At 41.2% G+C, this 72,089-nt stretch overlaps 3 protein-coding genes and 1 long non-coding RNA gene across 4 annotated transcripts; 1 reads left to right on the forward strand and 3 right to left on the reverse strand.

Moving 5' to 3' along the window:
* Positions 1-10,381: 10,381 nt before the first annotated feature.
* On the reverse strand, positions 10,382-14,899 carry LOC127977735 (extracellular calcium-sensing receptor-like). Its single transcript, XM_052582777.1, has 6 exons — positions 14,679-14,899; positions 14,149-14,440; positions 12,696-13,523; positions 12,355-12,582; positions 12,045-12,168; positions 10,382-11,295 (listed from the first exon to the last, which is right to left on the reverse strand). Exons 1-6 carry the CDS (start codon positions 14,897-14,899, stop codon positions 10,382-10,384), a joined length of 2,607 nt encoding a protein of 868 aa, XP_052438737.1.
* A 12,511-nt stretch (positions 14,900-27,410) lies between these two features.
* On the reverse strand, positions 27,411-46,742 carry LOC127977777 (extracellular calcium-sensing receptor-like). Its single transcript, XM_052582903.1, has 6 exons — positions 46,633-46,742; positions 46,061-46,352; positions 44,780-45,607; positions 28,699-28,926; positions 28,418-28,532; positions 27,411-28,324 (listed from the first exon to the last, which is right to left on the reverse strand). The coding sequence occupies exons 1-6, from the start codon at positions 46,740-46,742 to the stop codon at positions 27,411-27,413; spliced, it is 2,487 nt and encodes an 828-aa protein (XP_052438863.1).
* Positions 46,743-55,366: 8,624 nt separating this feature from the next.
* LOC127977787 (extracellular calcium-sensing receptor-like) lies at positions 55,367-58,739 on the reverse strand. The gene is made up of 6 exons (XM_052582917.1): positions 58,519-58,739; positions 58,052-58,343; positions 57,048-57,857; positions 56,709-56,936; positions 56,434-56,557; positions 55,367-56,280 (listed from the first exon to the last, which is right to left on the reverse strand). The coding sequence occupies exons 1-6, from the start codon at positions 58,737-58,739 to the stop codon at positions 55,367-55,369; spliced, it is 2,589 nt and encodes an 862-aa protein (XP_052438877.1).
* An 11,482-nt stretch (positions 58,740-70,221) lies between these two features.
* On the forward strand, positions 70,222-71,538 carry LOC127977817 (uncharacterized). The gene is made up of 2 exons (XR_008158363.1): positions 70,222-71,314; positions 71,390-71,538. It is a non-coding gene; the product is annotated as an uncharacterized LOC127977817 (long non-coding RNA).
* The last annotated feature ends 551 nt before the right edge of the window (positions 71,539-72,089 follow it).

Genomic DNA, 72,089 nt, shown 5'->3' on the forward strand with positions numbered 1-72,089 from the left:
GTGAGGGGCTGGTGCGCCGTTTTGTATTTACTTTTGAATATTAAAATGAGTTTTGATTGTGCGCCGGTTCCCGCCTCCTTCTTCCCGATGAATATGGAGATTTGTATTTCATTACAGTGGTGCCGAAGCCCGGGAGAAGGAGGGACGCGCTGCTGAAGATCCCTCGCCACTGTGGTGAATCCGCGGTGCCCTCGAGCTGGCGAGGTATGTGCCGCCAGGGACGCTCGAGGCGGTGGGCTGGAGCGAGTTGCCGGGGACGGGCGAGCTCGCTGCTGGCCGCCCACGATATGGAGGGGCGGCTGCCGTCCGTGAGGGAGCGGAGGAGTCGGCTCCGTTCGCCAGGGGGCCGGAGCCTGCTGCCTCCGCGAAGGAATCCAGAGGGGCAGGGAACGGGGGACTCCTGCCGGCTGCCCAAAACCGGAGGAGCCGTCGCCGTTCATCGGGCGGCGGAGGAGTGTCGCGCCGTCCGCCGAGGGCCGTCCAGTGCCACCGCCAGGCACCGCGGAGGAGATCACCCAGCCGGTGGAGGGCCGAGCAGCAGTGCGTCTGGGAACCGGATTTTTTTTTTTTTTCCTCTCTCCCCTCTCTCGTCCTTGTCGCTCCTCCTTCCATCTCCTTTTCTCTCGCCTCGTCTGTCCTACCCCCAGGTTCCCGCAGGTCCCCGTGAGCGGTCTCCCCCGGAGGGAAGGGGGGGGGGGGTGTAGAGCGCAGTCTCGGGAGTACCCCCCGGCCTGCGAGGGGCGATGGGGGTATGTGGCGAGTGGGGCGGGGCCGAGAGGCGTGGGAACGAGGAGTGAGGCCAGGTGTAGTGATTGGAGATGAGCTACACCTGAGCCCCACCGTCGGTATCGAGTCCCACGTAGGAGATGGAAGGATATAAAACTGGAGTGACGACCGTGAAGGACGAGAGAGGACCAGGCCTGGGACATTATTTTATGTTTGCTTTTTATTTATGCGCACCAGTCGTCCGTGAGGGGCTGGTGCGCCGTTTTGTATTTACTTTTGAATATTAAAATGAGTTTTGATTGTGCGCCGGTTCCCGCCTCCTTCTTCCCGATGAATATGGAGATTTGTATTTCATTACAATCACCTTTAAAATAGATACAGGTGCAGCAGTCACAGCTATTCCAGCATCTTTGTATTCAGCTGAAAAGCAAGGGAAACTCAAAGATTCCAAAAAGAAGATCCTGGGACCTAACAGTACTCCATTGAAAGTGATGGGTACGTTTAGTGCATGCCTGCAGAAGGACAAAAAGAGAATTTGGCAGGATATATATGTGGTAACAGATCTAGTGATGCTGCTGCTTGGACTGCCTGCAATTCAAAGCTTACAATTACTGCAACAGGTAGCCAACATACACAAACCTGGAGAGCAGTACAAGGCAATGTTCCCCAAAGTTTTCTCGGGACTCGGAAAATTAGAGGGCAGCTACAAGATCAAACTGTCGGAAGGAGCCGTCCCGTATGCTCTATCAGCCCCACGACGAGTACCGCTACCGCTCGTGGAGAAAGTAAAACTGGAACTCCACAGAATGGAAGAAATGGGAGTCATTCGACGAATCGAAGAGCCTACTCCCTGGTGCGCGGGTATGGTTGTCGTGCCAAAACCGAATGGCAATATCAGGATTTGCGTCGATCTCACACGGTTGAACGAGAATGTGTGCAGAGAAAGACACATACTGCCAGCTGTGGATGAGACTTTAGCACAGCTAGAGGGAGCAGCTGTGTTCTCCAAATTAGATGCCACATCTGGGTTCTGGCAAATACCCTTGCATGAAGACTCCGAGCCTCTAACAACATTCATTACACCCTTTGGGAGATACTGCTTTCGGCGTCTTCCTTTTGGGATATCTTCGGCCCCGGAGCATTTCCAGCTCAGGATCTCTCAGATCATTGCAGGAACGACTGGAGCTCTTTGTCATGCAGACGATGTCCTAGTGTTTGGAAAAGATCAAAAAGAACACAATGAGAGACTGTGTGAGGTGCTGAAGAAGTTTGAAGAAGCAGGACTAACACTGAATGATAAGTGTGTCTTTGCTGTTGATAGAGTGAAGTTCCTAGGCCATACCATAAGTGCTCAAGGGATCGAAGCAGACGAGGACAAGATTAAAGCCATCCTCAACATGCCTGAGCCAGAGAACGTGGAAGGTGTGAGACGTTTCATGGGAATGGTTAACTACGTCAGGAAGTTTTCACCTCATTTGCCGACTCTCACGAAGCCACTGAGAGACCTGTTAAGAAATGACAACACCTGGACATGGGATGCACAGCAGAAAGAAGCGTTTGCAAAAGTAAAGAAAGAACTCAGCTCACCAGCTATACTAGCACAGTATAGTCCGAACAGTGAGACTATAGTTTCAGCCGACGCTTCATCTTATGGTCTAGGCGGGGTGCTCATGCAGAAACAAAAAAATGGTGAGTGGAGGCCTGTCGTATATATCTCAAGGAGTCTAACCCCAACAGAGACACGATATGCACAAATCGAAAAAGAAGCTCTTGCGACAACATGGGCATGTGAGCGACTCTCGATTGGAATTTACACTGCATACCGACCACAAACCCCTAATATCACTGTTGGGCAACAGACCAATTGATGATTTACCTCCAAGAATTCTTCGTTTCAGACTGAGGCTGCACAGATACAAGTACAACATCATGTACGTTCCAGGAAAACAACTGGTCACGGCAGATGCGTTGTCACGAGCGCCATCGGGACCTGAAAAATCAACAGAAAACGAAACATTGGAGTATGAGTGCAGAGTTTTTGTGGATCTCATAGTTCAACAAATCCCTGCAACAAAAACAAAACTGAAACAGATTCAGGAAATGCAGAATGAGGATCTAACCTGCCAACAACTAAGACAGTATACACAAAAAGGATGGCCAGACCATCAGAAAACGGTGTCGGAACATCTTGTGCCATACTGGTCTCATAGGGCAGATATTCACGTGGCAAACGGTATCCTACTGAAAGGAGAACGAATTCTGATTCCAAAACCCATGCAGAGAGAGATGCTCGAAAGACTTCATCAAGGTCATCAAGGAATGACGAAGTGCATTGCAAGGGCACAGCAATCTATATGGTGGCCAGGTGTTATAAGAGATGTAAGAGAGTTAGTGGAGAGATGTGACATCTGCTGTCAACATTCCCAGCAGAAAACAGAGCAATTGATGCCAACACCTTTACCAGCGAGACCCTGGCAACGAGTCGCAGCTGATATCTTCCAATGGGAAGGAAGACATTATCTGGTGGTGGTTGACTATTTCTCGAGATATATTGAAGTTGCAAACTTGCCAAAACTCATAACAGCAACAACAGTGGAGAGGCTGAAAGTCATCTTTGCCAGGTATCCCTGGAATCCCTGAAACACTGGTGACAGATAACGGTCCACAGTTTGCGTCATGTGAGTTCGCAGAGTTTTCCCGAGACTATGACTTCAAACATGTCACAAGCAGTCCACGTTACCCCCAGAGCAATGGAGAGGCAGAGCGAGCGGTGCGTACAGTAAAACAAATGCTGAGAAAGAACCAAGACCCTCAGAGAGCTCTTTTGGCCTACAGATCGACTCCATTAGCTCATGGGATCTCACCTGCAGAACTCTTGATGGGGAGAAGAATAAGGTCAACAGTCCCAGTTCCACCTAAATCTCTCACCCCAAGATGGCCTGACCTGAAAGTGTTCAGAAGAAAAGATAGGATGTTAAAAGAGAAACAACAGGAAACATTCAGATCTAGACACAGAGCGAAAAATCTACCAGTCATCATACCTGGACAGAAAGTGTGGATCAGGACATCGAAAACCACTGGAACGGTCCAGGGGGAAGCAGCAACGCCAAGATCGTATCAGGTAGAAACAGAGATGGGAACAATGAGAAGGAATCGAGCTCATCTTACTGTTCTTCCAGAACCAACTCAGCAAGAGGTCAACGTTACAGTGACAAGGTCAGGTAGGATTTCCCGTCCACCAGAAAGAATGGACTTATAAGATGAATTAGCATAGGTAGACCTGCTGTCAAGAAAAGGGCAGAATAACCCCTTCAGCAGAGTCAGGAATGCCCAGGTAGTCTACCCTGGCTTCCAGCTTAAGAAAGAAAGTTCAATGTTATGTTATTGAGATGTTTGTTCCCTGAAAAAAAAAAAGAGAATATATAACCATGGGGATATAAGTATGTAGAATAATAATAATGAGATGTTGAGACTAAAAGGGGGGGATGTAGTGTAACCAACAGAACACTAGAGGGCACTCCTGTGGAGAAAAAGGTTATAGAGTTGTAATGAGAGAAGAGGAATAAATGGATGTTCAACAACAGAGCTGTTTGCGTGTCCTGATGTTTCGCCTCCGAGTTTAAGATATAACCATCTGTTACAGCAGACAGCACACATTATTTTTTATATTTATATGTATATTCGATTGATGTATTGCTCTTATCTGTACGATCAAAACTGAAAGTGTAATTTAAGTTCTTTTCGGGGTTATCAGGAGAAAATGCCTCATAACGTGTATACGCGTTAATTGTCTCTAAAGGGTTAAGAGGGAAAGCACATCTTTTTGTCATTTTTATCACTTTTTAATGTTGTCAAAGTTGTAATTTCTCTTGCTTCTTCTAACCTCTTTCTTTTCAGTGGTCTCAAGCTTTTGTAACACATGCTAGCATGAGGCTGCTTCTGCTAGCTATCTTCAGCATTTTCCCCCAAATATCACAAGCCCCTGTGGACTACAGCGACAGCAGCTGAAACAAGCACAAAGCTGCTTACACTTGCAACACATGCCCTCACATCTCTTCATCTTTTCTCCTGTTACTTCTAATCCTTTTCAGCGGTTTCCAGGTCTTATAGCAGACACTAGTATGAGACTGCTTCTGCTAGCCATGCAGACTGCACAGGATTTCAGGATGTCCCAATCCCTTCCCGTGGCCTACAGCAGCTGAAGGAAGCGTGAGGCTGTCTCCGCTTGCAACTCAGACCCACACATTTCAGGCTTTTCCTCACGTTTCTAATCAATTTTTTCTTTTCAGTTGCCTCCAGCATCCATAGCAGACACTAGCCCAGAGGCTGGTTTAAACGTCAGGCTGCCTCTGCTAACAATTGCAGCCCATGCTCCTCTTCCTCGTAGCTCCCAACTTCATTTAAAATTACATTGTCTTCCAGATCAAGTTCCGGCTCCCCTCAAGCTTCAAGATGCAGCAGATCATCAGCAAGTTTGGGCTGCTCCTCACACTCCATTGCCTCACTCCTCTTCTCAACCAATCACTGTGGCACATGCAATGTCACTCGCTGGTGTGGCTCCATAAACTCTTATCCATCCTTCTACATCTGGCGGCAAACGTTAGTGTGAGGCTGCCATCTATGGGCTGCCAGATCTTCAACAGATCGCTGGAGCTGTGCGAAGTCCCTTCATGCTTCAAACGTTCCACCATCATCCCCATCCCTAAGAAACCCAAAATTACAGGACTAAATGACTACAGGCCTGTGGCTCTAACGTCTGTAGTCATGAAGTCATTTGAAAAACTGGTGCTGGGCCACCTGAAGGACATCACTGGGCCCTTGCTGGATCCTCTTCAGTTTGCCTACAGAGCAAACAGGTCTGTGGACAATGCAGTAAACATTGGACTGCATTATGTTCTGCAACACCTAGACAGACCGGGGACTTATGTGAGGATCCTGTTTGTGGACTTCAGCTCGGCCTTCAACACGATCATCCCAAACCTCCTCCTGCCCAAACTAAATCAGCTCTCCGTGCCCACCTCCATCTGTCAGTGGATCAACAGCTTCCTGACAGACAGACAGCAGCTAGTGAGGCTGGGAAAATACCCATCCAGCACCCGTACAATCAGCACCGGAGCTCCCCAGGGCTGTGTTCTCTCCCCACTGCTCTTCTCCCTGTACACTAATGATTGCACGTCTAAGGACCCCTCTGTCAAGCTCCTGAAGTTTGCAGACGACACCACACTCATCTGCCTCATTCAGGACGATGACGAGTCTGCTCGTCAGGAGGTAAAAGAGCTGGCTGTCTGGTGCACTCTCAACAACCTGGAGCTTAACACCCTCAAAACAGTGGAGATGATGGTGGACTTCAGGAGAAACCCCCCTGCACTCCTCCCACTCACCATCATGAACAGCACTGTGGCTGCAGTGGAGTCATTCAGGTTCCTGGGCACCACTATTTCTCAGGACCTGAAGTGGGACATTCACATTGACTCCATTGTGAAAAAGGCCCAGCAGAGGTTGTACTTCCTCCGCCAGCTGAGGAAGTTTAACCTGCCACAGGAGCTGCTGAAACAGTTCTACTCCACCATCATTGAATCCATCCTCTGCACTTCAGTAACTGTCTGGTTCAGCTCAGCTTCTAAATCTGACCTCAGAAGACTACAGAGGGTAGTCCGGACTGCTGAGCGAATCATCGGTTCAACTCTCCCATCTATTCAAGAACTGTACTTATCCAGAGTGATAAAAAGGGCTGTCAAAATCACTCTGGACCCCTCACATCCAGCACACTCCCTCTTTGAACTGTTGCCATCTGGTCGACGCTACAGAGCACTGAGCACTAGAACAACCAGACACAGGACCAGTTTCTTCCCTCAGGCAATCCATCTTATTAACAGCTGATAATAACGGCGAACACACTACACTTTATATTTATATACACATACACTTTATTTATCTAACACACATACTTAGTATACACTTAAATTTTGCACATAATATATATATACATACATAACTGCATTTTGTAATATACCTGCCTACAATTGTCATTTGTATATTGTCATTCACTATCTACTTATTTGTATTTTTTATTCTTTTATTATGTGTTTTATGTTCTGTCGCTGTCATTCTGTTGTACTGTGGAGCTTCTGTCACGAAAACAAATTCCTCGTATGTGTAAACATACCTGGCAATAAAGCTCATTCTGATTCTGATTCTAACTATAAGTTAAATAAAATTTTAAGCTACCGCTGTATGCCCTGCTTAATTTGATACTGCCCCTACAGTGCCCTGCTCATCTGATACTGCCACCACAGTGCCCTGCTCATCTGATACTGCCACCACAGTGCCCTGCTCATCTGATACTGCCGCCACAGTGCCCTGCTCATCTGATACTGCCTTTGCAGTGCCCTGCTTAATTTGATACTGCCCTCCATCTGTCGATTTCGAGTTTTAGGCTTATTCAGCATCGGACAGGGCTCTCCCTTCCAGTGCAGCAGAGCCACAGCTCCCTTCTGTCGCAGTGAATGCCATTTGTCCATCATCTTGAGCCTTCAGCAGCAAACAGGGCTCCCCCCTCCGGTGAAGCAGAACTGCGGCTCTCTTCTGTCGCAGTGAGAGCCCTCAATCTTGCGTTTTAAACCACGCCACATATTCAGTTTCAAGAGGGGCTCTCCCTTCCGGTGCAGCAGAGCCGCAGCTCCCTTCAGACGCAGCGAGAGCCCTCCATCATGCTCTTTAAACCACGCCACGTATTCAGCTTCAAAAGGGGCTCTCCCTTGAGGTGCAGCAGAGCCGTAGCTCCCATCGGTCACAGTGAGAGTCCCTCACCTCGCCTCCCCCTGTGCTCCTCCTTTGGTCCTCCGTGCACACTCCACATTTCTACACAACACGCATATTTTTTGGGGGGTACTCACAGGTTTCTGTCTGGCTGCTGTCTCATACCATAAGCTTCTTTAGCGGATTTCTCTGGGTTTGGAGCCCTCCCTCCGGACATCACGCCAAATATGCTAATAATTGCTTAACCTTATTGCTCTACCATAAGTTATATGTTAAATTAATTTGCTGAATGCATAAACTATTTTCCTGCGTTCAAACCTGCCAATCTAAAGGAAACGCTGTGTATGGTGTCTGAGGTGTTTTGCTGATGAGACAAACTACAGGAGCGAGGTGAGCCACCTGGCTGGGTGGTGCAATGACAACAATCTCTCTCTGAATGTGGAGAAGAGGAAGCAGATTGTTGTTGACTTAAGGAGAATGCACACTCAACATGCTCTTCTGACTGTCAATGGTGCGACTGTGGAGAGAGTGAGCAGCACCAATTTCCTGGGTGTGCATAGGAGACCTCTCCTGGACTGACCACACCACAGCACTGGCCAAGAAACCACAGAAGTGTCTCTACTTCCTCCACAAACTGAGAAAAGCCAGAGCCCCTGCCCCCATCATGTGCCTTCTACAGAGGCACCATCGAGAGCATCCTGACTAGCTGCATCACTGTGTGGTATGGTGCCTGCAAGGCATCCTGCTGGAAGACACTTCAACGCTAGTGAGAGCATCTGAGAAGATAGTTGGTGTCTCTCTACCCTCCCTCCAAGACATTTATGAAACCTGTCTCACTCGCAAAGCAACGAGGGAGGAGAGTGCGGAGTCCCCAGGCCAGGACCAGCAGATTGAAGGATAGCTTCATCCATCAGGCTGTCAGGTAGCATTCCCAACTTAGCACCACCTCCCCTATTTTGCCCCAGTTACCACTGAACTGTTGCTAATGAGACCCACTATAGTTGTGTCATCCGCAAAATTAATGAAGAGGTTAGGGCTGTGCAAAAAATCGAATGCGATTTTCATGCACATCTCATCAGTAAAGACACTCCAGTGCCAACCAGTGTTGCTAAGTCTGTGGTTGTTTTTCATGTCTGCGGGTGGAGGCGACATGTTTTGAGAAGCAACTGGGCAGGATTTGTTGTGAAAACCTGGCAACCCTGATCTGAACGCACGTGCTGGAGATATACTTCTAATTAGAGGAGCGTCTTTACTGATGAGATGTGCATGAAAATCGCATTTGATTTTTTGCACAGCCCTAGAAGAGGTTGGAGTTGTGTTATGGTGTTCAGTCATGGGTCAGCAGATTGAAGAGGAAGGGGCTCAGCACACATCCTTGGGGGGCCTCAGTGTTCAGTGTAATGGTGATGGATGTGTTGCTGCCGACCCATTCTACCTGAGGTTTTCCAGCCAGAAAGTCCAACAGGAAAAATTGTTGTGAAAATGACTTTGAACAAACTAAAAGTCTATGAAACTGGAACCAAAAAAGACTGAACTAAATATAACCATAACAATTATGCACTATATTAAATAATACATTTCTTTACTTGGGAAACTAGACCTTATATTTTTCCATACACTGCAATACATTATATTCATGGAGCATGTATAGCCCTATATCGATACATATACAAATACACATATAGCAAATAAAGTCATGGCAAAGTCATGGTGGGTGGAAAATTAGATTTGAACAAAGATCCAGATTAAAACTTGTGATGAGGTGACACAACCCTGACGCACAGAGCATGAACAATTGTATAAATTGATAATTGGGTGGCAAATCAAAAGACTTGCGAGACTGAAATTCACGTGTTATCAAACTTATTTAGAAATCTCTGCAGATTGTCAGTGGTCCACTTATTTTTATGAAAAGAAAGAAAAAAAAAGGAAGAAACTGTGGGATCAATGATAACACTAATATTCCTATAAGACAATATTTTTTTTTATTTGAAAATACATTTTATTTCTAAAGAACCCAATATTACTTTTTATCTTTGTACGCTGAGGACCTATTGTGGACATATAATTTCTCATTTGCATGTTCTCAGTAGACCAAGACTTGATGTTATCTCAAGATTAGATCAAGACTCAATCTCTGATAATAAATACAGTCTCCTTCAAATGAGCATAAGGCACCTATAGCTCTGTGTACTGATGGTAACTAAAGTATATTCAAAAAAGCACTAAAATATTCAGTGTTACTACAACGTCACCTTGGAATTATAAGGTTCTATTTAACTTTAAAATTTTATTTAGTAATTCAAATATTCTTATTCTGTGACAACCTATTTACATTGTGTGATGTTTTAAAGTAGTATATATTTTGGGACATTTTATTTAGAAAACAAAAAGTTTCTATCTACAAAGTATATGGAATGCAAAAACGTTGAAGTATCTCAGAACTGCAGACAGAACCTTATAATTCCAAGGTGACAACTTGACTAATGAAAATAAATCAAATGCATTTCTAATAGGAAGGACATGTTTTAAATTATGTTAAAAAACAGATTTTTCTCTAAAATCAAATATTTTCTCCTAATCCATTAAGATAAATTTGTCAAGCAATTTTACATGGATGAGCAAGTAAAGGAAGTTTAATAAACAGTGTCATTTTAAAGCATTTAAAACTGATGTTAATAAATATAACAGAACAAAAAGCAGGGATTGCAGAAAATGTCATATTTGCTTGATGAAAATGTACCCTAAACCACTGGTTCTTAAAGTGTGGGGTGCGGATGATAATGTAAACAGCCATGGCAACACGGGAACATAACCAAAAGAGTATGAGAATGACTCTATACAATATGAAAGTGTTAAGTAAGCATTTCAAATTTTACACCACAGTAATGTTAAATTATTTTTTATGTATTTCTCTTCCCATGATGGCATTTTTAGTGTTTCTCTCAGGATGTAAAAGGATGATGTAGCACTTTGGGGCAAATATGGCCACCAGTAATCCAAAACTGGAAGCCAGAATGGCAAATATTTCTACAGCCACTGCATATTTCCCTGGTGAGCTCACATATGCTGGAACAAATGCAATCCACACAGCACAGAAGATCAGCATGCTAAAAGTAATGAACTTTGCCTCATTAAAATTATCTGGAAGGTTTCTCGCCAGGAAGGCTAACAGGAAACTTACTGCTGCTAAAAGACCAATATAGCCGAGTAACATGGAAAAACCAGCCACTGAGCCTATAGCACATTCATATACTATTTTAGAGCGAGTATACTGGTTGTTTTTATGGGGTGTTGGAGAGGCAGTTGATAACCAGATTGCACATATCACAATCTGGAGGGCTGTTAGAACCAAAACTGTGCATCTTTGTTGAGCTGTTCCAAACCATTTCATCGCTCCTTTACCCTCTGGTCGTGATGACTTGAATACTGCTATTACTACCATAGTCTTGACCAGGATGCTGGAGATGCACAGGACAAAGCTTATGCCAAACACAGCATGTCTTAACTGACATGTCCACAATTGCGGCCGGCCAAGGAACAGTAGCACACACAGGAAACACAGTTTAAGTGACACCAGCAGCAGGAAGCTGAGCTCTGAATTGTTGGCACGTACTATGGGGGTGTTACGGTGATGCGCAAAGACGACCAAAACAAGAGAACAGAAGCAGGTGCCAAGCAGGGACGCAGTGGTCAGAGAGATGCCCAGAGGATCCTCATAGGATAGAAACTCTACATCTTTGGGGACACACTTATCTTTATCCATATTAGACCAGAACTCATCTGGACACTCTGTACATTCAACAGCATCTGTGAGTGAGAAAAACAGAGAAGATGAAAATGTAAAATTAAACTATTTTGTGAGTACGGGTTAATTAAATGATTGTAATGCACAACATGGTTGTCTTAAAATTGTTTAATGCACAGCTAGCCGTGCATTATCCCACTTATACCTTGGTAATTTGCCAGAATTTACAAGTTAAAGCTTTTAATGATGTTTACAGCGCAATATTTGACCGGAAGGGTGCAGTTATATTCATCATTCTGTTTGCTTCAAATCAGACACAGAGATAAAATATTGCATTAAAATCACATTTATTTGAATGAATTACAGCATTAATTCATAATTATCATAATTATCAATTGATTGAGAGAGAGAGAGAGAGAGAGAGAGAGATGACAGCTGTGTATTACCTGTGTCTGTGTATCTCTCTACAAACAATGAAGCTACTACTTCAAAAACAGTGATTTTACACCTCATTGCTGAGGAATATAATGTAGCTATGTCGTATCTAGACTATTTTATTAATAAAAGTCCCAGGGCAGCGTTGACAAATTTGTATGTTTGTGCAGAGAGAGTGATCTCCGACCCCCCCAAGTGTGTGCAAGTGATGTATGTGGGTTTGTGTGCATCAATTAAAGCAGCACATTTTAAATCTGCATTAAAACAGATTTTAGCCATTTTATTGGATATCAGAATTGAGTATTTAGACCGACTGATGTATAATGACAAAATATAATATTTAAAGATGTAAAATTGCCAACAATAATCTCCTCACCTGTTGTATTAGAAATCTCGCCATCTCCACATGGCAGGCAGTCAAAACAGCAGACAGGAAAGCCTTTCCGTGTGGCTCGTCTGGTGCCTGGGGGGCAGCTCTCACTGCATACAGAACGTGGGGGCTGAAAGAGACATCAGCTGCTATTAATCATGTGTTTCCCATCATGTGTCTGATATTGATAAATAATTACACAATGATAAACTTGACCTTTATATTATTTAATTCTCATTTGCCTTTTAATAGATTTGATTCATGTTTACACTATATATTGACAATAAAGATGATACTGGCATGCAAAGTTAATTACTTTTTTGGTTTGAAAGTTCCAGTATATTGCATCCTCATCCAGTGTAAGCACCATCCCTGTTTCTGTAACTTCATTTACTACACCGACTGTGTAGATCCTTATTGATTCATCAGAACTCGGCTGCCAGTTCAGCACATCATAGATGGCCAGAGCATCTCCATTCTTATCAAATGACACATGATCCCCAAAGCCTGTGGTGAAGTTCACTTTCTGTAGGTAGTGAACCAGCTGTACAGTTTGTAGACAAGACAGGTGTTACGTGTAATTAGAAATAATACAGAGCACATATTCAGCTCTTCTATATGCCTGGAGAGAATCGCTACTACACTTGTGGGTCCTACCTGCCAGGGTTTAAGGTTTGTTATATCAGCACATCTGTTCCCACTGAATGGTCCTTTCCCCTCCTCACACTGTATTAGGCCATGAAGTGCATAGGCCAGGGCATAAACTGCCTTGTACACATTATACGATGCCCTCAAGCCAGAAACATCAGTGTATGGTGTGTTTGTGATGATCAGATTCTCATGTCCTGTACACACCTTTTTCACTTGCTCTCCATCTGTCTCTTTAGCCCCAGTTTCAAAACTGCATTCAAACATGTTCTCCCAGAAGATCCTCAACATATTATTTTTTGGGTCCCTGCTGGGGTTAACATGTAACAGAAAGTCATGAAGCCTCTGTATCTCCCTACGCCTTATAGCGATGCCCAGTGTGCCCCTAAGAAAGGGCAGGAAACGTGGAGTGTGAGATTCTACAGAGGTGGCCCAAGCTTCACTTGCTATCCACTGCCTGCCTGTCATGTTCTGCAATACCACCTCCTCCATCAAAGGTATGAAAAAAGATGAAGGGGCAAAAACAATCACCACTCTAGCTGTAGAGAACTGAATTACTCCCATTACACGCTGAATATCTCTCAGGTTATTATCATGGGGCAGGATTTCAGAAAAAGCAACACAAAATCCAAACAGCTGCATTTCTTGCTGGAAGGCCTGAGCAGCGTAGACACCATAGTCATCATCACTGTAGAGAAGACCAACCCAGGTCCATCCAAAATGTCTCAAGATCTGAACCATAGCCCGCACCTGGAAGGCATCACTGGGGATCGTTCTGAAGAAAGAGGGGTACTTTTTCCTGTCACTCAAACAGGAGCAGGTGGCGTAGTGACTAACCTAATTAGGGCAGATGGAGAGGGCTTAGGAACAGAAAAATAGAGTGAAGATCAAAAAATCCCTTATATACAAGAAAATGAAAAAGTTTCAAAAGAAACAGTCTCAGGATATACATAAAGCTAAACTTACATAATAATAATAATAATAATGGTCACACTTTATATTAGGTGGCCTTAACTAATATGTACTTACATAAAAAAATAAGTACAAAGTACTTATTTTGTTCATATTGTATTGTGAAACACTTTTGCTGCTATTGAGGTGGGATAGGGGTAAGGTTAGGGAGAGGGTAGGAGGTATGGGTAAGTTTAAGGGTGGGTTAAGGTGTAAAGTATGGGTCAACAGTGTAATTATAAATGTAATTACAGAAATTAAATACAGATGTAATTACATGTAGTTTTTTTTTTTAAATATAAGTACAATGTAAAAACAAGTATGTACAGAATAAGTACATTGTACTAAATTATTAATTAAAATGTAAGTACATAGTAGTTAAGGCCACTTAATATAAAGTGGGTCCATAATAATAATAATAATAATAACAACAACAATCATAATAATAAAAATAACTGAAATATGCAATAATATGCATACAGTGTATTTTAAGTTTTTCATCCCATCTTACTATAGGTACTCGAAACAGCCCCAGAACACTGGAAATTGCAATGGAAGGAGTTGAACTTGCATCCCCCACGATTCCAACCACTGGAGGAGGGCCAGTACAGTTGAGGTTGGAGAAAGTCTCCTCTGTTCCACTAGCCAGGGATAAGGCAGCCCGGAAAGCCATTCCTAGCATCACACAGTTGTCATAAAGATGGTATCCAAGAGTGATGTTAGGCAGTAGGTTGGAATTCTTATTAATCTCCTCTATTGCAAAAGCCATGGTCTGTGCATGCTGGAAACCTTCCATATTAAATCTATGGAATAATTAAATAAATACAATAATGAAATAAAATAAATGTTGACATGTAGTGATATCAAATATATTAAAAAAATCAATACAAGCATTAATACATTGCAAATACATCAAAGTGCACACATCATTGGAGGACCCTTACAAATTAATTCATTATTATTTAACAGTATTCATTAGTATTATTTATTATCATCACAATTCTTATTCATTTTGATCCCCTCTGTATATAGTTGACTCACATTTCACAGTATGGTGATTCTGGCTCTGTTCTGAAGCTCATTTCTGGAAACACTGTAAAGAAGTGAACCTCAAACAGGCCTCCAAGTATAAAATCTCCATCCTTGTACATTCCATTCAAATTAAAGTGTCCCTGTAGCACACATGTACCTGATCTGAGGACTGAAGCTACTGATATACAGTTAAATGACAGGTATAGAGAAATACACAGAGTGAGCCACATCTCTCTATTTCTGAGCCAGCCACCCACTCAGCTGATTATTTTATTATGAAGGTTATGTGTTGCTGTGAGCGAGCAGGCACCAAGTGGGTATGCCTTGAAATCAGGACGTCACCCTTCCCTCCCCTTCCAACATAGGCAAGAAAGCAGTACTAATCGAATAATGGTAAATGTATGAATGCACATTCAATTGCTATGAAATTGGAAGGAAATGGACTTATTTAAATATGCTGTTTAGAAACAATTTTTTTTCTAGCTAAATGGTCTAAGTCTTCTACTTAACAGTGTTACACTAAGAATGTTATCTGAATGTCAGTTTTGCTATTGCAGGGGATTTTAATATTCACATAGATAATGCAGAAAACAAAACTACAAAAGAAATGATAACAGTTCTAAACACTTTTGACTTGAGTCAGCATGTACATGGACCCACACACAAAGGTGGACACACTCTAGACTTAATCATCAGTAGGGGTCTAAGCATTTCATCCATTGTTAATGGGGACATAGCACTATCTGATCACTTCTGTATTTTCTTTGATATTTTGATGTCTGCTACAACTGAATCTAGATCGGTCTCTGTCAGAAGGAGATGCATTAACGAGAACACAAGTGTACTATTTATGGAGGTTATATCTTTAATACCAAGCATTTTTGCAGATATTCTCTTTGATTCCTTAAACTCAAAAGTTAAGATGGTTATTGATGATATTGCTCCAATAATAGTAATTAAGAAAACAAACAAACAGAAATCAGTTTGGAGAAGATCAACAGCAGTTCAGACTATGAAAAGACAAGGCAGAAAAGCTGAGCGGATGTGGTGGAAGACAAAACTTGAAATTCACTATAGCATCTATAAAGACAGCCTTCATGCTTTTAATGTGAAACTAGCCACAGCTAGACAGAATTTGTTCTCAAACCTTATAAACAGTAACTTAAACAACACTCGTACTCTTTTTGCCACTGTTGAGAGACTGATAACCCCCCCAAGTCAGATTCCCAGTGAAAAGCTCTCAGACAGCAAATGCAATGAGTTTGCATCCTTCTTTTCTGAGAAGATCATCAATATCAGGAAGGTGATTAGCACATCCTCAAGTAATGCAGATGTCAGACAGAATAGGCCACAATATCGAAAAGATACTATGTCTATTTTTGAAGCAATTGATAGCAAAATTTTGGAAGACAAAGTGCAGCACCTAAAATCATCAACCTGCTATCTTGACACACTTCCCACATCTTTTTTCAAAAGTGTGCTAAACTGCTTTGAAGCAGATCTTTTAGAAGTGGTGAACGCCTTACTTCTTTCTGGGACATTTCCAAACTCCCTAAAAACTGCAGTTGTTAAGCCCCTCCTGAAAAAGACCAATCTCGATAACACAATTTTGAGCAATTTTAGACCAATATCTAATCTTCCTTTTATAGACAAAATTATAGAAAGTTTTTATAGTAGTTTTTAATCAGCTGAACAAATACTTAAACTCAAATGGATACCTGGACAATTTTCAATCTGGTTTTTGACCGCATCACAGCACAGAGACAGTGCTCATTAAGATTATAAATGATATTCGGTTAAATTGTGAATGGCAAAATATCGGTGCTGGTATTGCTAGATCTCAGTGCTGCGTTTGACACTGTTGATCATAACATACTACTAGAGAGACTGGAAAACTGGGTCGGGCTTTCTGGGATGGTACTCAAATGGTTCATGTCATACTTAGAAGGGAGAGGCTATTATGTGAGTCTAGGAGAGCATAAGTCTAAGTGGACGTCCATGACATGCGGAGTCCCACAAGGGTCAATTCTTGCACCGCTCTTGTTTAGCCTGTATATGCTTCCACTAAGTCAAATAATGAGAAAGAACCAAATTGCCTAACACAGCTATGCTGATGATACCCAGATTTATCTAGCCTTATCTCCAAATGACTACAGCCCCATTGACTCCCTCTGTCAATGCATTGATGAAATGAATAGTTGGATATACCAGAACTTTCTTCCTTCAGTTAAACAAGGAAAAAACTGAAGTCATTGCATTTGGAAACAAAGGTGAAGTGTTCAAGGTGAATGCATACCTTGACTCTAGGGGTCAAACACATAAAAATCAAGTCAGGAATCTTGGTGTGACCTCAGTTTCAGTAGTCAATGTCAAAGCAGTAACTAAATCAGCATACTATCATTTAAAAAAACATTGCAATAATTAGATGTTTTATTTCCAGCCAAGACTTGGAGAAACTTGTTCATGCCTTTATCACCAGCAGGGTGGACTATTGTAATGGGCTCCTCATCGGCCTTTGCCAAAAGACCATTAGACAGCTGCAGCTCATCCAGAACGCTGCTGCCAGGATTCTGACTAGAACCAGAAAATCTGAGCATATCACACCAGTCCTCAGGTCCTTACACTGGCTTCCAGTAACATTTAGTATTGATTATAAAGTACTTTTACTCGTATATAAGTCACTAAATGACCTAGGACCAAAATATATTTCAGAAATGCTCACTGAATATAAACCTAACAGACCAATCAGATCATTAGGATCGAGACTAGAAATACCAAGGGTTCACACAAAACAAGGGGAGTCCGCCTTTAGTTACTATGCCGACCCGCAGTTGGAATCAGCTTCCAGAAGAGATCAGATGTGCTAAAACACTAGTCACATTTCAATCTAGACTTAAAACTCATCTGTTTAGCTGTGCATTTATTGAATGAGCACTGTGCAATGTCTGAACAGATTGCACTATATTTTCAATTCCTTTTTTTATTTTATGTAAAATCTTTTTTTTTTTTTTACTTTTTTTAAATTCATTTTAAATAAGTATTTTTTTTAAATAATTTTAAAAGTTTTTCAAAGTTTTATTCTTGTTATTATTTTTCTTCATTATTATTTTACTTTCTTTTATGTAAAGCACTTTGAATTACCATTGTGTACGAAATGTGCTATATAAATAAACTTGCCTTGCCTATATTCACAAATAATATATTTTATGTCTTATATATGTTTGATGTGTTTAAGGTAATGTTGCAGATAGTGCTATTAAATGTGTGTAAGATATGGAAAGTTTATTGTTGAACAAATGGCGGCGATCTATGCAAAACTGTGAAGTGAATTAAAGATGGTCTTTTGAGTGGTTGTATGACGTGTTATAGAAGTTATTAAACAAAAGCCTGCAAAGATATTGCCCCATGTGATAAGTTGAAGGAATGCTTGCTCCGCCTTGCAACAAGGCGATTGGAAGATCACGTCGTGGGATGGACCAAATCCGCTTGGATAAAACCCCAATGCCTGAACTAAGTCAGGGCGCCTCCTTCTTAGCCATGGCTTGAACTACCTACTTCAACACGCCGCTAGCGTTCTTGTCATCCAGAACTCAAAACCATTCAGTTGTAACTTCATGACTGCTGAGAATCTTCGAAGTCTTGCAAACAACGAAAACGCTCAGAGGAAATTGAAGAAATACGTGCAAATTGATCTTAAGCAGTAAAGATAAGGCACATCTGTTTTTGTGATTTTCTTGGTGCAATCTAACAAATAACTTACTCCTGGGACTTCATGCAAATCCTCTTCTGTAACTGTGTTGTGTGTGTGTGTGTGTGAGAGAGAGAGAGAGAGAGAGAGAGAGAGTGTGTGTGTGTGTGTGTTCATTAGGTTTTAGATCGATGTAATAGAGTAACTCAATAAATTCTTGTTTAATTTATAAAGAAATATTGTCTTGTGTGGTGTATTTTAAGATTAAACTTTGCCCAGATCCTGTGCTACCTAGCTTGTAGCTTATAAATTATCATTCTGTTTGTATTCTCATTGTCTATGAAATAATAAACAGAAGTGTAAAGATTTTCACACTCACTGAAGTATACACGAATTACATTTGGAATCATTTCAATTAAAGCAATTCAAATCTTTACATTTGATTCTTCTTTAAAGAAAAGAGCTAACATTTCCTTACATTGCGTTCAATAGATGAATCACATTCGATTATGAAAGCTATATTGCGTACCTTGTCCGTCTTAGTGTTTTTATTAATGCCATTTATGATTTTGTTAACTTGTTAGCCAGCGTTGGTGACTTTGGAAAAAAGACCCTTTGGGCTTTTTTTGTGCTTTTTATCAACCAAATTTGATAATGCTCAAAAATATTAAAAGTTATAGACACTGATGTCCCTTGACATTTTTTTTCTTTTTTTACCACACTGTATTTTTAGTTTATATTATATAAAAATACATGAAATCAGTCCTGGAGCAATCTAGAAAAGTAATGGTTTGAAAGTCACATGTCTAATGAGTTTCTATTTCAAATCTGAAGAAGAGTTCATGAAAAATTTGATTCCTGCAAATATTTTTCTTACTATGTCTAGACCCCCCCACAATATATAAAATATTTACCAACTGTATTGAAGGCTTCTACAAACTTTTTTAGTCATTAAACATACCTCTGCATATTGTTTTTTTCAATTATAAAACACTAAACAGAAAATTAGACATCATATAAGTGATTATTTGAACACTAGAAAAATACAATAAGAAGAACATTGACACGTGCGAGTTGAGGGGCGTTGAGGAGGCGGGCGTCGGGGTGCAGGCTAACAGCACATAGCACTAGACAACTAAAAGAAAGGAACATGGCAAAGATGAATGCACTATTGGAATTTGAATATAAGGGAAATGTCATTTTGCAATTTCTGTGGTCTAATGTGATGTTGTTCATGTTCTTGATGACATTTTATTTTATTGCTGTAATTAATTTATATAACCTAAATATGCTATGTGAAAGTTTAAAACAGAAAATAGTGGTTTTCATCTTGCCACTTTCTTGGTAAAGAAAACATTTTTACTCAAATTATTCTAAATGGATTTATCGCATTTTAGGAACACACACACACACATATATACACATCCATACATACATACATACATACACACACATGGTCAGAGACCATTCCTTCATCCAGAATCACTCCAGATCTTTCAGATTGCCAGCTCCATGATGGTACTTCTCCTCTTCAGTTCACCACACTAATTTTCTATAAGGTGCAAGACAGGCAACTGGAATGGCAGAAGCCCATTTTTGTGTTGTTTTTAAGGTTTGTTTTTAGATTATTGTCCAGTTGGAGGATCCAAACATGGCCCATTACAAGATTTCTAACAAAGTCAGACACTTTTAGATTTTTTTTATCTGTTGGTATTTGATACCCAGATACATACACACACACACACACACACACACACACTTTGAACTAAAACTATAGAAACTATAGACTACTAGGCGAGAAATAAAACACAGAAATTATTTAAATGCAAAACAAACACCACACACAGCTATTGACTGACCACTAACAGGAAATATAACTTATTTGCTAGTATCACACGCATGCATTTTATAAGATTTTTAAAAGCAAAAAAGCAAGGAAAAATTGCATATTATGGGCATTAGCCTGGTATACAGTAGCTGTAAGGGGGGCATGGGAAAAATCTGTTATTAAGTAAAATAAAAACACAAGACCAGAACTCACAAAAACAAAATCAATGAGTCAATCTTCCTTCACTGGATTTATTTAATGCATTATTAAATATTTAATTTACAGGATTTATCATATATTATCAATGTGCAATGTTTCCCTTTGGATAACCCACTTCCCCCTTTTTTCTTGATAGGCCTTTTCTTTTCATGAAGGCTTTATCTCTCTTCAATGAAGAAAAATTAAGTCTATAGGTGTACAAGTGTGTGCAAGTGTAAAAACCTTTCAACAACTGGGTTATGTTTTCTGATTTATCTAATAGGTTTTTTTTTCTGCAAACAATAGAGCAGGAAAAGAAGAGCCCTAAACAATTCACCAAAGTAGGTTCTCCATCAGTACAATAACCCACTGGTGCTACTCATTTGGGAGTTACAGCTGGAGTCTTTGGGGTCAAAAGTGAATGAACACCTGAAATGTAACTTCTTCTTTTTTTTTTCTAGTAAAATAAATGTAATATTTTTTGGTTTTTAATATATATATATATATATATATATTGTATTCTGAGAGAATTGAGCAATAATTAATATTTATGTCCTCTAGATGTCAGTCATGTATTTGCGTTTTTCTGAGCATTTAAAAAAGAAAACTGTCCAAGCAAAAACATGCTGTAGCATTACCATGGTACAGTGATAGTATCAGAAAACAGGTATCAGCTCATTCAATTCTGTTCCAGCTCAAGCTGAGAAGGTTAAGTCTGAGTCAGCACATCAGCATTCGATGACATGAAACACATTAGACCCTTGTTATTATTAAATATATATATTTTTTTATTTTCCTTAAAAAGACGGCTGCTAACAAGTGGATAAATGCAACTACAGAGATTGTCAGGGTCAATAAACATGACAAGGGATCTCTGTATTTTCACTTGATGTTAATTTCATTAAAATTTTATTTAATTTTATTTTAAGACCAGAAGAGTTGTTGGAAGATTAAGGATGCTAGCATGGTGTAGTTCCTCCATATCTGGGTCTGCATATCTGAGTAAAGGACATGAATGACGAAAGGTCTTTACAATTGGTCACAAAAGCTGCTTGTCACATAAAGGCCCACCACATAAAGGAACAAACTTAACCGTCTAGCCCTCTTCGTTTAAGGCTCACACTTACCTTCTTCGCGGTCAAAGATGACTGAAGCCTTGAAATGTAACTTTTTTTTCTTCAGGAAAACCAATGTAATATATCTCTTCATTTATTTAAAAAAAATTTTATAAATACAATATTTCACATTAAAATAGAGTGAAAACATTTAAAATCCATTGTTTGATGTGCACTGTAAAAAAAAAAAAAAAAAAAAAAAAAAATTCTGTGAAAAAACAAACAGATAATGTACTGGCAGAAAATTACCATGACATTTTTTGTTAAATTTATGGACACTTTCTTCAACATTAAAACAGAAAATTCTGTAGATTAACATTTTTTTTATTCCATACCATAAACAGAAAATCAGTTATGCACAGATGAAAAAAAAAAAAAAAAAACTTATAGCATAGTCCTATCTTTTGTAGCAAGTAAATACTGCACAATATGTACAAATTTTTATTTTTATTTTTACCTCATGTAAACATTATTAAAAATGCGTTCAGTAGCTTTTATTTGCCTTAAACAGGTGAAGACAAAAATTTTATGACGTCAATTAATTTAACAACGTGGAAAGCACCATTGAAAATGTTTGTATTATAGAACACTTTTAAGTTTTAAACAGCAACATGCAGAAGGTTCAATTTCACTGAATTTTCACACGACTTCACTTTTCTTGATGCGGGTGTGTAAATGTGTTTTGCTCCATATTCACTGCAGCAATTGTATAAAAAATGTGAGCGTACAAGTTTCTTAATTTGTGAATTGTAGAATAGGATTTGTGCATCTGCAATGAAGAATTTGAGAAGGTGTAACTGTTGTGTTGTGTTTGTGGGAGAGAAAAAAAAAGGTCTACAGGTTTGCAACTCTTAGAAACTTTTCTCTCTGTGACTTCAAATTTACTGATACACATGTGTGGCTTTTCTCTACAACTACAAATCACACTGTCACAGGTGTTCAGCCGTTTTGTCTCAAAAATACCTTCATAGTTGGCTGCTCTCACAAACACTGCAGTGTAATTGAGGGCTACGTTACTCTGCCCAGGACTGTTGTTGAATCTTCCAAAAGTTTTGGCTTGGGGTCCTTCACATGCGGCAGCAGCACTTTCTACAGCACCAATAACACTGGGCTGCCTGCCTATGTGCCTGACTTTAAATCGGCGCTACTAAACACTGATATCGGCCAATGCTGATATATAAAAAAATGACAAATATCGGCCCGATTATTATTATGATTATTTGCTTTCATGGTTGATTTTATTTTATTCTTTTCATGCATCATCTGTTGTCGAGATTAATCTGTTCACAGGTGGTTCAGCTTTAAGGACAATTTAATTATTAATTTTTATTTGTTTACCAAACTGCTATATTGTTGCAGTTTTTAACAATTCTTTTATTGTGTGTTGTTGCAGTTATGATCTAATATTAACTTTTGGGCTTATTTTTTAATTGGAATATGGTTGCAGTTATGATCATTTGTTATAATATTTTCTATACTATTGCAGCTATGGACAAATTATTGGAATATAGTTGCAGTTGTGCTATAATCGTTATACTGGTATATTGTTGCAGTTTTGAAAAAAGAATATTAGGAAATTGCAGCCCTGAGTAAACTATTGGTATATTCTTGCAGATAGGTCAACAAATTATTAAAACGCATTGTCACATTTTTTTTTTTATTAAAGCAATGCTCAAACTTTATGATAATTTAATGCTTTTTTTCCCCTTAACTTTCCACAATATATAAAACATCTTATTGAACATTAAAATCTGAAGAAAATACAGAAAATCTCATGTAAAATTACAGCAAAAAAAAAAAAAAAAACGTATTTTTTAATTACGGAAAATTACCATTACTTATTGTGTAATTTTTTTTTTTTTTTTTTTTTTTTTTTTATGGGATTTTTTTTTTAAACTGTGGGCCTTTTTTCCTATATAATAAATTACTTGCATCTCAGAACAAGTAGAGGAAATGCAATGAACACAGTCATGTCATCTTACTTTCGGAGTTGGGAGACTGTTCTTTAGTAGCGCAGCCAGTCAAGACAGACTGGGAGGTAAAAATACCAAACCACTTTGATGACAGACATTGTCTAAGGCATTTTAGAGTGACCAAAACAACACTACAGCTATAGTTCAATGAGTGCAGGTTGTAATTGTGTCCTACATGAAATCATATAAATAGCACAAATAAATACATTGCCTAGAACAAAGATAAAAATTAAACCATGTTAAAGAGCCACACAGATGGGAAGTCAAAAATTACCTGTATTACAGTGTATGATGTAGCTGTCCATCAGTGTAAACAATGTCCAAAGTAATTAAACCAAAAAGTGCACAATTTATAAAGTTATTGGCTTCTAAAGTAAGGAGTCAACTCTGAATCGCTGAAACGAGTCGTTATAGATTTCAAATCTTTTGCCTATCTCTATGTACGTCACTAGAACACTTTGCATAATAATCTCCGCCTACCATCTTGGGAGAAACAAAACGACCTGCCCCACCCCCCACACAGACGCTCTGGTTGGTGTAATAGCATCATGTCGAGGAGACAGTGTGTTTTTAATTGTAAAGGCAAGTTTGTTTTATTTTCACTGCCAAAGAATGAAGATCAGAAGAACCAATGGCTAAAATTCATTTTTACCACAATACCAGAGCAGTACAACAAATCCCTTTTGTTGTGTTCACAACATTTCACTGATGACTGCTTTTCTAATCTCGGTGAGTTCAAGGCGGGATTTTCAAAGCATTTGGCCATAAAAGAGGGTTCATTACCAACTTTATTTGGACCAACAAGCATCTCCGAATCACAACGCAAAGTATGATTATGAAGTTATGTGTTTGTTTTCTCCCGAGCGTATCAGTATGTGTGCTGTCTTAAGCCTTTGTTTGCGCTGATCTTCATTTACAAACACGTCATTAAAATGAAGTTTAACTCCGTGAATATTCAACGAAGAGACATGAGAGAGATATCTATAGAAAGCTTGACATGTCTTCTTGAAAACTAAACAAGAGCTGCTAACAGATATTCTGTGATAAAGTAATCCATATGAAAAAAACGCGATGTCCGTTTTTCACGTCTCCCTTCATTATATCTAATGTGACCACGCCCCCGCGCTGAACGCACTATTCAGATTCAAACTGAAGCGTGTGGTTTGAATACACCCACACAGAAGAAAAAGCAGCGAGACTGTTAAAGTTTTTTATTTTATTGTTTGCTTCGCGGTGAGAGGAATAAGACATAATTCACCCCAAAAAGATGCTAACGCATTGTTTACAGTGCAGTTGTGTGCGGAACAACCAATCAAAACCGACTATGTCAGTTGACCAATTAGAACACAGTATGCTACCGAAAGGTGGAGTTTAAGGAAACTGAATCTTTTGAACAGCTTTGCGCGAACCGTTTGGCGATCTCTGAGAATTTAGGTAATTTTAAAATAATATTTTGACAAAATGACAATGTTTTTTTTAACCTTAGATGGATTTAAACCTTTTGTACAGGACTTATAAACAGTGATAGGAAGCTTAGAATTTTCATCTTACTTTTTTTTTTTTCGAGAGGCATTCAAGTACAGAAACAGAATAATAAAATGTAAAATATCATTGCATAGTCTTCACTGCATGAATGAAATATTGATAAATTCTTGTTAAAACTACAAAGTAATTCACTCAAGAGCAGTGAGTGGTTGTCTTTAACTCTTTCCCCATAAGCATTTTTGAAAAAAGTTGCCAGCCACCGCCGGTGATTTTTATGATTTTCACTCAAATTTGATTGTATATTGACAGTATAAGGATACACATCTGATTTTTTTCTCAACTGTTTAGATTCACTTAAGACATAACTAAAGCACAGCACACTGTGCAATTGTGGCCATGAAATGCTAGCGATTTATTCTAACCGGCATAAACTCCAGTCATAAAGGCTATTAAAAATCACACAGTGTGCACCCGGCTAAACAGTTTTTCAAAGATACTTGCCAAGACAGGTATTTCGACGTGATTTGGTATGTATTTGTCAGTACAAGCGTGAAAACAGGCAAACTCAGTATGGTGCTATGAATTAAAGGGTAGGGTACATAACATGCACAGTTTCACCTAATCTCATGTTAATCTTGAGTACCTATAGAGTAGTACTGCATCCTTCATATATCCAAAAAGTCTTTAGTTTTATCATATATATAAAAGAAAAATACAGATTTCCGATTCATTCCGGAAAAAAAGCCGAGCTCATATAAGGACTTCCGTCCATGATTGTAAAAAAACTTTGGCCATGTTTAGCATGAGAAGCCATCTCTTTAACACTGTGAACAACTCTGAATACACGAAACACCATTGTAACCCCCCCCCCCCTCCCCCATTAAGCTCTTTAATGTCTTTTTGTGCCTAAACGTTTTCAAAATTGATGAGGTGTATATACATATATATATATATATATAATATAATATTTATTATTATTATTTTTTTTTCAATTGCAAGAAGACAAGAACTAAATTTGGTGCTTGCGTGTCTGAGACGTCGAGTCAAGTTCTTTTGCATCTACTTTTGTTTGAATACTTTAAAATCTCTTGAATGATAAGTTTTCATGACAAACACGAAGCAGTGGCCCATCAACTCCCATTAGTGTATTTGATTTTTGAGCCCTATAGGGTCAGACCAGGACATGAGGACTTTTCAATAGTTTTTGCCAGTTCATTAATATTGATATTTAACAGAGACAGGATGAGGCTGCATCCATGATGGAAACCTTTATTCGGAGTGTAATAGTTGATCAATTTGTCATTAATTTTGCCAAAGCATTTATTCCCATTGTGTATGTCCTTCATGGTAGATATGGGACCCACTTTATATTAAGTGGCCTTAACTACTATGTACTTACATTTTAATTAATAATTTAGTACAATGTACTTATTGTGTACATACATGTTTTTACATTGTACTTATATTAAAAAAAAAAAAAAACATGTAATTACATCTGTATTTAATTTCTGTAATTACATGTATAATTACACTGTTGACCCATACTTTACACCTTAACCCACCTTAAACTTACCCATACCTCCAACCCTCTCCCTAACCTTACACCTATCCCACCTCAATAGCAGCAAAAGTGTTTTACAATACAATATGGACACAATAAGTACATTGAACTTATTATTTTATGTAAGTACATTGTAGTTAAGGCCACCTAATATAAAGTGGGACCCAAAACATTTTCAATTTACAGATACATATTTAATGAATTCAGGCTTAAAGTGCACACTCTGATCTTTAATTTAAGGATATTATCATCACAATTGGATGAAAGGTTTAGGAATAACAGTACTCTAATATGTGCATGCCCTTTTTTCAAGGGACCATGAGTAAATGGAAAAAACACTCAAAAGCCGTTTCATGAACATATGTGGGCTATTTCTTCATTATGGGAAACCCAGTCTCTGGTGATGTCCATGAGTTCCAGACTTAAGGCAGTCATTGCCTGCAAAGGCTTCTCAACAGAATATAAAAATTCATGTTTTATTTATGATTGTATTTATTTGTCCAATTATATTTGAGTGCCTGAAAAGGTGTGTGTGTGTATGGTCGGGGTCATCTTAATTGTTTCATTTTAAATGTATTCTGGTAGCAAACAGAGCCAACATTCTGAAAATTGTGTCAGTCCAAAATGTGTATGTGTGCGTGTGTTTAAAATATATGTAAATAATTTATGTAAAGTATACATACTTTTTGATTACTTTTAATTTTAATTGATTTCTCTCTATTCAGGCTGTTCTGACAAATGTTCTCTTATTTTTTTATTTATTTTTTGAAGTTATACAATTTCATAAAGATGAACATCTCAAGTGGATAAACATGTGAAGCAGACAAATGTATAAAAGTCTGTATGACCAAAACAAGTTTTAACCAAAGTTATGGCATTATGGCAAGGTAAGACTATTTCTTTTGTGTCTCTCTTCCCATTATTGCATTTTTAGTGTTTCTCTCTGGATGTAAAAGGATGATGTAGCACTTAGGGGCAAATATGGCCACCAGTAATCCAAAACTAGAAGCTAAAATGGCAAATATCTCCACAGCCACTGCATATTTTCCTGGTGAGCTCACATATGCTGGAACAAATGCAATCCACACAGCACAGAAGATCAACATACTAAAAGTGATAAACTTTGCTTCATTAAAATTATCTGGTAGATTTCTTGCCAGGAAGGCTAACAAAAAGCTTATTGCAGCCAATAGTCCAATGTATCCCAGCAGCATAGAAAAACCAGCCACTGAGCCTATAGCACATTCATAAACTATTTTAGAGCGAGTATACTGGTTGTTTTTATGGGGTGTTGGAGAGGCAGTTGATAACCAGACTGCACATATCACAACCTGGAGGGCTGTTAGAACCAAAACTGTGCATCTTTGTTGAGCTGCTCCAAACCATTTCATAGCGCCTTTGCCCTCTGGCCGAGATGACTTGAACACGGCTATAACCACCATAGTCTTGACCAGGATGCTGGAGACACACAGGACAAAGCTTATGCCAAATACAACATGTCTTAACTGACATGTCCACAATTCTGGCCGTCCAATGAACAGCAGCACACACAGGAAACACAGTTTGAGTGACAACAACAGCAGGAAGCTGAGCTCTGAATTGTTGGCCCGTACTATGGGGGTGTTACGATGAAAAGCAAAAATGACCATCACAAGGGCACAGAAGCAGGCGCCAAGCAGGGAGGCACTTGTCAGTGAGATTCCGAGAGGTTCCTCATAGGATAAAAATTCTACTTCTTTGGGGACACATTGGTCCTTATCTGTACTTGACCAGAAGTCTTCTGGACACACTGTGCACTCAATAGCATCTATCAAATGACACAATAAAAAAAGAAGAAAAATGTAAGTTGAAAAGAAAATTCCCTTTTAATTATATGAAAATTTTGGAATATGACTCCTACCTGTAGTATTAGAAATTTCTCCATCTCTGCATGGCAGGCAGTCAAAACAGCAGACAGGAAGGCCCTTCCTTCTGGCTCGTCTGGTGCCTGGGGGGCAGCTCTCACTGCATACTGACTGTGGGGGCTTAAAGAGAAACCATCTGTTATTTAGTCATGTGTGATGTTACCTCTTTACATAATGATAAGTTGGCCTTTATTTTATTTTTATTTTTCTTGTTTGATAGCATTGACTATTATAGACTATCTGCAAAATATGACATTTATCATGCAATATTAGTTACCTTTTTTGTCTCAAAGTTCCAGTATATTGCATCCTCATTCAGTGTGAGGACCATCCCTGTTGCCACTCCTTCATTTACAACACCTACATTGTGGACTGCTATTGACCCATCAGAGCTTGGCTGCCAGTTCAGCACATCATAGATGGCCAGAGCATCTCCATTCTTATCAAATGACACATTATCCCCAAAGCCTGTGGTGAAGTTGACTTTCTGTAGGTAGTGAATCAACTGTAGAGATTGTAGTGTAACACCAATGAGCGGATGGTATTCAACCATCTGTTCCATGTTAATGAACCCTGACCCCTTTTGACACATTCTACACTCAAAGACCAGAACGTGAGTTAAAGAAAAAACAAGGACTTTCGTTTTACAACCCTCTTACAACATAACTCACCACCCTGGGCGCCGCCATGACGGCAATGTCCTGGCGGGGATGAGAGTTATAACACCTTGGAGACTATCCAGAGATGCGATATCGAACTTCAAAAGGGAAGACAAACAACCCCCCTTCTTGATCGCACATTCCAGTGAAACAGACGCACATACACTCAAAAACAGGCACAAGCATTTTTGCTGGCCCATGGACCTTCTTGTACTAAAACTACCTCTAAATGTATTTTAATGTCTCCCTTTTTGTGCTCAAATGTATGTATGCGGCATAGTGGAATATCTGAATGTCACTGTGTGTTTAATGCAAACTTTAGATGCATTTAGTTAATAGTAAGTCTGTATCTTCGGATACGGGACTGGTAAAAGCCTAGTTCTTAGTGTCGGTATAATCGTAAAAACGCGACTGTAACGAATCTTGATAGCAAATTACAAAAAGATGCATTGTGTCAGAGGAACGATCTTGCTTAAGAAAAGTGTTTAACTTTGACATCGCCATAAATTAGACCAGTGGGCGGAGATCAGCAAACAAAGAAGATTTTTCCCGCCTTAGTTTGTTTACACTTCATTGGCTCATACTAAAAAATAGGTGTAAACCTAGAGTTACTTAAAAGCTCAGGGAAACCTGTATTCTGGGCATTCCGCCAGAGAGAAAAGAGGATTCCCAGCTTTGCAACCGGACTTCAAGAAGTTCTCCGTTATTCTTCTTTACTTTTCGTTTCATTCTAGTTTTTCTTTATTGTCTGCTGATATTTGACTTCGTTCAATTGCCTTCACGAGCCAAACGAACTTAAGTCTAGTCATCTTTTGGCAAAGTTTACCTTCGCGTTAACCATCGAGCTCGCGTATCATCTGCTCTGGAAAGAACCACGCTGAGGCCGCACAGACCGGACAATTTGAGCGCAGCTACGCACAAGAGCCAGATCAAAGCAAGTACTTTCTTATATCGCAACTAAAATTGCTGTTTAAGGTTGTCTAGGCTATTCCATGTTTGTGAAATCATTCAATGACTTGGGGTCTCTTGCAAAGTTAACTGTTTGAAATTGCCACGCTGAGATTGCTTTCACTTTCACTTTCTCTCCCTCTCTCTCTCTCTCTTTATCTCTATCTCTCATTTATCTCATTATTATTCTTGTTCATTTACCTTGTTTAAATTGTATTTTCGTTTTGCTATATACTCATATTTACTCCGTGTGAATTGTAGTTATGTACTCTTTAGTCTGTTTTTATTAAATCCTATAATTTGCTTGAATTGAATTGTTTTATTGCTCATTGAGATCGAAGTTCCTGAATCGTGTGATCTACGCTACGAGCTTTGTTTTATATGAATTAATTTTCAGTAATCTTAGTAGTACAGACACAGAAAATATTGTTTTTTCCTGATCAGAAGATTAATATTTCTTGGAGTTTGTAAGAAGGGTATTTTTATTGGATTTTGATAAGGAAGTCTAGCTTCCAGTTCGCTGGACGAACAGATTGTCTAGAGTAACTTAAATTAATTATAGTAAAGGTTACCTTTAAATGATTAAATATTCCCTCTTTGGGTAATTTAATATTTGTAAGCAATAAGCACGTTATATTCATAGACTCATGAATATTCACTTCATTTGAGTTAATTATTCCCCAGAAAGTGATTGTTGCTACATTAAATGGTGGAGTTAAATTTGGGCAGCGTTCAAACTTTGTTTTTGTGAGCAATATTCATTTTCATTTTCGTGAGCATTTTTGGATGTTAATATTATGTTTGCGCATTTTTGAATTGTGAGTTAAGTCGCGCTTCCAGCGAACTCATTTGGCACAAAGGCAGCTGTTCAGCCCAGTAACAGTTTCTAAAAATACCTATAGTCACTGTTATTTTAATAAAAATAAACTGCAGTAAATGTTAAAAGTCTCCTGTCAAGAGAAGACCAACATTTTCATATGAATAATTAAAAGATGAAGAAATCTTTTATTAATTGTAATATGTAAATCTGAACCTGAGCGATGTTCCTCTGATTCAGTTAAAAAGGCCTTGCATATTAAGTATCGTTATTGAATTTCGTGGTGAGCCACAGTGATATTCAAAATTTAAACGATAAAAACTCCTGGTCTAAATTGGCTTAGCTACCCGATTTTAAACCTAAAACATTTAAATCATAAGTGCTGTTTTGTTAAATGTTTATGGGAGGTAAAACAGATGGACAAAATCTGTTATTAACAGTTTTGTGTTGGTTAGAGAAAAGCTCCGGCCTCACGCGCTGTTTAATTTAGCACCTCAAGGGTCATAAAACCTTTGTCTGTTTGTGGGTTGCGATTTTGATGCAGAGAATCAGCGCTGATGAGCGCACAGAGATTAGATCATAGTGTAACTGACTGTCATTCCGCTATTTAAACACCAGAGGGAATTTTAGACGTTTCAAGTTGCCCTGTCTTCTGATTCCAGCTTGCATGAGTGCCATCTCTGGCCGTTTCAGATAAGGCTCTCGAATTACTAACCTCTATTTCTCTCTGTGATTTATTGAATTAGCTGTCTAAATTATCAATAATTATTTGCATTAACAGCTTTGCTCGTGCGAATATTATTTCAGCATTAGACAATTTTTGCCTGTTTTTGTTCACATTTACTTTGAATTTGGTTCAAACATGATCTGAATTAGAATTTAATTGTTTAATAGTGCAAATTAAGTGTCTCAGCCCAACCACTGATTAACCCATTTAGAAGGGAGCAAGCCATCTAGTGGCAGTAACCTGTTAAGTCAGTTCACAGCTTGCATCTCTCTGATCTCTTTCTTTTCGGTTCTGTTTTGAATTGCTTCATCTACTTTTACCCTTTCTGATTAATTTCATAATTATTAATGATACATTACTGTTATCGTTGGGTATTATAGGGCATTCATTCCGATTTTTCCAATTAATTCTTCTCACCTGCTTATTTTAAATTTAGATTTAAACCAGTTTTGAATTTTTAATTTGAATTAAGTTTTCTGCCCACCAGGTTAAGCCACAGAGAGTGAATACGCCCCTTTGTGGTGAAAACCAGCTTCTTCTTCTCCCGTGCTCATTCCTGTCTTTTGTTATTTATTTTATTATTATTATTATTATTTTTTTATTATTATTATTATTATTATTATTTTTTTTTTTATTATTTTTTTTTTCCTCTTTAATTTTTTTTTTTATTATTAATTTTTATTATTATTATTTATTTTTATTTTTTTATAGTTTTATTCAACTTTTTATTTTATTTTATTCTATATAGCCCTTTTTGTTTTTTATCTTTCCTCTCTCTTTTTGCTTAGATTATTTTGATAATTACCATCATTATCATAAGCTTTTGTTTTTGTTTTATCATCATTAGGTAAAGCTGTTTACCTCTCATTTCTACATATATATTTACTCAGTTGATGATTAAACAAACCAAACCTTAATTCACTTTAAGTTTCCTTTGTTCATCCTTTGTGTATTTGATTGTAGAACTCCTTTGGTGATAGGACAGTCATCTCAGGTTTCCAGTGAGCAAGGGGGCCAACCGGCGTTGCCAACACTGGCCGTGAGTGAAACTCGGTCCCTCTTATCTCTGTTCGTTTGCGCCACGCAGTGGAAGACATCAGCAATTTGGCACTCCAACGGTGATCAATCAGTCCAGCTGACACACGACGCAATCTCTGGGACCAGTACCTAAACCGGGGGCTAAATCGGGGCCCACTTTCTTTTCTAAAGAGAGGGTTCTGGGGAACAGCCCAATTTTGTAGTGCTGTCTGGCGGTTGACATCTTGGTGTTGCCGGTTGTGTTAAAAGTCACAAGCTGTTTGAGAGGGCGCAACGTCAGAGTAACGGAGGGCCAGGGACACTGCGGTTGAGTGTTTGGGAGCGCCAGGGAGGCTGACCGTGCCGCTGGATTCCACCAGGTGAACCAAAAGTGATAAAACCTATCCACTTATTATAAGGCGCAGAATATTAGATATTCCCCCTGATATTTATGTTAAGTGTTTGGTCCATTTTCCTCTGTAAGCCACACCCTTTTCCTAGGTCTCTTACTCCCCTAGCCGCACGTGCTGTAGGCCCCTAGCAGAAACTCTTGTGAAAAACAGCAGGCTTAATTTTTTTTTTTTATTCTCTACCTAACACTTCTAGCGTTCTTATTCATTCCATTTCATTGCAGACCAATTTATTTGGTGTTTTGTTTTCACGGTGCTCTTTCCTATCTTCACCTTTTTGCATGCTGTTGTGATTCTGTTTCTTGCAGTTCACCGAGAGACCCCAAGGAGAGCTAAGTAGTAGAGCGACAACCGAGCAGCCGGTGTCACCAGGTGACCCACGAGGCTATCCCCTGTCAAGTCTCTATTTTGGGCCGACCCTAATTGGACCCGCCTCCCTGTCTAACTGTCTGCATCAGTTAGCCAAAATTCTTAGAGACGGCATAGCCGTACGATAGCTCGTTAACCAGAGAACGAACTTGCATTGGCCTCTTTGTGTGTGTGTTGTGCTTCTCTTGTCCGCAGTGAGCCAAGATGTCGCGTGCATCCAGTCCCGCAGTCCCTTGGGATCAGCTAGCGACATGGCTGGAGACGATGACGACCTCCTTCCTGCCAAAGGACACCAGTGACCTGCAGCACTTGAGCCAGGGACAACTGGATACTGAGATGGACCAGCTGATGGCGAACGATCCGACGCAGAGTTACACCCACAAAGAACTTGCCAGGATCACAGGGACCCTAGCTCACCTCCTCATCGCCCAGGCAAGGATCAGCGAAAGGAGCAACCACGACTTGGAGCAGGAAGCCGCGGCTCTGAGACTTCGAGTGGAGGAAGCCCTACAGCATCAGGCCCACACCCAGAGTCGTCTAGATAAGCTACTTCTCGAGACTCAAGACCAGCACGAGAAAGAGAACGCTACAGATCCAGAACTACAGAAAGAAGTGGAAAGACTTCAAAATGCCCTGGAGAATCTTCGTCTGGACACAGACCAAAGAGAACATTTGGAGAGAGAAACCCGAGAGAGACTCGAGGCAAAGCTCCGACAAGGTGACACTCTCCTTGAAAGGGCTGAAATCGAACTGAAAGAAAGAGATGCTAAAGTGAAGGCCTATGAAAATCACCTGGAAATGGCCCGAGCTGAAATCCACGACCTTACACAGCGTAAAGACTCTCTAATAGATGAACTTGACATGGTTCACAGAGAACTGAAACATTCTTATAGCCTGCAACGTGAACAGAAAGAGGAAACACACTCCACAGAGTTTCCCCTGGCCAGTGAACCCCAGCGTGTCAGCCAAGAACTTCGAGCTGGAAAAGGGGGTGAAAGCCTGCTTTTCAAAATGTCACCAGCCAGCCTCCACGAACCCCTGTCAGCAGTGGGGGAAGGAAAACCCTTCCAGAAAGTCCGGGTCACCAGCCACGGACACATAACTCCAAAAGAACTGGACAAGCTGGCTAGAAACATCCCTACGTTCAACCCAGATCCTGCAGGAGGCCACGACATTCACGCTTATTTACAAGATATAGACTTTCACTTGCAAACTGTCACCAACGTAACCACTTGGGACAAATTGTACCTGCTCAGAATTACGTCCAGTCGTGAGGTACGCAGTTTCTTAGACCGTCAACCAGAGACTGTCAAAATGGACTACCAGCAACTGCGAAAAGCTTTGGTGCGTGAATTCTCTGATCCAGAATCAGACCAAGGGCTAGTAACCGCAATGGACCTCAAGCAAGGTCGACTTGAAACCCCACCTAATTTCTACAACCGACTGCGACGTGCCTACTTCGGAGCAAGGAATGAACCAGGCATGGAGGAAGACGTCAACTTCCGAACTTTGTTTCTGCGAAACCTCCATCCTACTGTCAGCCACCATTTGGGAGTGTTAGCGTGCCCGCGTAGCATGTCAACGCAACAGTTACGTGATTTAGCACATAAGGCCTACACCAAACAAAAGACTGTGTCAGAAAAGACTGTAAAACACCCAACTATTTGCTCTGTCTCTGAGTCCCATTCAGAGTTGACCCTAGAGGGCGCCCAACAGCACCCCAGTTATACACCCATCAACCGAGAGTCAAGACCGTTCCAAGCCAGCAGAGGGCAGCGCGGTCGCGGTGGTGGTGCCCGTCCGAAGCACCAGAACGACCGCTCTGGAATATCCTGGGACCGGCCTCGCCCCTCCCATAACCAAAAGGGGGGGGGCACCTGGGAAGCCGGCCGGCGACCCAGAACTAGCCAACCTCCAGCCTCCAGAACACCAAGCCCAGGGAGGCGGGAGGGGGAACACTCTCGACGTGATGCTTGGAAACTCAAGGCTGAGCCCACATCTAAAAAGGAAAGTGCAGCCACATCCGAAGCTGCAGAACTTCTGAGAATACTGAGAGAGTTCCTTCAACAGAAACCTCACAAGGAGGACAAGAAGGATAAACCAGACACCGCATGACTAAACCTTATGCCTGAAACCAGCACCACTCCCAACGTCTCCACAACTGAACCAAGCACACAGAACACTGTTTGTCAACCACGAACTATTGAACTAGCTGTTGCCTCATCAAACAATAGCAACACCCACTCAGTCCAGCTGACGTCTGCACCTCCTGACCAAGAAAGCATCATCCCACACACTGAGGTGCCAGAAAGTGCTGTTTTGGTTATCTGTACCCACAACGAAACACACAAAACATACCCTAACTGCTTATCGATCAACACACAAGCCCCAACACCAAAACTCCTGGGGAACCTGATCGAGAAGGGAGTGGCTCGGAAACTCTACCTAACCATCACTTTAGAAAAGGAAATGAGACTCGAAGCCCTTGTGGACACAGGGTCAGACCTCACGTTGATTTCGGCTCAACTATTTGATAAGCTCAAATTTGAAGCTCAGAGACAGAATCGAACTCTAAATTTTCACACTTGCAAGCTGAATGTGCAGTCATACAGCCAAAATGACATCCAGCTCAGAAATGTAGCTCCCATCCACCTGACGATCGGACCTATGAGCCTAGTACATCCTATTTATGTCTCACCAATGAACAATTATTCATTTCTCATCGGGAAAGACCTGCTTGATCGCTTTGAGCCTTTACTAGATTTCAAACAGCTGAAAGTCTGGGCTCAAGTGCGAGAACCTCTTCCCCTCCAACCACACAGGTCGCCGGTGCCAGACGGTCAGGTCACAGAGGTCACGAGAATTCCCACGGTGCCAGACGGTCAGGTCACAGAGGTCACGAGAATTCCCACAGAGCCAGACTGTCGGGTCACAGAGGTCACGGGAACCCCAGCAGCCAGCCATAGGTATCCAGCCTCAACAACAAACCAAGGCTCAAGTTCGATCCTCTGTACCTTCAAGGCCACTAAACACTCTGATACCTACTGCCCCAAGGTCAAAACCGAACTGCAGCTGCATGATATAACAACAACGGACAGTATTCTGGCCATATGGGCAGACAACTCAGCCATTAGTCTGTCACTATACAATGCAATCACTGAGAAGACACCTGACCTCCCTTATGCCAGCAAGCGCACTCGTTTCCCTTTGAACTCACACCCATCCTCAATGGTGTCTGCTAGAGGAATCTGCGCTTTGCATGTGAAATGGAATTATCGGTGCCTGACTCATTATTTCCTGGTCCTTCCGGACCTGCCACACGATGTTTACATTGGAGCAGACCTCTTGATTCGCCTCAAGGCTCATGTGGACACTTTTAATGAAGTTGTATGGGCCCCATTGACTTTGCAGCCACACGTTTCCATCAACCATGACAACCTCATATCAGGGCAGACCATCCCAGAAGTCTGCACTTTAGTCAACGAACAGGAAACGGTGGTACCAGCTTACACCAAAGGGGTCGCTATTCGGCTCAACATGCGATGGGGTCAAACCTTAAACCACACGCTGGGTTTCTTCCAACCCTCACCTGAATGTGTGGAACTCGGACTCACACTGGAAGCCACACCCCTCACTGAAGTGTCATCTCGTGTAGTCTACATCCTGTTCAACAACTGCACGGCAACTAACATCAACATTCCCAAGGCCTACCGGCTGGGATGGCTAGTAAGCCATGACTTTCATGATTTTGAACTTGTACTACCTGTCATTGGTCCCATTCCACCCGCACTGATACCCGAAGGGAGTACAGACAGTACATTGTTCACTGCACCCTTCAAACTCATTGCCATCACATCTGTTATGTCGGTGCCTAAAGACCAAGTGTGCAGAACGGAGCTGACCGAGGACGAACACCTCACAATATACACAGTCTCCCACAAGAACGTCGGTGAGGCTCATGAACCTACTACACCTCTCAATGCCAACCCGACTGATGACACACCGATGGAGGAGCCTTACCCAGGTTTTGAATCTCAAGTGCAGCAAATTCTACAAGACGCTAATGCACTTCAAAGCGATACAGATCGTCAAGGACTCAGACAAGTTCTGTATAAGTTCAAAGAATCCTTTGCCAAAGACTCTCTAGACTGTGGTCTCACCAACCTCCACACGGTGCGCATCCCTACGCACCCTGATGCTCCTCCCACTTTTGTCAGACAGTACAAGATTCCCATCGCCTCACACGAACCAGTGCAGGAGATCATCGAATCTATGCTTGAAAAGGGGGTCATCCGTCCATGCAACAGCACCTACTCAGCCCCCATCTGGCCCGTCCTCAAACCTAACGGCAAATGGCGACCCACCATTGACTACAGGAAACTGAATCAACAGGTGCCGCTGTCACGATGGCCCATGACCCAGCTAGAACAAGAACTACCCCGAATCAGAGGAGCCACAATCTTCTCTACACTTGATGTGGCCTCTGGATTCTGGACCATTCCGGTGCACCCGGAAGACCAACACAAGTTGGCATTCACATTTGGCAACAGACAGTTCACCTTCAACAGGTGTCCGTTCGGCTACGCCAACTCACCAGCTGAATTCAACATCTTTCTGAACAAAGCCTGCCCAGACGCTAGAATGAGAGGCAACCTGATCTATGTAGACGATGTTCTCATGAAGAGCACAACGGTGGCCGACCACCTGAAAGAAATAGACTATGTTTTGAACCAACTATCCACCGCCGGAGCCAAGATCGCCCTCCACAAAGGACAGTGGTGCCGAACTAAGGTTAACTACGTGGGCCTGCTCATCGGATCCCAAGGCATTGAACCTCAGTCAAACCGCATTCATGCCATTCAGAACATCAAGCCTCCCACCCACGTCTCTGAGCTGCGGAGTTTTCTAGGGGTATGCAATTACTCTCGACAGTTCATCGAAAACTACTCGGACATTGCCAGACCTCTGACAGCTCTGCTAAAAAAGGACTGCCCTTTCGTCTGGTCAGAGGCCCAAGAACACGCCATGAAAGAACTAAAAAGACATTTATGCACAGCTCCGTGTCTTGCTTACCCCGATCCACAAAAGGAATTCTACCTGGAAGCTGGGTTCTCCAACCAATGTCTCAGTGCTGGCCTGTACCAACGGCATGATCAAGACAAGAAAGTAGTTGCCTATGCCAGCAAGACACTGCTTCCACCAGAGTGTAAGTTCTCAGACTGTGAAAAAGCTCTGCTCTGCACTGTATGGGCCATTCAGCGATTCTCCAATTACATTGGGGCACAGAAAGTTATCATAGAGACTTGCCACCAGCCAGTAATGTTCCTCAACAGCCAGCGAATCCGAGATGGCGTGGTCACCAATTCACGCATAGCCACATGGTTAATGGCTCTCCAAGGACGCAATGTTGAGGCACGGTATGCACAGAATCACAAGTCTGCCCTGGGCAATGGACTGGCCGCATGCCAAAACTGTTCTGATAACATATCTGCAGAAGAAATGGGCGTGCAAGAACCCCAACAGCAACAACCGACCTGTCACAGGTACTTTGAAGAGAATGCGTGTCAGGGCATGCTCACAGCCTACGTCGATGGATGCTCCTACAACCACGATGGCATCCTCAAGGCAGGTGCAGGAGTGCTGTGGGTCAACGACCAGCCATGTTCCCCACAACACTTCAAGTTAGGTCCCCAGTCATCACAATATGCAGAAATAGCAGCCATTCTCATAACTCTGCAGATCGCATCAGCCCATGACATCAGAGAAATCCTCATCTGTACAGACTCTAACTATGCCAGACTCAGTTTTGTGTGCCACCTTACCGGCTGGAAACAGAATGGTTTCAAAACGGCAAACAACAAGCCAGTCAAACACCAACACCTGTTCCAAGAATGTGATAACATCACCGAAATGCACAATATGACTGTGTACTGGAAGAAGGTAAAAGGACACTCTAAGCTACCAGGGCTGGACAAAGATTTAAATGATAAAACCGACGCCCTCGCCAAAACAGGCGCACTACACGGGGAGGTGTGGTCACCCCCAGAACCCACACCCAGCCCCGATGTTGCAGTATTAACCCGCAGCAAACGACCTTCACCTGTGGCAGTGCCCGCCTCACAGTCGCTATCGCTAACTCCGCAGATCTCCAACAACGACATTGCGGATATGCAAGCCTCTGACACTGCCATAAAGACAATTCTTAACCACCTCTCTGACCCCTCCAACCACCCTATCACTGAAGCTGAGCTCAATGATGACTCGTGCCTCCGACACCTGTATAACACCAGACACATGCTACGTGTACAAGACGACATTCTGTGGTTTGCACCTGATGACAGCACATCGCCACGGCTCGTGGTGCCACGATGCCAAAAGGGGGTAATGCTAATGTACGCCCACGACACACCATGTGCTGGACACCACGGTGCCAGAGCCACGTATGACACACTGAGACAGGTGGCATTCTGGCCCGGCATGCAACAAGATGTGGCAGAGTACGTCAGAGAATGTCTTGTGTGCTGCCAGTTCACACCAGCAAACCCAAACCACAGAGCCCCACTGCAACGCAGAGGGATCACGTTCCCGTGGTCAGACCTCCAAATCGACTGGGTAGGGCCCCTGCCCAGATCAACAAGAGGCAACAAGTACTTCCTCACGGTGGTGTGCCAGTTTACCAAGTGGGTAGAGTGTCTGCCAGCACCTAATGACACTGCCCAAACCACTGCATACCTCCTGATGAACCATATCTTCTCCCGGTTCGGATTGCCACTGAGAGTCAACTCAGACAGAGGTACCCACTTCACGGCCGAGATCATGCAACAGATCTGGAAATGCCTAGGGGCACAAGCTAAACTACACATCAGCCACCATCCAATTGCATCCGGCCAGGTAGAGAGATCGAACAGAGCGGTGGTCGCCATGCTGAAAAAGTATGTGTCTGCTAATCAGAAAGACTGGGATGTGAAACTACCCCTTGTGTTGATGGCCATCAGAGCCACCCCACAGGAATCAACACGGGTGTCCCCTTTTGAACTCATGACTGGGCGGCAGATGACCCTGCCACTACACTTGCTGTATCAACCAGGAGACTCCAACCTTGTCACTGCTTACACCACATTCCAGTACCTTGACGAGCTCCATAGACACTTGAAAACAACGTTTGCTTTTGCCCAGCAACACCTGCAAAAAAGTGCTGAAGGCCAGAAAGCATACTATGATCGGAAAGCGTCACACCAGGAACTGAATGTGGGCGACAGGGTCTTGTATTACCGCTTCACCCCGCCAACTCAGACAGGCCCCCAGCGGCTGTCAAAGAAATTCCTGCCACACTGGACGGGACCTCATGAGATTATGAACAAACTCTCCCCAGTTGCGTACCAAATCCAGCTAAGTCGGGGATCGAGAGAACCAGTTCTCAAATGGGTCCACCGTAACCAGATTAAGAGACATGTGGCCACTAGCAGAGAAAGACAGGGAGGGGCCAATGCAAGCTAAACACCAACCGCCGCCATCGAAGCGAAAAGACTGTCCCATCCAACCCGGGACAAACCTCACTGACCTGTTCCCTCTCTCTCTTTTCCCTTTTCCTCCCCATCTCTCTCTCTCTCTCTGGCCTGTAACAGGATGCTGCTGTGGATTCTCATCCTGTGCTTCCAGTCAACCAGAGGCCAGCCGTCATCAGACATTATCACACCGGGTCCTGCCTCGGGCATTGTATTGAGAGAGCAACCGGGACTCCTGATCACGAATTGTCGGACGTACACCCAGAAAGTATACGTTCGACTCGACCCCCGCAACGTCTACAGAGCACACTACCCCCGTGCAGTAGCCCAGTACAGCTGGGCCGGTGCCCGTTGGACAGAGGATTCCCTCCAGCACGCCGAGGCCGATGTCAAGCACATGCTCAACCAACTTGAGAAGATGACTGTTACCCAGGCGGAACTAGGTGGACACAACCGCCGCCCCAAACGTTTCCTGGGAGCGCTGCTCGGAGCCGCCGCTGCTGTTGGAACTCTGTTCAACATCGGTATGTCCAGTGTCAATGCAGTAAATATAGCCACTGTGAGACGGCATGTGGCTGAAATTCAGACTGAACTTCCACAGCTAAAAGAGCAACTCACTACACAGAGTGCATCCTTGCAAACCATTGGAAAGACTTTGAAAGGAACTGTGGTCATTCTCAACACCCACAGCGTGCTTTTGAACCAGACCATGAACTCCATGAAACAGCTGTTCACTGTGTTCCAGAATGACTTTGCCCAAACGCAGCTGGTCACAGCATTAATGACTGACATGCTACGGGAAGTGAGTTCTTCCATCGACAGTCTAGCCATGGGAAGAATTCCACCATACCTGATACCCCTAAGCTTGGTGCAAGATGTGCTGGCTTCCGCCATCACCACACCCACTGATCCTATGCAAATCCACCTTGCCTACTCTCTAGGTAGTGCTATTCCCCTTTACGTGGATCCTGAGCAGAAGGAGATGAGTTTCCTCCTGAACTTACCCATCATAGAGTCAAGCCGAATCTACAGACTCAAAGACATTGTTAATGTGGGGTTCTGGAAGGATAACACTCATATCAAGATACGTACCCCTGAGGTGGTGGCGTACCATGACAGCAACACCCAGCTGTACTTAGCCCCAAACCTGCACATGTGCACCCTAACTAAAGACATTCACTACCTCTGCCCCAGCAAGCCATTTCTCAGAGACAATACTGATGGAATCTGCGGGTTGCAACCCATGATCAGCGACACGCGTTGCCCTGCCGATGCCCAGCCTCGCAGCCACGTCACCGAGACGCAAGCTGAGATTGTAGGTGATAGATGGCTCGTTAACACTCCAGTACGTACCGCTACACTGACGTACGACCAGCATGACACAGCCACCCGTGTCAATCTGCTCGACCAGAGCATGTGGATTCAAGTCCCACGAGGGGCCATCCTCCACCTCGACGATCTGGCCTTATACCATCTTCCGAGTGAAGAGTACCAATCAGAACTAGAAATCCCATCCTTCTTCAAGAACTACAACTTCACCCTAGGTCCGGAGTTGGAACTGTGGATTGAAAAAGGCGGGCCTCAGCTCATTGACATTGCTCCCGTCGACGCAGCCCTCCAAGCCTTGTCTCGATTACCCATCCTGAACACCTCACCTGTTGTCCAAGCCTGGACTGCAGCTGACACAGCACTGTGCATCTCCATGGTCGTCGGCCACACCCTGACCCTTGGCGTGGCCTTAGTCCTATACAGGAAACTCAACGAGATGCGAATCTCTGCAGCTAAACTCAAGACAACTAGGATTGGAAGTCTCCGATGGAAACCCCGAAGGGAAGGTAACACACCAGAGACGGATAAGGACCTCATCGAGTTGAGTCCTCAGCCCTAACAAACACCTGCTACCCGACTGTCAGGATTCACCTGCCATCCGACCATGGTGGTGGGTGTTGTCCGATAATGACCACAGGGCATCATCCGACCACAAAGGGGGAATGTAACACCAATGAGCGGATGGTATTCAACCATCTGTTCCATGTTAATGAACCCTGACCCCTTTTGACACATTCTACACTCAAAGACCAGAACGTGAGTTAAAGAAAAAACAAGGACTTTCGTTTTACAACCCTCTTACAACATAACTCACCACCCTGGGCGCCGCCATGACGGCAATGTCCTGGCGGGGATGAGAGTTATAACACCTTGGAGACTATCCAGAGATGCGATATCGAACTTCAAAAGGGAAGACAAACAACCCCCCTTCTTGATCGCACATTCCAGTGAAACAGACGCACATACACTCAAAAACAGGCACAAGCATTTTTGCTGGCCCATGGACCTTCTTGTACTAAAACTACCTCTAAATGTATTTTAATGTCTCCCTTTTTGTGCTCAAATGTATGTATGCGGCATAGTGGAATATCTGAATGTCACTGTGTGTTTAATGCAAACTTTAGATGCATTTAGTTAATAGTAAGTCTGTATCTTCGGATACGGGACTGGTAAAAGCCTAGTTCTTAGTGTCGGTATAATCGTAAAAACGCGACTGTAACGAATCTTGATAGCAAATTACAAAAAGATGCATTGTGTCAGAGGAACGATCTTGCTTAAGAAAAGTGTTTAACTTTGACATCGCCATAAATTAGACCAGTGGGCGGAGATCAGCAAACAAAGAAGATTTTTCCCGCCTTAGTTTGTTTACACTTCATTGGCTCATACTAAAAAATAGGTGTAAACCTAGAGTTACTTAAAAGCTCAGGGAAACCTGTATTCTGGGCATTCCGCCAGAGAGAAAAGAGGATTCCCAGCTTTGCAACCGGACTTCAAGAAGTTCTCCGTTATTCTTCTTTACTTTTCGTTTCATTCTAGTTTTTCTTTATTGTCTGCTGATATTTGACTTCGTTCAATTGCCTTCACGAGCCAAACGAACTTAAGTCTAGTCATCTTTTGGCAAAGTTTACCTTCGCGTTAACCATCGAGCTCGCGTATCATCTGCTCTGGAAAGAACCACGCTGAGGCCGCACAGACCGGACAATTTGAGCGCAGCTACGCACAAGAGCCAGATCAAAGCAAGTACTTTCTTATATCGCAACTAAAATTGCTGTTTAAGGTTGTCTAGGCTATTCCATGTTTGTGAAATCATTCAATGACTTGGGGTCTCTTGCAAAGTTAACTGTTTGAAATTGCCACGCTGAGATTGCTTTCACTTTCACTTTCTCTCCCTCTCTCTCTCTCTCTTTATCTCTATCTCTCATTTATCTCATTATTATTCTTGTTCATTTACCTTGTTTAAATTGTATTTTCGTTTTGCTATATACTCATATTTACTCCGTGTGAATTGTAGTTATGTACTCTTTAGTCTGTTTTTATTAAATCCTATAATTTGCTTGAATTGAATTGTTTTATTGCTCATTGAGATCGAAGTCCCTGAATCGTGTGATCTACGCTACGAGCTTTGTTTTATATGAATTAATTTTCAGTAATCTTAGTAGTACAGACACAGAAAATATTGTTTTTTCCTGATCAGAAGATTAATATTTCTTGGAGTTTGTAAGAAGGGTATTTTTATTGGATTTTGATAAGGAAGTCTAGCTTCCAGTTCGCTGGACGAACAGATTGTCTAGAGTAACTTAAATTAATTATAGTAAAGGTTACCTTTAAATGATTAAATATTCCCTCTTTGGGTAATTTAATATTTGTAAGCAATAAGCACGTTATATTCATAGACTCATGAATATTCACTTCATTTGAGTTAATTATTCCCCAGAAAGTGATTGTTGCTACAGTAGACAGGACAGGTGTCATATGTTTATCTGAAATTTGAATTAAAATAGAGCATATCTTTTTCTTTTCCACATTCAGCTCTTCGATATGCTTTAAGAGCATCTGCACTATACCTCTGGGTCTCACCTGCCAAGGTTTCAGGTTAATTACGTCCGCACATTTGTTCCCACTAAATGGTCCTCGTCCCTCCTCACATTGCATCAGGTCATGAAGTGCATGTGCCAGGGCATAAACTGCCTTATAGACATTGTAAGATGCCCTCAACCCAGAAACATCAGTGTATGTTGTGTGTGTCTTGTTCAGATCCTCCTTTCCTGTACACACCTTTTTCAAATGCTCTCCATCTGACTTTCTATCCCCAGTTTCAAAACTGCACCCAAACATGTTCTCCCAGAAGATTCTCAACATGTTATTTTGTGGATCATTGCTGGGATAAAGATGTAGCAAGAAGTCATGAAGCCCCTGAATTTCTCCACGCCTAATAGCAATGCCCAGTGTGCCCCCCAGGAATGACAGGAAACGTGGAGTGTGGTATTCAAGAGAAGTGGCCCAAGCTTCACTTGCAATCCACTGCCTGCCTGTTATGTTCTGCAACACCACCTCATCCATCAAAGGCAGCAGATAGGATGAAAGGGCAAAAACAACCATCACTCTCGCTGTAGAGGCCTGAATCAATCCTGTTATACGCTGAATATCTCTAGGGTTGTGATCATTGGGTAGGAGTTCAGAAAAGGCAACACAATGTCCAAACAGCTGCATTTCTTGCTGGAACAACTGAGCAGCATAGATGCCGTAGTCGTCATCACTGTAGAGGAGACCAACCCAGGTCCATTCAAAATGCCTTAAGATCTGAACCATAGCTCGCACCTGGAAGGCATCACTGGGGATCGTTCTGAAGAAAGAGGGGTACTTTTTCCTGTCACTCAGACAGGAGCAGGTGGCATAGTGACTGACCTAATTAGGGGAAGAAAAAAGGAGAGGTGAAGGCATAGAAAAAAAAAAAATATATATATATATGCAAAATTGTATTGCATTTACATTTATTCATTTAGCAGATGCTTTTGTCCAAAGCAACTTACAGAATCAAGCATTATATATATATATATATATATATATATATATATTACTTTTTTTTCAGGATGAAGTTAGTGATGGAAAAGCTGAGTTTTCAGCTTGAAAAATGTCAGGGAATATATATATATATATATATATATATATATATATATATATATATATATATATACAGACACACAAAAGCGAATAAATTGTGAAAGAAACTGAGACAGGAATTTAATATGGCTATAAAGGATTGAAAAGGACAAAAAAGAAAGCAAGCAAGAAAGAATGAAAGAAAAATAAAATAAAATAAGCATGAAGTGTATTTTTACTTTTTTCATCCTATCTTACTATAGGTACTCGGAACAGCCCGAGAACACTGGAAATCGCAATGGAAGGAGTTGAACTTGCATCCCCCACGATTCCAACCACTGGAGGAGGGCCAGTACAGTTGAGATCATGGAAGGACTCCTCTGTTCCACTACTTAGGAACATGGCAGCCCGGAATGCCATTGCTAGCATCACACAGTTGTCATAAAGATGGTATCCAAGAGTGATGTTAGGCAGTAGGCTGGGATTCTTATTAATCTCGTCTATTGCAAAAGCCATGGTCTGTGCATGCTGGAAACCTTCCATATTAAATCTATTAAAAAAAAAAAAGTGATATTAAAGAGATTAATAACAAAAAGACAGACTAAAACAAGCAATAATACCTCAGAGTTCACACAATATTTCATGTCTCTTCCAATTTTGCAAACTTGGATAAATAATGCTTTCAATAAAGATTTTCTTTGTGAAAGAAACATTACTGCTTTCAAAAAATAAAACGCAAATTAACTAAGGTAAATGTGGGCAAAAATAATTTAAAATTTTTTAATCTTACTATCTTTCACTTTTATATTCATGCAGTCATTCTAACTCACTTTTCACAGTATGGTCGTTCTGGTTCCATTCTGAAGCTTAGATCTGGGAACACTGTGAAAAAGTGAACATGAAACAGGCCTCCAAGTATAAAATCTCCATCCTTGTACATTCCATTCAGCTTGAATCGTCCTTGTAGCAAACAAGTACCTGATCTGAGGATCGAATCTGCTGATATACAATTAAATGACATGCATAGAGAAAAATACAGAGTGAACCACATCTCTCTCTATTCCTGAGCCTCTCACCCACTCAGCTCACTAAATTATGATGAACATTGTGTGTGTTGCTTTAAATTAGTATGTGTGAAGTGGGTATTCCTAGAAACCAGGACGTCACTCTCCTGTCCCTCCCAACAAAGACAAAGAAACAGTACTGATGGAATAATGGACACATGCACAGGGAATTCTTGCTCTGGGCTTGCTTTTTTAAACATGCTGAGCTTTGGTTTTATAAACTTAAGTATAAGGATCAGCTATACTTGTCCATGTCTTCTTTTTAACAATGTTTTTCCACAGAATGTCCTCTAGATGTCAGTCATGGATTTATTATCATTTTACAGAGCCTACAACGGAATTAGGTAGCAATCCTTGGTGTTATTCACACATATAGCACCAAGAGGAATTGGAACAGTATTAATTTAAACTGCGGGATCTAATATATATATGTAACAATAGGACAATGTGATAAAATGATACAATATGATACAATGGCTAGTGAGGTATATGTATATGTTTCACATCCTCGAATTGCGTGACCCTATGTACAATTAGTGCAGTGGAAATGTAAACAAGTAGCGCGAGATTGCAGTTGTGAAGGAGTATAGTGCAATAGTACAATTGAAATTTAAACAAATGAGGGACAAGCTTAGTTTCAAAATACATTTTTTTTGGGTAGCTCTTTACAATAACTAACTAACTAACTAACTAACTAACTAACTAACTAACACTTTAATTAACATTAATACATTAACTAACATTAACTCAGTTATTTGTTATATACGTTAACAAAACACAGTTCAGTTAAACAGACAAGCAAGCAGGTGTGCATGATTTTGGCATGGCATGCATTATAAAATATTTAATAATTTATTTACCTAAATTCAACATTTGGGTCAGACTCGGTTGCAGAATCATATCACTCTGTGGCTGTGCATCTGAATTTATTAACTTTTTCTATATAGTGTAGTAGTTAGCTATCTCTGTGTCGTGCATGGTCGCTTGTCAAGCATGAAAAAATATATTTGAATTCTGAATATATTATCATATAGCCTACAACAGTGGTCACCAACCTTTTTAAGCCCAAGATCCCTGACCTTGGCCTTTATGAAAGACGAGATCTACCTATTTAAGAATCGATTGGAAAAGACATCCCAGATTCTACTTCCAATCTGAGGCTAGTAATTTTAATTATTATTAATGGGTGATGCACCGATCATGGCTGAATCAGAATAACTTTTCTTGTGTTTTGTGAACAAAGAACACCTATGTGCGCTGGCGTCATCCCACAGGTTAACAGATTTTAAACAAACACTGTTAATACACATGCATTCAACCAAATAAAACAATACACATTTTTATGCTATAAAAGTCTCCACATTAAGAGAAATAAACAGCAGATTCTTGAGAAAACACATATATCATCATCTACAGAGCATAATATGATCCGAAGATTCAGAAAATCTGGAGCAATCTCTGTGCGTAAGGGTCAAGACTGGAAAACCATACTAGATGCCCATGATCTTCGGGCCCTTAGACGGCACTGCATCACATACAGGAATGCTACTGTAATGGAAATCACAACATGGGCTCAGGAATACTTCCGTATAGCAGAGCACTGACTGAGAGCACAACAGACATTCACTGATCAGAGCAAGAGCGTCGCGAAATGTCACAAAAGGAGTGTGTTTTTGGTTGCCAGGGCAAGACAACCCTGCACAGATTACCAAAAAAAAAAAAAAAAAAACATTAAGGGACCAGTGGATGTAGTTTATTTTTACAGAGCATCAACGGAGTTGTGCAAGTGTTTTTGTTTGTTCCCTGCATTTCGAAGATGCTTGTTTTACAAACAAGGCCCAGTTTGACGCCGGATTTGCACATTGTTTATTTCTTAAGGATAATGCAGTCCCAACGAAAAAGGGTCACGATCGTGTGTTGGAACCGCATGCGGTGAGTAAAACTGCTTCATATATCTCTGTGTTGTTGTTCTTAGCTATCGGCACGTAAGCACATCAAGTAAACAACATGCGATGTTGTCATCAAACTGCACTTTCCACATGTACAGCTAAAAAAAAAAAAAAAAAAAAAAAAGACGACAAAGTGGAACTTAGTCATTTTCCAAACCGCTAAGCAAATATATACAGTTTCAGTACATACCACATAGAGACGTCGTTGCTGATGCTGCTCTTGTTAAATTTCAGCCTCTGGATCTGATTCTGGATCATAAATATACGCCGAATCTGACTGTTAGCCATGGTTTGTTTTGGTTGGTTTTGTCCTCACGGTAATGTCACAGCTTCCAAACGCTCTCAACGCAAAAGCCTACTGGCGCTCGTGATTCTTTAGCTCCGCCCACACGTCACGCCTCCAGCCGGTCGTGTTTTTCCGGGAAAAATCGGTACAGACTATCTTTCTCTTATGAATATAATAAAACTAAAGACTTTTTGGAGTTTTGATGGATGCAGTACTACTCTATAGGTACTCAAGATTAACAGGATATTGAGTGAAAACGAGCATTTCACCCCCCCCCCCCCCCCCCCCCCCGTTAACATTCATCTTTCTGTTGCTATCCCTCTGCTGACAGCAAAAATTTGTTGTAAAGCTAGGTCTAACGTGACTTTGCTTACAGATTGGCGTGAAATCATGCTCTCATAACAACCACGCTTTTATCTTAAAAAAAAAAAAAAACCTTGGAAGGGCAAGGGTAAATCAACAGGACAACAGTACAGAGACTGACCGGTCCGATTGAAGGGCTGACGTGATATTTTACAGGAAAATACTAAAACGTGAAGACAGCGGGAAAAGAGCTCAAATACATGAGAACCCCGGAAAAAAACAGGAGGGTTCACGGTTACTAACTATACTTTTGAAACACATAGTTAAAAGTATATTTGTGAATGGTTGTTAGCAATAACAGTTACTAAACTAGCAGCTAGGTGTAGCGAAGCTTACTGTTGTCCGGATTACTGTATACTGTTTGCCGGCTTTATTATCTGCAGCTGCACATGAGATTCCAATGACTTGTAGCTTCGGAACTGTTCTGAAGTGTAGGCGCTCACAAAACAAACAAGGTAGCTGAAGATATCTGTAATGCAAAAGTGCGGCAGCAAGTCATCGTCTGTGCTCCACTCTTTGTTTGGAATTTTTTATATGGATCCAAACCATTAATAGTGAAGATTTTGTCCACGTACTGGTCCCTGTCATCCATATTTAGCCTATCCCTGTAAATCCCACAAACTTTTCAAGATTTTAACATCTTTTTTCTTTCTCCCAACTCTGCTTCTTCTCGTTGGACTTGCTGAATGTTTACATTTTACACGAGCGAGGACACCGACAGGGCACTTGAGTATTGCTTTTCTCTTTTTTTTTACTCTTTGTATAGCTTGTTCTCAAATATATCTTACACTTGTAGTCACTATGTGCTTTCAGATCTCTACTATCACTACTAACACTCAGAGAGCACGCTATGTACGTCGCAGGAAGGCCTGTCTGACAAACCTACGCCATGTCCCTCTGACCTCCACTACTACACTCTCTATTCCAGTTGGTCTCTGGAACTGCCAGTCTGCAGTTAACAAAGCAGACTTCATTTCTTCTATTGCTACTCATTCCGATCTCAACCTCATGGCACTGACAGAAACTTGGATCAAACCTGAAGATACTGCCACCCCTGCAGCCCTCTCCACTAATTTCACTTGTTCCCACACTCCTCGTACCACTGGGAGGGGTGGAGGTACGGGTCTCTTTATATCCAAAGAATGGAAATTTGATCTTCAGCCATACAGGTACTGGTTCATTTGAATCACATGCCATTACTGTAACCCACCCTGTTAAAATTCACTTTGTGGTCATTTATCGTCCCCCAGGTCAACTGGGAAACTTCTTGGAGGAGTTGGATGTGCTGCTATCAAACTTTCCTGAAGATGGTACTCCTCTGGTACTGCTTGGTGACTTCAACATCCACCTAGATAAACCCCAGGCTGCTGACTTCAAAACTCTGCTCACCTCATTTGATCTCAAGCTAGTGTCTACTACAGCGACTCACAAATCGGGCAACCAACTGGACCTCATCTACACGCGCTGTTGCTCTGTGGACACCTCTTCAGTTGCTCCACTGCACACCTCTGACCACTTCCTCATTACTGCTAACCTAGCACTTACTTCTGAAGTGGCACACGCTCTAACGCAGGTCACCTTTTGACGGAACCTATGCTCACTCTCCCCATCTCGCCTATCTTCTGTGGTTTCATCCTCACTTCCTGCACTTTCTCAGTTTTCTGCTCTGGACACGAACAGTGCTACGGACACTCTTTGCTCCACTTTAACATTTTGCTTGGACAACTTTTGCCCATTGTTGTCTAGACCAGCACGCACTGCCCCATCTGCCCCCTGGCTGTCCGAGGTTCTCCGTGAACATCGCTCTAAACTCAGGGCTGCAGAGAGGAAATGGCAGAAATCAAAAAAACTCTACGGACCTCAGTGTGTATCAATCTCTCCTCTCTTCCTTCTCGGCAAATGTCTTCACAGCTAAAACATCCTACTACCACAACAAAATTAACAGCTGCTGTGATGCTCGGACACTCTTCAAGACTTTCTCTTCTCTTCTTAATCCGCCGCCTCCACCTCCTCCATCGACTCTTACAGCGGACGACTTTGCAGCTTTCTTCACAAATAAGACAAGATCCATCAGTGACCAATTCTCCACACCGCAAACTGAGGACAACTTCACAATGACCGACGCACACTCTTTATCCTCCTTCTCCCCACTCTCAGAGATGGACGTCTCCAAAATTCTCCTGTCCAATCATCCTACTACTTGTCCACTTGATCCTATCCCCACTCACCTCCTTCAAGCAATCTCTTCTTCAGTCATACCTTCACTTACTCACATTATCAACTACTCTCTTCTCTCTGGAACAGTTCCTCTAGCATTCAAGCAGGCTCGGGTAAGCCCACTGCTCAAGAAACCATCTCTGAATCCAGCGCTTCTTGAAAACTACAGACCGGTATCCCTTCTTCCATTTATTGCAAAGACACTTGAGCGAGCTGTGTTCAACCAGCTTTCTATGTTCCTTGTACAGAACAACCTCCTGGACAGCAACCAATCTGGCTTCAAAAGTGGCCACTCAACTGAGACTGCTCTGCTCTCGGTTACTGAAGCCCTGCGACTAGCAAGAGCAGCTTCAAAATCCTCGGTACTCATCTTACTGGACCTGTCTGCTGCTTTTGACACTGTTAATCACCAGATTCTCCTGTCCACCCTCAGAAAGATGGGCATCTCTGGAACTGCTCTCCTCTGGGTTAAGTCCTACCTCTCTGACAGATCCTTCAGTGTGTCTTGGAGGGGTGATGTTTCAAAGTCACACCACCTTGCTACTGGGGTTCCTCAAGGCTCAGTACTTGGACCACTTCTCTTCTCCATCTACATGACATCTTTAGGATCTGTCATTCAGAAGCATGGCTTTTCTTATCACTGCTATGCTGATGACACCCAACTCTACTTCTCATTCCAGCCAGATGACCCGACGGTAGCTGCTCGCATTTCAGCCTGTCTGAGTGACATTTCAAGCTGGATAAATGACCATCACCTTCAGCTTAACCTTACAAAGACTGAACTCCTGGTGATTCCAGCTAACTCATTGATTCATCACAACTTCTCTATACAGCTGGGTATCATCAACCATAACTCATTCGAGGACAGCCAGAAACCTAGGAGTTGTGATGGATCATCAATTAAGCTTCACTGACAACATTGCTACAACGACCCGGTCCTGCGGTTTGCCTTATACAACATTAGGAAGATTAGACCCTTCCTGTCAGAGCAAGCAACCCAACTTCTTGTACAAGCTCTTTTTCTCTCCAGACTGGACTATTGTAATGCTCTCCTGGCGGGCCTTCCTGCATGTACTGTCAAGCCTCTGCAAATGATCCAGAATGCAGCAGCAAGGGTTGTCTTCAATGAGCCAAAAAAAGATCATGTTACTCCTCTCCTCATCAGGTTACACTGGCTACCAGTAGCAGCTCGCATCAAATTCAAGGTACTGATGCTTGCCTACAAGACGACCACTGGCACGGCACCAACTTACCTAAACTCACTGGTTAAATCCTATGTGCCCTCCAGAAGTTTGCGCTCTGCAAGTGAACAACGCTTTGTGGTGCCATCCCAAAGAAATACAAAAAATCACTCTCACGGACCATTTCCTGGACTGTGCCCAGCTGGTGGAATGACCTCCCAATCTCAATTCGTACAGCTGAGTCTTTACTCATTTTCAAGAAACATCTAAAGACTCATCTTATTCGCCTGCACTTAACCTACTAACACCAGCACTTTTCCTTTTCATGTCTTTTTCATTTAATAAACAAAAAATAAAAAATACCTGGCTATGCGTTCTATACTAGACTAACTGAGACTTGTCATGGCACTTGTATACTGTTGTTGTTCTCTTGTTGACCTAACTGCTTCTATTTTTCTCATTTGTTCTGAACATCACATCCCCCCTCCCCTTACCTCAACTTAGCACAAGGAAGCTTGTTAGCTAGACAGTTAGCATCAGCTAACAATATTTATTAACTTCCAGTTATGAATAAACATTCATATCTGTCTACTCGTCTAGTTAATCGAAAAAACATTTTGGCAGCGGGGGATTTGAATGTGCATGAGTTATTTTATTTAATCTGTGCTATTGTAAGGTTTTTGTTATTTTTTGTTATTTCTTTTATTTTACCTAAAACATATAGAGACACCACCGAACGATGTGATGGCATTATCTGCATTCAAGCATTTCAGTGGGCTTAAACAGATCACTTTTTACAGCAGATTTAGTTCACAAACAACTGAGTTTTGACCTAAATATCATTTTCAGTTATAATAATTAATTGTAAATACATTTAAACATTTATTAATTTTAACAGCATCAGATGTGCGCGCTCACAAGATCTCCAGGTTCTTACTTGTGAATTCAGTTCACTGGAGACTCGCACTAAACAGTTTATTTAAATCCGTTGAGTTGTTGACTCGAGAACAGCTGCAATCGGATCATTCTAATTTGTAAACAAATCGTTTGGTCTGATTTGCGATCTGATTTAAAAGGTTCATTGAAAAGATATACATTTTTGGACAATACTCTGGGTACTTTTTCTGACAGTTGGAGGATAACCAGTTTTTTGGTGGGGCCTTGATCCAGTGGATTTATATTATTTTCTCTTTTTGGGGACATTCTTTTTCGTTTTTTCATCAGGTATTTAAATTTCCTCCCTACCCCAAAGCAGAAAGAACTGTTCGGTAACATCTTTATTATTATTATTATTATTATTATTATTATTATTATTATTATTATTATTTTAGCTTAAAAGGATATAAACTGTTGGGTTGTGGACAACAAGCCTACTAGTGAACTTGTGCTATATGCATGTTTCATTTGTGTTTATAAAAGTGTCAACAGATTGTGATATATTTGCTTTTGTCTACCAAGTGTCTAATTTGTCTCATATCCGTGTTTGCAAACATGCTATTTCTGTGTTTTACATTTTTGACTAATGAGCAAACGGAAACAATTGTCAAATCCCCTCCTGAAAATGATTCAACACTTTTGTAAAGAGTTGGTTATATATATATATATTATATTAGTTTAGATATATATTATATTAGTTTATATATATATATATATATATATATATATATATATATATATATATATATATATATATATATATATATATATATAGTAATTAAAGAAAAAACATACACTGTTATTATGAAACAAAGTGACATATTTGTACTAGAAAAGTGTGATATTACTGTGGATATTTTTTTTTACTCTGAACCCCAAGTGGATTTACACAAACTTGAAATGTCTAAAAGTTTTACGTTGTGCCCCACTCTCCACTACTTCATCATAATAATTATTATTATTAGTAGTAGTATTAATTAATTAATTAATAATTTAGCTTTTGTATTATCAAAAGTGACTTACTAATTACTTATAAGAAATACAATAAGATAATGTTCATAAAATGACAATAAACATGAGACAACGCTTCAGACATTAGAATAGTACAAACAGAAAAAGAGGGACTAAAAAATAGTGGAAACAGAGAAAGATTAGTTATTTATTTATTGATCAGGATACAGTTAAGTGCTGATGGAAGAGGAACATTTTCAGCTCTTCCTTTCATACCTTTCATCACTCCACATTCCTCAGAAAATTTATTTCTAGATTTAACTGTGTTAAAATATTTCAAGCAATCCTATTTTTGCCTTTTCTCTGTACATTTATTACCCCTTGTGGGTTTATGTGTTGCATTCCATTTACCTTTATTGCTTTAATACTTTATTGCCTAAAGACTGAGTGCTTGAGACAGCTGCTTGGTTTAAAAGTGTCTTCAGAATAAGTAGTGCTTAATACATCACACAAAAAGGTGTTGCTTATTTATGAAGATGAAACTCAAAAGTATAAGAGGGAGTCAAATTAGAATTCTAATATTTTTTTTTTTTTTTTTTTATGACAGCAATGTAGAGCTACTTATTTTGTGTTTCTCTTCCCATTATGTTTTTTTTAGTGTTTTTCTCTGGATGTGAAAGGATGATGTAGCACTTTGGGGCAAATATGGCAACCAGTAATCCAAAACTAGAAGCTAGGATGGCAAATATCTCCACGGCTACTGCATATTTCCCTGGTGAGCTCACATATGCTGGGACAAATGCAATCCATACAGCACAGAAGATCAGCATGCTAAAGGTGATGAATTTCGCTTCGTTAAAATTATCTGGAAGGTTCCTTGCCAGGAAAGCTAACAGGAAACTAACTGCTGCTAGGAAGCCAATGTATCCCAGAAGCACTGCAAACCCAGCCACTGAGCCAATAGTGCATTCATATACTATTTTGGAGCTAATATACTGGCTATTTTTATGGGGTGTTGGAGAAGCATTTGAAAGCCAGACAATGCATATTATTACCTGGAGTGCTGTTAGGACCAGAACTGTGCATCTTTGTTGAGCTGCTCCAAACCATTTCATTGCACCTTTACCCTCTGGCCGAGATGACTTGAACACGGCTATTACCACCATAGTTTTGACCAGGATGCTGGAGATGCACAGGACAAAGCTTATGCCAAACACAGCATGTCTTAACTGACATGTCCACAATTTTGGCCGACCAATGAACAGTAGCACACACAGGAAACACAGTTTAAGTGATAACAGCAACAGAAAGCTGAGCTCAGAATTGTTGGCGCGTACTATGGGAGTGTTACGGTGATGAGCAAATATGGCCAACACAAGAGCACAGAAGCAGGTGCCAAGCAGGGAAGCAGTGGTCAGAGAGATTCCCAGAGCATCATCATATGATAAAAATTCTTCTTCTTTAGGAACACACCTGTCTTTATCTGGATTGGACCAGAAATCATCAGGACATATTGTACACTCATCAGCATCTGGGGAGACAAAAATTAAAGGAGGGAAAAATAATTACATTTGATAAAATATATTAGAAAGTTAAAATAGGAAATTATTATTATTATTATTATTTATTATTATTATTATTATTATTATTATTATTATTATTTTACTGTCTATACTGTCATCACCGGTTGTATGAGAAATTTCTCCATCTCCACATGGCAAGCAGTCAAAACAGCAGACAGGAAGACCCTTCCTCCTGGCACGTCTGGTTCCTGGGGGGCAGCTCTCACTGCACACAGACCGTGGGGGCTGGAAGAGACATAATCTGTCATGTATCTGTCATCTGTTTTACATGATAACATCTTTTCATTAATTTATTCTCATTTGTTTTATCATAACTTTGACCAGTATTCAGACTATGTATCTGCAAAAAAGATGATTAACATGCAGTGTTAATTACTTTTTTTGTCTCAAAGTTCCAGTAAAATGCTTCCTCGTCCAGTGTGAGCACCTTTCCTGTTGCTGCCCCTTCATTTACAACACCAACTGTGCGGACAACAATTAACCCATCAGAGCTTGGCTGCCAGTTCAGCACATCATAGATTGCCAGAGCATCTCCATTCTTATCAAATGAAACAAGATCCCCAAAACCTGTGGTGAAGTTCACTTTCTGTAGGTAGTGAACCAGCTGTATAGTTTGTAGACAGGATAGTTGTTATATATGGTGCTACTTATTTTAATTTGGTGTATAGTTCTTTATTTTATGTGATATAATCTGCACTATATATTTGTGCCTTACTTGCCAGGGCTGCAAGTTGGTTATATCTGCACATTTGTTCCCACTGAATGGTCCTCTCCCCTCCTCACACTGCATCAGGTCATGAAGTGCATGTGCCACTGCATAAACTGTTTTATACACATTATATGAGGCCCTCAGCTCTGAAACATCAGTGTATGATGTATCTGTGTTGCTCAGATCCTCTTGCCCTGAACACATTTTTTCTCCTGTTCCTCCAATGTTAAATCTGCACTTAAACATGTTCTCCCAGAAGATTCTCACCATATTGTTTCTTTGATCATTATTAGGACGGAGATGTAGTAGAAATTCATGAAGTCCTTGAATCTCTCCACGCCTAATGGCAATGCCCAGTGTGCCCCCTAGGAAGGGCAAAAAACGCTGAGTGTGAAATAAGTGTGAAGTAGACCAGGCTTCACTTGCAATCCATTGTCTGTCTGTTACATTCTGCAATACCACTTCATCCATCAAAGGCAACAGATATGTTGAAGTGGAAAAAACCACCACCACTCTCGCTGTAGAGGCTTGTATCACTCCCACTGTATGCTGAATGTCTTTGCGGTTGTTATCTAGAGGCAAGATTTCAGAAAAAGCAACACACCCTCCAAACACCTGCACATCCTGGAGGAAGGATTGAGCAGCGTGGTTGCCATAGTCTTCATCACTGTAGACAAGACCAACCCAAGTCCATCCAAAATGTTTTAAAATCTTGATCATTGCCCTCACTTGGAAAGCATCACTGGGGACTGTTCTGAAGAAAGATGGGTATTTTTCTCTGTTACTCAAACAGGAACAGGTGGCAAGGTAGCTTACCTTATAAAGAAAAAGCAAGAGGAGAGACAAAAAGAGCAAGATAAAGAAAGACAGAGCTGCATGACTATTATTTACATACAGACATTATTTTAAGCAATAGAAAGATTCTGATCCTAATGAAAACTGGTATACAGAAACATACTGAAAAGTACAGAAAATTTAAATACAATGTATGTCATTTAATTTAATCTTACTATAGGTACTCGAAATAGCCCCAGAACACTGGAAATTGCAATAGAAGGAGTGGAATTTGAATCCCCGACAATCCCAATGACTGGAGGTGGGCCAGTGCAGTTGAGGTTAGAGAAGGACTCCTCTGTTCCACTAACCAGAGAAAAGGCAGCCCGGAATGCCATTCCTAGCATCACACAGTTGTCATAAAGATGGTAACCAAGAGTGATGTTAGGCAGCAGGTTTGGATTTTTATTGATCTCATCTATAGCAAAAGCCATGGTTTGTGCCTGCTGGAAACTTGCCATATCAAATCTAAGAAAAAGTAGGATAAATGTTGATATTTAACAGTTCTAAAAAGGTAATACAAAAAGGAAATAAAAAAAATAAAAAAATAAGTGAAACAGCATTTGAGCAAATTCACATTAGCAATAAACACTGTATAGCTTGTATATCCTTGTATAGCTATACTTATCCACTCCAGACTCACTGCTCACAGTACGGTGGCTTCGGCTCTGTTCTGAAGCTCAGCTCTGGAAACACTGTGAGGAAGTGAACCTCAAACAGGCCTCCGAGTATGACATCTCCAGTCTGGTACATTCCATTCAACCTGAAGCGTCCCTGAAGCTGACAGGTACCTGATCTTAGGACTGAAGCTGCAGAAATAAATTTAAAGGAAAGATACAGGAAGATAATTAAAGTGGTCCACATCTTTCTTATTTTCTGACCCACTTACTTGTTCTTTTGACTTATTTATAATGAAGGTCATGGGGGTGTTACTTTTAGAGAGCAGGCGGTGCCAAGTGCCCATGCCTGGAGATAATGGTGTCTATATTTCATTATCCATTTCTTGAATTAGCATACTTTATTTGTAATTGTTTTTAGTTAGGTTTCAGATCAAATGTGTATTCTTTAAAGTTAGAATATTTGACTTAATATGTATAGTGACTAAGCCTGGTAATTTAACGTGTTAATTAGATTAAGCATGGAGAAAAATAATGTGTTTAAATTATTAACGCATTTAACGCACTTGCCCCGCCCCAGACCTATGTGGATCATCTGCCATTTCATACAGTCGACTGATGACTAATATGAGGCAGGGCAACATCTTACTGCATGATGGAGCCTAGAGAAAATCCCTAAAATTCAAGATATGGGGCAATCGGTGTATAACATTAAAGTACACGCGAACGATTCAAAAGCACAAAGAGTCGTCTGCTCTCTAAGCTCTTGTGGTACTTTGATGTTACACACCGATCAGTCTGATGGTGATGACCCGCTTCAAGACAAACACGCCTAATGATTTAATGAACCATTCATAAAGAACCATTTACTTCACTCCTGAATGAATCAGCCATTTGAACAAATCAAATGAATGAATAAATGACTCGATGAATTAATCATTAAGACTTTTACCACCACCTACTGGCAGTTTTAGTTTATAATTTAGAGTATAATTTCATTAAAGGAATTATTTAATATTTATATTGTAATAATAATAAAATTAAACAAATAAATGATTAAAGTTATAGTTCACCCAACTAAAAATTACAATTCTGTCATCATTTTCTTACATGGTCTAAAAGAGTATATGTAATAAAATTTTATCAAACAAAATATTTCTTGCTGAACCTGCTTTTTCTAATCTCTGTTTGATTCTTTGCACGGCAATGATTTTAAATAATCTGTCTTCTCCAAATTTGATGTGCGATTAATTGGATTAATCAATCACCACATCATGTAATTAATTAGATTAAAAAAATTAATTGCTTACCAGCCCTTATAGTCACATATATGTAAATTATCTTAGGTTGATTTCATAGAAAAGTGTGCAAACTTATTTTTATTTTAGTTTTTATTTTAGTTTTAATAAAATTTCCATGTATAATGTAATAAAAAAAAGAATGCATATAATTATGAGTGCATTATGTTTACTGCCTTTCTAACTGTTAAATCTGGGACCTGAAGCAGTACAGTGTCCTGCCACCTGCTGGTCGAATGTGATAGTGTGGAAATATAAAACAAAGTGGTTCTTTTTTTTTTTTCAATTTTGAGAAAGACATTATATATAAGTCAATCCTTTGGAGAATCTCAGTGAGAAAGTACAACAACGTCTTTATAAGGTCTTTTATTTCTGTTTAGGAAGAGTTCATTTTACCCTCTGTTCATGAGTTCATTTTATGTCACCCTACTGTCTACTGTCACCAGATGGATTCACAGAAACAAGCTTATTTTTAATAAGACACTGCAGATTCTTGACAGGAAGCAGATTGTCAGAGGGGGGTGCTGGTGGTGGTGGTGGTGGTGGGGGGGGGGGTGTATACAATGATTCAGGTCTTGAACTCAGGACATGTAGTGCTATATTTTGGCGGGCTGCTCATGAAGCAAAGTCATTGCCCTAACTGCCCCTTTTGCGTGTAAGCATCAATTCTTTTTAACATGTTTGACTCTCAAAACGAACCGTAGATCTGTCTCTGTGGACAGGTCACTTGAGTCTACTTAACTAACTCAAAAACGATGCCTGTAAACAACAGGTGTTTTTTTTTTTTGTGTGGTCTAAAACAGCGCTTCCCAATTCCAGTCCTCACTCCACCTCCTGCCCTGCCGACACAAACACGGGTATTTACAAATCCGCAGCTTTTTCTATGTGATTTGGCCATCAGACCACATTTAAATGCAGTCCCTGAAAACGGAATTTTTTGAAAATTCCTGCCAGGGTGAAGATTTTCATAAACTCTGGTTGCAGTTTTATTATGTAGAAAGCGAAACCAGAGATTTGGCTTGTGATGTCAGAGTATGGCTGTTATTTCTGCCCACTGGAAACCTTTTGATGCTTCTGATTGGCCAACAAGGTTTTAAGGTTGAGATTATATCGCCACTTGCTGGCTTGGCATGCTCTTGACAGTGCTTCATAACATGCTTTTGCAATTTCATGTGGACAGAATTTTTGTTTTTTTAATAAAAACGGAAGAAGGAAAATCTCTGGCCTTAGTTAACACACTTGATTCAGAGAACCAGCTCGTTAAAAGAGAGCTTTATGCATAAACTTTGTTTCGATTTATGTATATGATCCCTACACAGCATCCATTGCTTTCTACTCCCTGAGTAGGGGAAATCCATTGTGCGAGGACTGGGATTGGAAAATGCTGGTCTAAAACATTTCTTCCCCAATGCAATGAGTTTTAGCAGTTGTGGATACAGTATATATCTTTATGAAACCATTTAAATGCTAAAGGCCTGTTTTGCTAGTGATAGGTGGGTAGATTATTTGATGATGTCTAGGGAGCATTAGTGTTTACACTAAAATGTGGTCACACATTTCAAACGAAGTTCGTTTTCGTTCTTCGCTTGGGGTCAAAAAGAAGTTATAAAAGGCATCATTGAAGCCAACATTGATTAAAACTTGAAGTATTTGCCAAAAGGAACGTACTTATTTATTTCTTTTGAGTGGCTCTTCCCATGATGGCTTTTTTAGTGTTTCTCTCTGGATGTAAAAGGATGATTTTGGGCAAAAATGGCCACCAGTAATCCAAAGCTAGAAGCTAAAATGGCAAAAATCTCCACGGCCCCTGCAAATTTCCCTTGTGAACTGAGCTCACATATGCTGGAACAAATGCAATCCACATCGCACAGAAGATCAATATACTGAATGTAATGAATTTAGCTACATTGAAATTATATGGAAGCTTTCTCGCCAGGATGGCTAACAGGAAGCTTATTGCTGCCAACAGTCCAATGTGTCCCAGTAGCATAGAAAAACCAGCCACTGAACCAACAGCACATTCATATACTATTTTGTAGGTAATATACTGACTGTTTTTATAGGGTGTTGGGGATGCAGTAGTTTTGGAGGTAATATACTGACTGTTTTTATAGGGTGTTGGGGATGCAGTAGTTAACCAGACTGTGAAAATCACAACCTGGAGGGCAGTTAGTGCCATGACTGTGCCTCTTTGTTGAGCTGTTCCAAACCATTTCATTGCATTTTTACCTTCAGGCTGGGATGACTTAAACACAGCTATTACCACCATAGTCTTGACCAGGATGCACAGAAGCAGGTGCCAAGCAGGGGCCACAGTGGTCAGAGAGAGGCCCAGAGGGTCCCCATAGGACAGAAACTCTATGCATTCAGTCGCATTTGTGAAAAAAATAACAAAAAATAATAATAATAAAAAAGAGAGACAAAGATAAAAAGCACAACAAAGTGAGGTTGTAGTTACATTTTATTAATTTATTTTCAGAGCATAAAAAGGATACATTGTTTGTTATATTAGAAATCTCTCCATCTCACATGGCAGGCAGTCAAAACTGCATACAGGAAGGCCCTTCCTTGTGGCTAGCCTGGTGCCTGGGGGGCAGCTCTCATTGCACAAGGACCGTTGGGGCTGAGAGAGTTAACAACTGTTGTTATTCAGGCGAACACTGATATGTCTCTATTGTGTTTGCATGATCCGATAGTCTTGGGAATACACTGCACTATTATTAATTTACATTTCATTATTGTTATATTTTAAATATATAAATGATAATTAGCACAAGATATGGCTTTTAAAATAAAATAAGTACTTTGTTTGTTTCAAAGTTCCAGTATATTGCTTCCATTATATGTGAGAAAGATTAACCGGTAACACTTTACAGTAAGGTTCATTAGTTAAAATTAATTAACTACCGTAGATAACATGAACCAAGATTTAACACAACTTCTATACTTCAGTACTTCACAAGGAATGGACTGAGGCTGGGGTCAAGGCATACAGACGTGTCAAGGAATTTGGCTACAGTTGATGTATTCCTCTTGTTAAGCCACTCCTGAACCACAGACAATGTCAGAGTCGTCTTACCTGGGCTAAGGAGAAGAAGAACGTCTCGGTTACGTATGGTAACCCTCGTACCCTGAAGGAGGGAATGGAGACGTCACATCGGTGGCCGACGCAAAATGGGATATCAATTCGATAGACCAATCTACTTTGAGTGTAAACTAAACGAGCCAATGCACATTGCAGCAGGTGGTAGCTCAGCAGCAGTAAAGCAGCCATGGCGATGGGACGTGGCATCTCCGTTCCCTCCTTCAGGGAACAAGGGTTGCCATACCTAACGGACACATTCCCTTTCAGTAGGTCACTGGTCGGTGACTGATGTAAAATGGTATCTGGTATGGTATCTGGCATACTGTACGAGTACCGCTTAGGTCTCAATATGGAACCCAGCCTTCCATGGTTCTCACGGATTCATCATGAATACTTTTTGTTGTTAAAAATTATGTAGGAACAGTAATAGATTAATTTATGACAAGAGTGCACCTCAAAACATATACATCATAACAGGAGTTCTGACCTTTGTCAAAAAAAAATCTGTGCATCCTTTTTCCCATCACATGTTTTAGTAATCATCATAAATGATATATCATTCGAAAGCTTAAACACTCCAAATTCATCCTGTGAAAACCATTTTGAAATCGGACACTGCATTACCATGGAAATCGTACTTTAAAATATTTTAGCGTGCTCCTACCCCTTAGTGGGAGGTGTCATATTCCAAATATATTATGGTCTTTTAGAATGACAACTTTTCATAATCTTAAAAAAATACATATTGTTGGAAAGGTCTTAGTCTCAAGATTTCATATTTGGTGGATTTTGTCATAGACATAATATTGAGAGAGGAATTCATACATTTGTGACTGAAAAATGCATCCAAAAAATTCAATGGAATTTCAATGGCACCTGGTGGCTGTTTGTGGTATAACACCTAAACAAAATGAACCTACATTTTTATATCAACTTTAAATTTGGAACACAACTTATTTAGACATATGGCTTTAATTTTATAGCAATTTTGGATAAAAACATATTTTATAAAACATTTATTTTATATAAAATATAATAAAAATAGTACAGAACATTTTCTTTACAGTAAATTTAAAATTCTATAACATTTATATGCTTCCATTTTTTTAAATCTGGAGATTGTCTTCTTTAAAAAGAGACCAACCTTTGGTCTGCATTCAAAAGCGTTTATGAATTATAACAATTTAAGTGTGAATAGTGTACTTTCACGTCTATGTTCAAAAATGGGGGTGACAGTTAAAGGGTTAAACACATCAGTTTCTGAATGTATCTGAGTTATGAGAATAGGTATATCATTACTACATAGAAAAGACAGCGCGCGATTAACCAGCTACTCTGTTCAGTTTTTTCACATCTTGTGTTTGGATGCTTTAATGTTTAAATCGACAAGCGGTAAGGCTTAAAAACATGAAAAAGATACGCTTTCGTGATGATGCGCAGCAGTGGCCCGTCAACTGTCCTGAGTATCTTTTTAGGCTGGCCTCAGCCAGTGAGTTATATAAAATATAAAGGTGAAAGTCATCATAGCTTGCATAGTATAGACCCAGCTCCCAACCCAACTTTGAGAATAGATTAACGACGATATTTTTTTTATCGCCCGCTAAGAGTCTCACGTTAATGCAGCACATTAACACCGATAACGGCCCACCACTAATATATATATACGTCTCATACACAACAAGGTCTAACCTGTGTGCTTACTCTAAGGATTAACTACCACTCTACTTACCTCTCTCCAGCGATCTCAAAGTCTCCAAGTCTTCATCGTGTGCATGTATGTGTGTCCACTACCTCCAGAGTCTTGAACCCTTCACCAACAGATCCCTTCATCACTGCCTCCAGCACCATTGCCTCACCCTACACTACCTGCTCCTCTGCTAGTGCCTCAATTAACTGAGTTTCTTATACTTTCAGCCTCCTGTCCTGGTTTTCCGTAAAAGAAGACCTGACCAAGACCGATCGGCACAAGCATGAGCCTCACGGACCCCTTCCAGGACCTTGTTGACGCTTTGCGTTGAACACTCACCACTCTTCCGGCATCCCCATCACCTGCGAGCACTTCAGCTGACAACACCACCACTTCCTCACCTGCCCTACTCTGGTTCGGAGGATTGCAGCGGATTCCTGCTCCAATGCTCGCTGGTCCTGGAGATGCCCTCACCGAACGATCTAAAGTGGCCTTTCTGATATCTCAACTCCAAGATAAAGCACTTCAGTGGGCCGATTCTATTTGGACACAAAATAACCCTGTTATCCAGTCTTATTCTAGCTTCATCAACCATTTCTGAGAAGTTTTTGGCAGACCCGCATGGGATTCTTCTATTGGTGAGAAGCTTTATAATTTAAAGGAGAAATGTCTGTCAATGAATATGCTCTTAAGTTCAGGAGTCTTGCAGCAACGATGTGGATGGAATGAGCAGACCTTGCTGACCACCTACCGTCAGGGATTGGAACCTTAAGTGCGGTTGCATCTCGCTGCATACAAGGACACCATCTGGCTCGAACACTTCATTCAACTCTCCATCCGCTTTGCCACCCGTATGCAGTCGTGCCTCCAAGAGCACCAGGGTCAGGCGTATTCAAACTCGCCACTCTGCCGACCTGAGATCGTCAGCTCCCCAGAACCAGCAAGCGAGCCCATGCTCGTCGACTCTTACCGATTCACTGCTGCTGAACGGCAAAGACGCCTTGCCCAGAATCTATGTCTCTACTGTGCATCTCTGGGGCATATCATCTCCGTATGCCCCATCCGTCCTCCTCGTCCCATGGTGAGTGCCATTCTCCCTTCGAAGTATCAATTGAAACCACTCACCACTATAGTGACACTTACTGCAGCTGACATCTCTCTTCCATTCTCTGCCCTCCTCAATTCTAGGTCAGCGGGCATATCATCTCCGTATGCCCCGTCCGTCCGTCCTCCTCGTCCCATGGTGAGTGCCAATCTCCCTTCGAAGTATCAATTGAAACCACTCACCACTATAGTGACACTTACTGCCGCTGAGATCTCTCTTCCATTCTCTGCCCTCCTCAATTCTAGGTCAGCGAGATTGAAGATGAGTTGAAGATGCATTCATCATAGTGTTGGTCCGATAACCCTCTAAACCGGCTACTTCATAAGGAGGAGATCCATCTGCTGGTTCTGGAGGAATCCACCACTGATGTCAATCCTAGGGTGCCCGTGGTTGTAGCAGCATAACCCTAGTTATTTCATGGAAGACAGGTGAAATCCTGAAGTGGGGCGACTCCTGTTTCTAGGGCTGTATCACTGGATTCCCTTTTCCAGCCAAACTCTTCCCGGAACCTCTACCTGTCTGTACCACATCCATTGAGAGCCCGGTAGAAAAGCAATCCATAGCCATTCCAACCCCCCTGTACAACGCCCCCTTCAGTGACGTATTCTGCCCCAAACGGGCCTCCAAGCTGCCTCCACACAGGCCATGGGATTGTGCCATCGATCTTCTTCCGGGTGAACCAGTGCCTAAAGGAAGGATCTATCCCCTTTCCATCCTGGAAGAGAAGGCTGTGAAGGACTACATTAAGGAGGCGCTGGCGCAAGGTTACATCCGTCAATCTACCTCCCCTGCTGCATCCAGCATTTTCTTTGTGGAAAAGAAGGACGGAGGCTTGCGGCCCTGCATTGATTACCGTGCCTTCAACAATATAACTGTTAAATTACGTTTTCCTCTTCCCCTCATCCCAGCTGCCCTGGAATATCTCCATGGTGCCACTGTGTTCACAAAGTTGGACCTCTGCAGCCCTTATATCCTCATCCGGATACGTGAGGAGGATGAGTGGAAAACTGCTTTCATCACCCCTACTGGCCACTATGAGTACTTGGTGATGCTGTATGGGCTTGTCAAGCTCCCTCCGTATTCCAGGATTTCATAAATAAGGGGCTCCGGGAGTTCCTCCACAAGTTCATCCTCGTCTACATAAATGACATCCTCATTTACTCCCGGAGCTTAGCAGAACATCATCGCCACATTGCGGAGGTCCTGCAATGCCTGAGGGCCTTCCACCTATACCTCAAGGCAGAGAAATACTCCTTCCATCAGCCCTCAGTGCAGTTACTTGGGTATAACATCAATAGCAGTGGCAACCGGATGGACGAGGGGAAGGTGAACACTGTCAAGAACTGACCCACTCCTACCACAATCAAATAACTCCAACGATTCATTGGCTTTGCCAATTTCTACCGGCATTTCATCCAGAATTACATCTCCATCACCAACCTTCTCATCAGCCTCCTCCGTAATAAACCCAAGTCTCTGTCCTGGACCCCAGCCGCCACGGAGGCCTTCAACTCTCTCAAGGAGGCTTTCACTACCGCTCCAAACCTGGTGCATCCTGACCTCAATCGACCCTTCATCGTCGAAGTCGACGCCTCCACCACCGGAGTGGGATCGGTCCTGTCCCAGCAGCAGGGGAGTCCCAGCCGCCTCCATCCATGTGCCTTCTTTTCTCAGAAGCTCAATTATGAGTGGAGTTATTGGCCGGAGGGAGCCAAACACCCTTTCCTAGTTCTCCTAGTTTCCTAGACCATCAAAACCTAGAGTATCTACGCATAGCCAACAGGCTTAATCCAAGACAGGCCTGCTGGACGCTATTCTTCACCCGCTTCAACTTCTCCATCTCGTACCGCCCAGGGGCCAAGAACATCAAGGCTGATGCCCTATGTCACGCCCTGGTGGAAAGCCTAGAAGAACCTGAACCTCTACTTCCTGAGAAGGTAATCGTCAGTCCTATGATCTGGTCAGCCAAGACCCTACCCTCCTCCAATCCCTTCACCAACACTCCGCCATTGGTGGGGCCTGGCCACCAGGATGGCAATACATCCACAGGAGACAGCGCACTCCACTCATCCACTCTGCACACACGTCTCTTGGTACTGGTCACCAGGGGGTCAATGAAACCCTCTCGCTGCTAAGGGAACACTTCTGGTGGCCCAACATGGCATCGGACATCAGAAGGTACGTGCACAGATGTAAAGACTGCGCCATTTCCAAGACTCCACAGCACCTATCATCAGGCAAGCTCCACCCTCTGCCCGTCCCGAACTGCCTGTGGTCACACCTAGGGGTGGACTTCATCACAGATCTGCCTCCCTCTGACAAACAACACTTGTAACCTTGTTATAGTTGATTGGTTCTCTAAATCATGTTGTCTTCCCTTGAAAGGTCTACCCACGGCCATGGAAATGGTCACTCCATTCCAGTGCGTGCTTGGCTACCAACCACTGATCTTTCCTTGGTCAGGTGAACCCTCAGACATCCCATCGATTGACTTCTGGTTCTGTGAAAGCGAGAGGGTCTGGGACGTGGCCCACCACCAACTGCAACGGACCCTACATAGGCGCAGGATGACAGCTGACCTTCGTCGCTCTAACGCCCTGGAATACCAACCTGGACAGAAGGTCTGGATGTCAACCCGGGACATCCGCCTGTGCCTACCATGCCGCAAGCTTAGTCCCAGATTCATTGGACCATTTACCATCACCGAGCAGATCAATCTGGTCACTTTCAAGCTCCACCTACTACCTGATACCGGATTCAACCCACTTTCCATGTTTCACTCTTTAAATATTACCATCCTTCTGTTTCTCCCTCCACACAGCCTGGTGTAGCCTAAGCCCCCCTTCCTCTCCTCCTTGATGACGGAGCTGCCTACGAGGTTCATGACATCCTGGAGTCCCGGCGGCGTGGTGGACAACTTGAGAACTTAAGAGGACTGGGAAGGATATGGTCCATAGGAAAGCTCATGGGTCCCACGCAATGACATCCTGGATCCAAACCTACTAGACACCTTCCACTCCAATCACCCTGAAAGACTGGCTCCACAAGGAAGAGGATGTCCACCACGTTGTCAGGGTCCTTGGCCCTCAGGAGTGGGCCGTGGGGAGGGGGGTACTGTAACAGAGACGCCAGGCTCCATCACCAACTAATCACAGCACACTCCCTCACCTGAGTACTAATCACTCCCACCTGCTTCTCATCCACCTGCAATCACCAGCTCACTACAAATACCACATACACACACACACACACAGTCAGCGTCCGGTCTCGTTCGGAACAAGGTCTAACCTGTGTGCTTACTCTAAGGACTAACTATCACTCTACTTACCTCTCTCCAGCAGTCTCCAAGTCTTCATCCTGTGTGCGTGTGTGTGTGTCCACTACTTCCAGAGTCTTGATCCCTTCACCAACGGATCCCTTCATCACTGCCTCCAGCACCATTGCCTCACCCTAAACTACCTGCTCTTCTGCTTGTGCCTCTATTAACTGAGTTTCTTATACTTTCAGCCTCCTGTCCTGGTTATCGGTAACATACATATATATATATAGAAGCACTGCAGGTGGGTGATGTGATGACCATGTGAATCCTCATGTTCTCTTGTGTGCTGCTTTTTGCACATGCAAAATGAATTCACGGAAAACAAATGTTAGTATTCTTAACGGGTCACTCAATTTGACTTATTTAAAATAATCTTTTCTGTTAATGGCTAATAATCGATTAACGAGTGTCGGTTAGGAAAAAAATCTCTATTCGGAAGTTTTTTTTTAAACATTTGTTTCTTATTAAATTGGCTCCACATTGTTTGCTGATTTTTACTTTATTTAATTGTTGTGCAATTTATTTATTTTATTTGACTTAGAGGTGTATGTCGTGCCTCCAAGCTTTCTTACTCATTTTGCTAATAAACATTCTACACTTCTTATTTATTTGTTTATATATTATGCATGTTTATTTAGTCATTTCCAGTTTTGTATACCTATTTAAAATTTATGTAACTTATTTGTTATTTTATAGGCATAGCCTGTCTTATAGCTGTAATGGGGCTGACGAGTCGTGAGATGTGTGGATCCCATGTGCAAGCTTTTATTACACAGAGATGTGGTCACAACAGGCATGGGTCAAATACTGCCAAAGAGGTGTATGTATAGGGCAAGACAAAGAATGTTCCTAGGGCACGCGTGGGTCTATGATGAATGAACAATATCTAGAGGGCTAAGCAAGTGGGTAATCCAGAATCCTGAGCAAAGGGTCGAAACACGAGTAACATGGCAAAGCAAGAAAAAGACTAAACTATGAAATCTAAAAACAGAAATAGGATTATGAAAACTATAAACTGAAACAACTATGAAAACTATAAACTAAAAAACAATATTATTAAAGCTATAAACTTAAACAAGAATTTGAAAACTGATTGAAAAGTGTCTGATGATTGTGCTGAGTGTGTGTAATTGGTGGCAGCTGTGTGTGATTGTTTTCAGGTGAATGTGATTCATGAGTTCACGCTTACATATAATTAGCTGAGGTATGGTATGCGTATTTGGCGTGCTGTCCGGGGAAGGGCTCCAAGCTTGGGAATGGCCCGAACCTAGAATTAGCATAGCATTGCTGAACAGCTAGATGAAGGCTACAGGATTGGCATTAGAAGGCACAATGAAGAGGTCACAAAAATATTCTGTCTAGAATAACAGACTGTGTGATATTTTGTTTCGTGTTTGAGCTGGCTTTGCATGGTCATGACGAGAACGAGACATCAGACAATCTTGGGATATTCGTGGCCTGGTCGATTTTGTTGCCACTGTGTTTAAGGAAACTTCAAACGAGCTGTTGGACTGAATGTTGTCTGTTGTTAGGGAGCACATAATCCAAGAAGCACAGAGCAGTGACTTTCTCTCAATCCATGCCGGTGAGACCACCGATATTGCCACACAGTGTCAATTTGTGCTTGTGCTGTGGTACATTGATGCTAAAAATAACGTACATGAGAGTTTTTTTTTGTTTATTCTTCTGCGTTCAGCTACAGCTGATTCCATCGCCACAGCACTAAAAGAGCATCTTGCTGTCATCCTTCCAAAGGATCAGAAGAATAAACTCATCTCCCAAGTGTATGATGGAGCCACTGCAGGTGTTCAAAGGAAGATGCAAGATGTGTACCCAAATGCCAATTACATCCAATGCTATGCACATCAGCTCAATCTGATAATGCAACAGGCCACTTCTCACATACCCAAAGTGAGAGTTCTTTTTTCTGACCTTGGAGGATTTGACAGCTTTTTCTCAAGATCACCCAAGCGCACCGATGTCCTTGATAAAGTAGTTGCCCATAGACTACAAACAAGCAAAGTCGGATGGAACTTCCACAGCCGTGCCATCAATTCAGTGTTTGAGCACAGAGAGGACCTCATCTGCTGTTTTCAAACTATACGAGACTCAGGTGACTTTGACCCTGTTACCGTCAGAGAGGCAGGAGCCTTTGCCATGCTGCTGGAGGATTAGGATTTTATTTTATTTTCTGCAACTTTTCCATAACATCATGCAACATGTGGACCTCCTCTATGCCAAACTCCAGAAGAAGGACATAGATTCAATCCACATCAGGGGGATCATCCAGCAGTTCCAGCAGGATATACAGAAGATCAGATAGCAGCTGTATTCCTTATTTTGCATTTATTATTATTATTATTATTATTATTATTATTGATATGTTTTCTTATTCATCTACAGAAATTATCTCCATTCCCTGGTTGACCAAAGCAGTGAAGGTGGTTCTCAACCGAAGAGGTGGCGGTCACTCAGTCCAGAGGTCCATGAACGGATTGCAGCAGAAATTAGTTTTTATTGCAGTCAAAATAAACCATCACCAACAAGTTAAACTGCTTGTTTATTTATTTTCTATGTGTACTTGTAAATCTCTTTGATTTTATAAAAAAAAAAAAAAAAGCTTAAGTATTGTAGCAAAGAGTAGATCCTTAAGATAAAGAAACATTTACATAATATGAATGCATATAAATAATTATGATAATTTGGTTCTGATAACTTTACTATGAGAGGATTACTATTCCATGTTTGTGGGATCAATGTGTGGAGCAATACTATTGTAGTCACCAAAGACAATTACCCAAAGAAGTTAAATGAAACAATGCAATTTAACTTGTTGCAAATTAATTTGTTGCAGGCACAATGGCTTGTGTAGATGATACAGTTATACAATGACCATGTCTCTTTTCAAATAATACTCCTTAAGTGTCTCATTATAGAAGCATTATGTAAAAAAAAGAAAGAAAAGAAAATAATAATAATTTACACAGTCTTTAAACTGATGTAAAATTATTTGTTTTTCTTCGGTTTCCTCTTGTGGACCACCTTTACATTTTTACAGCCTTCATCTCTGAGTTTGATTAAAATAAATGGCTGGTGTTTTAAA

The sequence above is a fragment of the Carassius gibelio genome, chromosome B18, assembly GCF_023724105.1.
Source record: "Carassius gibelio isolate Cgi1373 ecotype wild population from Czech Republic chromosome B18, carGib1.2-hapl.c, whole genome shotgun sequence".
Taxonomy (NCBI): domain Eukaryota; kingdom Metazoa; phylum Chordata; class Actinopteri; order Cypriniformes; family Cyprinidae; genus Carassius; species Carassius gibelio.

Coding starts and splice junctions, on each gene's coding strand:
- LOC127977735 (XM_052582777.1), bottom strand. CDS start 14,899: ATGTGGCTCACTCTGTGTATTTCTCTATACCTGTCATTTAACTGTATA. Junction 14,441..14,678: donor GAATCACCATACTGTGAAAT/GTGAGTCAACTA, acceptor ATTATTCCATAG/ATTTAATATGGAAGGTTTCC. Junction 13,524..14,148: donor GGCTGTTTCGAGTACCTATA/GTAAGATGGGAT, acceptor TGCCCTAATTAG/GTTAGTCACTACGCCACCTG.
- LOC127977777 (XM_052582903.1), bottom strand. CDS start 46,742: ATGTACAAGGATGGAGATTTTATACTTGGAGGCCTGTTTCATGTTCAC. Junction 45,608..46,060: donor GGCTGTTCCGAGTACCTATA/GTAAGATAGGAT, acceptor TCCCCTAATTAG/GTCAGTCACTATGCCACCTG. Junction 28,325..28,417: donor AGAAATTTCTAATACTACAG/GTAGGAGTCATA, acceptor GTCATTTGATAG/ATGCTATTGAGTGCACAGTG.
- LOC127977787 (XM_052582917.1), bottom strand. CDS start 58,739: ATGTGGACCACTTTAATTATCTTCCTGTATCTTTCCTTTAAATTTATT. Junction 57,858..58,051: donor GGCTATTTCGAGTACCTATA/GTAAGATTAAAT, acceptor TTTCTTTATAAG/GTAAGCTACCTTGCCACCTG. Junction 56,558..56,708: donor GGAACTTTGAGACAAAAAAA/GTAATTAACACT, acceptor TGTCTCTTCCAG/CCCCCACGGTCTGTGTGCAG.